The sequence below is a fragment of the Saccostrea cucullata genome, unplaced genomic scaffold (genome assembly GCF_032062105.1).
Source record: "Saccostrea cucullata isolate Sc308-1 unplaced genomic scaffold, CSIRO_AGI_Scuc_v1 ctg1775, whole genome shotgun sequence".
Lineage (NCBI taxonomy): Eukaryota > Metazoa > Mollusca > Bivalvia > Ostreida > Ostreidae > Saccostrea > Saccostrea cuccullata.
In genome coordinates, this window is record NW_026922378.1 from 137,916 (window position 1) to 197,960 (window position 60,045).

Here is a 60,045-nt window from a genome sequence, read left to right on the forward strand (position 1 = left end):
GTATAATGTTCGTGTAATTGAAATACTTTTTTATACACAGAGAAGTTTTATACAACAAACCTGTTAGCTCTGAAAAGGATGCTGTGTTAAAATCAACATTTTATCAACATTGATATTATTCCTGCGAAACTGAAATTTTCATAACACATGGGTAAAGGTGCAAAGGAAAAATATATTACAAATTTGAAGACAGTGAGCAGTGATATAAATGATCAACCGCCTCTAATATAAATATAATGGCAGTTTGCATGTTTTCCAATGGGAAACCCAAAATTTGTGTAGGATAAAAAAGTAATAGAAGCACAACGGCGATATGTAATAAAGATTCTATGAAAATTTTGTTCAGTGGTGTTAGAGGAGTTGCGGATAACAGATGGGTATACCTAAAGTGTAACAAACAGATGGACAGAAATCATGATTAATAAATTCCCTTCCGCTTTTCAAGCAAGGGGTATAAAAAAGGACTAATGTAGGCAGGCAAGCATTATGGCCCATGCATTTTTTTGCTATTCAATGTATCTGCACGTCTTTCTCGATCAAGATTGTTCCAACTCAAAAAATTTGAAACAGTCGTCTGTATTTAAAAATACAAACAAAATAATAATTAATACATGTAATATTGTTCACTCACTTAACCTCCCGATCAAAGATTTTATTTACACCATGTTCAACTCCAATGAGTGCTTTCAGTACTTTGATTTATATAACTGGCCCATCGTCTGGCATAATTTTCAACAGAATCCATAATATTATGAAATCCCTACGCCAGTTGAAGAATCGGAATTCCCTATATTAAGAACCTTTAAAAATAAGTGATCTAAGGTACTGATTATCGATTATATTTACGTCACGTGTAATAACGTGTCTAGCAGGACTATACTTATAGAAGAACATGAACGCGATGGAGGATTTTGTTTTAGATACTCAGTATACAGGCGATGTAAAGTATTTATTTTAATTGAAAAGTTTGGAAGCAATGGTCGTTGTAAATTTGTAGGAAATTCAAGGTGTAGTCTTTCACTTGAAATATGGTGGAATACAAGACTGGATCCTTTTGTGATTAAGAATGTTACTTATATTAACTGGATCAATTCCTTTATTGGCATATTGACGTTTAAGAAAGTAATTATAAAATGCAAACAAGGTGTTAGAAATTTCTATGATACTTTTACAATTCAGAAATATAAAAGAAAAATCCCAAATTGTGAAATTAAATGGGATAATAAATTAGACCTAGATATTGATGATTTACGGTGGGAAAAAATATTTCTTCAACATAACATATGATATACAGTGAAGATGGTTCTACTATAGAATTGCACATAGAATTTAACCCACGAATGCATTACTATGCAAAATTGGTGTTCCTGACTTACAATCATGTTGTTTTTTTTTTCCAGAGACACAGAGATATTGATATTTTTAAAACAAGAGGCCCAGGAGCCACAGCGCTCACCTGAGCACATCGGCTAGGAAAAAGCACATATCAGATCAGAACTAAAAGTTTACTGAGGTTGGGGGGAAGCTTGAATTTTAACCCCCTAGGGGATCATGATTTGAACAAACTAGAATCTACACTACCTGAAGATGATTCCACATGAGTTTCATCTTTCCTGGTCCTATGGTTCTTGAGAAGAAGATTTTTTTTAAAAATGTCAATAATTTTTCTCTAATTCATTATTATCTCCCCTTGGAAAAAGGCACGGCCCTTCTTTTTAACAGACATGAATTCCCTTTACGCAAGAATACTTTGTGGCAAATTTGGTTGAAATTGGCCCAGTGGTTCTTGAGGAGAAGATGAAAATGTGAAAAAGAACGAGTGCACTTATGGGCCCCGGTAAAATGTGAAAAAATAAACAATCAAATCAAGCAAAATTTTTTTATCTCAAATCATTAATTGATATCTAAACCATACGATTCAACAAATTTTACCGCTGAAATCCACGAATATACAAAGAACAAAACTATACAATGTGGTAGGGGTCAGCCGACATTGGCGATTTTCTATAGTAAATCGAGAACGGTCATTCATTTCAAAGCCTTTGTTAACTATGAGCCTAACGTTGTGCAAACTTGTGCGAATAACAAAAGACGCATATTACATACATAAAACTTGTGTGAAAGTATGAAATTTGCACACGATTAGGCTCGTACTTAAAATATTAAAAATGTATAAAAAGTACAATGTTTTTCCTATAGCAAGTGAGAGCTATTTACCTGTATGACCCATGCTGAACCCACGTGTGGAATAAATTATTTAAAATACTGATAGTCACGTGAGTTCTCCCCAGGTAAACATTCCTCAAATGTGCTCACTGTAAAATATAGGCAGGTTTTGTTTCAGTAAGTCAAAGTCGTGCCGCTTAGAGATGTTTTCATTTATTTGTTTTTAAGAACACGGGAGGGAAAGTGTCGTTCATAAAGTGTCAAACATTTTAACCTTCATGCAAGACAATGAAACAGGTATTGAAAGCCACCTATAACACTCCTTTTTAATTTCAAATTCAATGAAACTATCATTGTAATTTTTCAAATGCAAGAGTACCAATTTCTTAGTTTATTTATTTTAGATACAGGCAATTACACAACTTAATTCCATATTTTTGAAAACGGGTTTGGCGCAAGAAATATTCCGCAAACGCGCCCGACTATGATCCACCATCAGGTTGTTCAAGTATCGATTTAAATATCTATTCTATTGATTTACATCAACGACACTAAAAGAAGGTTCGGTACGACTTTTCCGGATTTATAGGGTATCCATAGGCCTATCAAAATATTCCATTGTTTCAAATCCATGCTGATTTAAGCGGCGCTTAACATGCTTTTAAATTAGAAATATCCAATAGTATCTAACTATTACCAATAGAGAACGATTTGGAAATATATATTGATGTAAAATGGCACATAAAGTATTGCTTAAGTGCACTTGTCCTTTACGACGACAACAACAACGACGACAACGACGACAGACAACGGACAAATTTTGGTAAGAAAAGCTCACTTGAGCCTTTGGTTCAGGTGAGCTAAAAAGAGATTGAATGTGATAATTTTGATAGGATGATAAATATATATTTAAATTAAGTTATACAAATACTTTATAGTGCAACATTGCAGTTTCAGATATATATTTATTTTTCAATGATGACAATATCAAAATTTCATTAGTTAATCATTGGTATCAATATAATCATATGCATGTTGTAAAGCGGATTATGAGAGAATGTGTTAGGGAAAAATATAATTTCATATGAAAAACTGTATTATTTATTCTGGTATTATGTAAATATAGTGAAGCCAGCTGCAGGGCCCTTACCTTGGCACTAAGGCATTCTTCTATGACATGTGATGGGATAATAACAAATTAAAAAAAAAGTTTGTATTTTTTTCATTATATAAAAACATGACGTAGCGATGGGATAACAACCTTGTTAGGGAAAAAGATTTTCCAATGCAAAAGCCATCCTTTGTTGTTGATATGTAGCAAAACTAACCCGAAAGCATATTTCATCTATAAAATTTTTAGAATCTTGTGACTTAGTTTAATGTGACCAAAAACAAATATCTTTACCGTATGAAAAAATCAACACTTCTTAAAGTAAATTAAGTTTTATCTGAAATGAGTTTAAAATGCATCTCTTTCCGAAGTTAAAAATTACGTATAGTATTGAAATGTTTATGACAACTAGTGTATAATTTAAGTGTAGTGTTACGAAAATATAGCGTGCAAGGTAAAAGCATAGGAACTACACTCCATGCATTCGTGTTTATACAAGTACATGTTTTCGAGTAATTGAAAAAGGTCTAAAATACATTTTTCAACTGTTTTTGAGTTGGATAAATCGTCATTCGGAACGTCATATTTATGCTCCACCATGAATATGTATATAGTGTTTGTCGTGTCCATCTTTCGTCCTTCCGTCCTTACGTCCTTTTTTCTGTCCTTTCATCGAGGATTGGATTTAGCTAATTTTAAAGCTCAGCTTCAAAGAAACCATTCAAGACGTTTTATATTAAACTTGGTTTGCTGATACATATTGAGAATCACAGTTGCATATAAGTCTTTTAACTATGACCTTTCGTTTGACATTGACTGCAATTTTCATATAAGTATTTTTCTCAGTTTTACAAAAAGCATTCAGGATATTGTTATCAATTTTCATTCGCTTATAAATGTACTGTATACTAGTGTTAGCATTTAAACTTTTTTAATATTGCCTATTTTTTCTTTGACTATGACAACAGTTATTTTAATCTGATGTTTAGCTCAGTTTTAAATAAACCATTTATTAAGAAATAAACGACAATAATTATTCAAAATATCACTGGGAAATGCACTTAGTTGATCACGTGATCAAATCCTGTAAAGCCCGATGGGCTTCTCAGTAGATTTGATTACGTATCAACTAAGTTAATTTTTTTTCCAAGTTTACTTTTTACATTGTTGTTTACGACTTATATTTACATTTGAGATACATTAATTTTGAGTAAAAATGTAAACTGCATTTATTACACGAACGGGTCACCGTATTGTTATGTTGTAACGCACAACGACCTAGAAGTCATTTGATCTTGAAAATTTGTCTAGCTCCAACATTTGAATATTTACAAATATATTCAGAAGTCCACATGAGAAAATCTTTGCCTATAATGTAAAAACAATGATCCATACTGAGAACTAATCTTACTTTATTATGGATCCTTAATATCAATCTCTCACCAGAGGGCGCGCTCCGCCTACACGTGTTGGAGCGATGAGCGTAAAACGCCCTCTGGTGAGAGATTGCCTTAATATATTTAAAGTCAAAAGCGGTGAAATCTCCTGTTTTAGTTTATATAACGACTGACCTCATAGGAATTTCTGGTTAAAAGGGTGAATGCGATTTTAGATTAATTATAGTATTTCAAACATTATTCACAACCAAGGAAAGTCTATTTAACATTTATTGAAAGAAAAATATATTTATGTTTCAGTTATTTTATCTATTTCATCGCATTTAACTTAGTATATAATATATGTTAACAAGATAATATCTGGCCCTGCTATTCGAATTCAGTCGCGCTATGACCTTTGAACCCCAGGTAAAGTTCATATAGAATTAAACATATTTTCTCTTCATCAGTTTCATCTAAGAAAACTATTGGCAAATGTAAATATTATACTGTAATCAAATTTCATGTTGTGAAACAAATATATGAGATATTCAACTCCATCAACATTTTCGGACCTAGGCATTTCTTGACCTCATTTAAAAACATAGTGTTTAGAACGGTTATAAAGAAATTATTAAAGATATTTTTTCAATCCACATTTCCTCACACATATTAATGGGGAATATATTGAACAGCAATAACAGTTTTGGACTTAAGTCATTCTTGTTACTCTGTCTTTACTTTTTTTCCTAAAATTAATGTTAAGCTCAGAAATTCATTATTTTTATCCAGCCTAAAATTCTTATACATATTAGGGAGAGGTAATCAGCTGCATTAGAATTTCAATTTCAGTTTTAAAATAACTATTCAAGATATTCTCATCAACATCATGCATCATGCACATGTAAAATTGTTCATGATGCATTACTATATACACACTGTACATGTTCTATGCATACTTTGTGATTTAACGATAATTCAATATTTTCTTAATCTTTGATTACTTATACTCAGAAATTAATCTGAATAATATAACGTATCTCTGATTATTTTTCTGTGTACGCCATCATAATTCATTGAAAAAAAAGAGGTCATCGGTGCCTTATGGAGTCCCTTTTTCATGGGACAGATCATCTATTTTTTAAAATATTTCTTGTGAACCTGTTTCTATTTCATAGAATTTTTCATAAGAATTCTGAAAAAATTTCAGACATGATTTATAATGCTGAATAAATCTGCAACCAAAATTTCTTGAAATTATATTGATTACATGTATGAACGTATATACTGGTATATAACTTACACCAAAGTTGGTAAGTGGAGTGGGAGTGTGACATCAATGACGTGGATTTTGTTTATTTTTAAACAATACAAATCTGAAATAACGAGAACAATATTATAACAATAAAGCAATGACAAAATATGTATTAATATACTTTTTTCAATGCAGTGTTCAAACATGTAGCAAATTTTATTATTGGCAATTTTTCATTTCAAATAAAAGTTTATTGATGTTTTAACTCACTATTTGTGATTTTTAAACTTCAAAGTATAATTAATCGCGATTGAATTGTTTTTAAAAAAACAATTCGGAATGCAGTATAAAATTAAAACAAAGCTAGTAATACAGATACTAAAAATAGTTTAATGGATTAAGCTTTTCAGTGAATACAACTTGTCAAAATTATCTTTCTTCAGGAAAAAAATGTATCATGAAATAAATATAATGACATGATACACGTATACATTAAAGAAATCATGAATCGTTTAAATGGCTGAAAATTTTAATTAGATGCCTTCAAGAGACAGTAATACATGCACTAAGGTGTTTGCCTCTAAACACACCCCCCCCCCCCCCCCCCCCACACACACACACATATTGGGCGTTGAAAGGAAAAAGTCAAATTAATTCTATAATTTACACAGTACACGTATTTGTCAAATTGAGTATGAAATTCTAAGACCCTGTGACTGTGTGATCTATGACTCAGAGCCTCTTATATGTATTTGATATGCTTAATTCATTGCCAGTCTGAAAAAACAGAATTTAATTAATGATGTAAATAAGAATTTGATAAATGTTTTGCTCATAATTGGAACTTTTTTAAATTTACTTATCACCCCCGGGTACCCACCCACCCACATACACACACATCATCACGATACGTACGTTTTTTTTTTTTGTTTGTTTTTTTAAGGCTAGATGGAAAAATTATGTGAACACATCGTTTGTTATGAATTATATGTGTATTTTAAAATTTGTTCTTGAACTAGACATGTTTACATGTAAACACCTTTTGGAAAATTTCTACATCACATTGGTTTGCGTCACCCATTATCATATTTTTAGATTAAGCACCACTCGGCACACCTCGGCCAATTCGTACTTCATATGATTTAGGCGACGGAATCAGTCAAGGTTTACCGAATGGGATAGCACATGGTGTGTGTGGCGTTTACTGAAATAATTCATTTTGTGTTATACTTGGATTATATTTCATGAAGTTGACAGGACCCATTTTAGTCAGTAAGTACAAGTTTAAATATAGACTGGGGTAAAATAAACCGAAATGTAAATGATTAGGTTTAAGTTCAAAAAGGGTCAAAGATCATCGCGTGCCACAGTAGACGAATTTCACATTGTGAAATTATCTCCCGTTGTCGATGTGACATTCAGTTAAGGGTGCAGATCCAGAATGTTTTTTTAGGAGGGGGGTTCACACCTCAGTCCAAAAAATCCAGCCCAGAATTTGCTGACAACCAAAGAAAAACATTTGCAAGCAAATAAACAAAATAAAAACAATCGTGGGTTCAATGATTTATAAGGGGGAGGATGCCCAAAGTCATTTTTATTTGTTTCACTATATAGTCTTATTTAAATAACAAAGAAAATTCCAGGAGGGAATCCAATCTCCCTAGCCACTCCCTGTCCCTGAAATTACAATTGATATTGTGACTCCTATATAGTAGATTTTTTTCCGATTTGGCTATATACATATTTTGTTTAAATTATGTTTGTCTGTCTGTTTGTCCGCAGTGACTTTAACCTTGCCCATACAGGGTCTCCACAAGGGGTTTTACCATGGAGGCCCGCCATGGTTAAATTTATGTGCACCATGGTTAAACGAGCTGCGCCATGGTTAAAATCGGCATCTGCCATGATTAAATTTTTCTGCATTTCAGTTCTGACACCTACCTTTTTAATGACTTGAGCAGTTAATTGTGTTTATACTACGACTGCTGTGCACCTGGAATGCTGACTGTGCTAAACAAACACGTCGTTATAGAATCAGACTATGCTGTGAAGAGTGACAATCAATGGAGAGTCAATCAAATGATCAATATTTTGAGAGTTAATTATCCTGTACACATGTAAATAATTTTCGGAAACTTCAACATGTTCACTACATGATTAGATATACAGTCAATTCTCGAATTATCGCCATTCGATTCATCGCCATTTTCGCTATACCGCCATGATTTCCCAAGAACGTTTTTCCTGCTATATAAAATTCTCTTTATAACGCCAAATTCGCATACCGCCATCCGCCACCCTGTTTTCAAAACAAACGTCCATTTTTAAGTGTCAATTATCTCGATATACCGCCACAGGTGCGTGCGGTCAGTGAAGCGCGGCTAATTGGTTGATGCTGTCCCTGTTGTAAAGCATGCAAAGCCAGACATGGTACACGCAATTAAATAATTGAATTAGAATTAAATGAACAAATAATTTTAATATGAACTGTTACAATGATTCTGTTCTGTTGTTTTGTTTAAGAAATCATTTAGTCACGGCTTCGCCACGAAAGCGGTAGTTGTAAAAGTACGCCGATTACGATATTTTTTTTTTTGATGATCTCAGTGCTTTAAACAATGCAAAGTTTGCTTAAAAATAATTATACGGTATAAATTGTTAATGTTTCACGAATAATGATGCCATAAACAATAAATTTATTCAAGAAAATATTTTACGTACTGTCAGCAATATATCACGACGATCGACCCAGCATGTTTTTTTCAATATCAGACGTGCCGATTTACATGTACATAAATGCACATGTACATGTCTTTATTTCATAACTGCACATTTTGTTTTAAAGAAATTGTATATAAAAAATTACTTGAAGTATTTAAAATTTAGGAATATGTTGTATATACATGTACATGTAATTATAAGAATAGAAACGCTTCATGGTATTTCTAAGAACGGTAACTCTACTTCTTGTTTCCTAAAATATGGGAAATTCAAATCATCGCCAAATTCGTTATACCGCCATGATTTCTAAATTACAAAAGGTGGCGGTTTATCGAGAATTAACTGTATAACGGGTATTACGAACACAATAATCGTTTGCTTGCGATTCAAGTTTCTGTGCCAGAAAAAAATACTCTGTAAAAATTTCATATTCCTCTGTATTTAATCAATATCCCATGCTCTGTTTTTTAAGGGGGATGTACAAGCCATATTGTGTCTAGTCTGGTGTAAAATAAGAAATACCAAGAATGCGCTCAATACTCTACTAAACTAGCCCAAAGTTACTCAAAGTGCTAAGGCACTAATAACCTACTGTTAGAGACCAAAATTAGTAAACAATTAAGTTTATTTTGTTTTAATTAGGAGGAAATTAATCATGTTAGAACTGCGCAGCTACAGCATTCACGAGATGATAAATGCATTGAAAATGGTGTAAGTTTGATTCATTGATACATGTAGTATGGCTACAACCATTTGTTTCGCTTTTTTCTTGTCATTATCCATAATTCTTGAAAATTTGATTTTTCATATGGGTGTCTTCCTGAGGCCATGTGTTTATTTCGTCCGCCATTCCTCTGCCACACCGAGTTCGAATAACATTGATTTTAGAATAAATGCGACCATAATAACATCAATACAAGAAATTACTAAGTAATAATCATTAGGTTATATTGCTTCTTACTTTTATTTGTTGCATCACATTGTCTGATTAATGAAAAAACGAGATTTTATTAACCCAACTCCAGCAAATCGGGAAAAACTGTTCTGTTTACAGCTCGAGTTTCCTCGTTAATATTATTCCACTGAGCACGTGGTCAGCATGTGCATATATCTGCTGTGGATAGATCCATTTATTACCATGATTATATTTAATTTTTCATGGACTAAGTCTTGATAATTTGTTGGTTTCTTTAAAACTCAAGAAGAAAAAAATGTTCTAAACATATGGGTTTACGGCGGGTCTTTTTTCTGTGGCGATAGAAGTTTTTTTTTCAAATGGGGCAATGCAGGGAGCATGCTTAGCATTTAATTTGAAAATGTTAAACAATATGCGGTGCATGAAAAACAAATTGTATTTACATGTCTTACATTCGAAAAGTTGGTACATATGTCTATTTTGTTTAGAAGTTAGAAGCTTGATAAAATATAATGAGTAGTTTCTATTTGAAACTTAGAAGCGAGCACGATGTTTGCAAAGGAAGGTCCATTGCACATGCTATGTCTATCATCGCAAAAAAAGTGGGTGGCTACCCCCCCCCCCCCCCCCACACACACACACACCACCCACCCCCACCCCCAACACCGAAAATCCTATATATATTTTGTTTTTCAAAAAAGATCAAACAAATTGTGATGGAACATGTCCTAGCCTTATAAGACCACTTGTTATAAAAATATTTAGTTGCCCTCTCTCCCGATCTACTGCCTAGAAATGGCCCGACTCTTTTTTTTTTTACATTCTACACCCCTACTAATGTGTTCGGAACCTTTTATTTTTCGGTGTTCTGCAAATTTTAAAACCCGATGAGTTCAGAGTAGCTCTGGCAGTGGCTCTGGCGAGAGTTAGCGAGACTTCAGCGAGATAGGGTAAATTATTCACGGAAATGTGGCTAGGAAGTGACTAGCACGTGGAGGCATGGTAAACAGAAAAGTTATGTTGCGTTTCAGTTTTCACCACCCTAGAATCAGCTGATAATGTCTGTAGAAATGTACCTCAATCAATCAATCTCCCCGACATTCATTAAAACTTAAATAAGTTTTCTCTGTAATACAATTTTCTGCAGTCATGAATTAAAATTTCTTTTTGGATAAATATTTTTTTATGGGAACCGGGACTTTATTTTTTGGCGTTAGATTAGCAAATGTGGCACCAGCATGATTTTAACTGACCAATCAGCTGAATGAGTATTGCATTATGGGTTACTACGAATACTACAGGAATTTTACGCTTAAAAAAGGAAAAACTTATGGTAAATGAAAAACATTTTTAAAAATATTATTTTCATGCTCATAATGACAAACAATTCATTTGTTAAATAAACGGCGGAAGTCTAGGTATCTGAAAGTCATACTCCAAAGGCATTTTCGTCTGTATTCCTCTGTTGTACTATCGGTGAATACAATTGCCAGGTGAATTCCCAGGCCGAACACGTGATCACGAACGTAAACAAAGTTTTGTCCATTTAAATGCATGAGATGCTGCTCGTTTTCCTTACCCTTGAAGCGCTGGTGTTCTGAACTAGACGCAAACTACATTCAATTAAATATATTTCCATTTAACAACAAATTAAAAACGCCCGTAACATCTTTCATAGTTTCGTATCTTTGTATTTTGTTCGTAATCTTGAACATCTTTTTTTTTTTTTTTTTTTTTTTTTTTTTTGCAGTCCATTTAACATGATCGTAGATTGACATGAACTACGTGTTCGAAGTGAAATGTAAACATATATTTGGTGTAAGCGTTGCTATTCACTCAACGATTGGTCAGTTCCTCGTGGTAAGATCCTCTGTGTGCATTTATAAAAATAGCCATATAAGGCAAACAAAGGTTTGTCAGTGTAGATGATTATGCACTTTTTTTTACCAGCGAATCGGTCACTACTGAGCTCTAATTTTCGCCGAAAAGTATATGATATATTATTATTTTAACACCCCCTCCTTTAGCCACCCTTTTTCTGCTGAAAATCATTAAAGTCTTTCAGAAAGGTCTGGAAACATTTATTGCAGGACATGTTTTCAAAAGAAACAGGCTATAGCAATTTCATGTTTACTGCCAATTTTATTTATAAAACCGGTTCTACCCTATAACCTTTGAATAGATCAACCTATACCACGTGTCTTGAATTTAAATCACAATAACATTAGTAGGGGTGTTCTATTACACGATATTTTTTTCTTTTTCTTCCGTCAACAATTATGTTTAAATTTCAAGGAATTTTTTTCTCACCTATAAATACGGACCCAATAATTATTCACTGAGTTTGGAGGACCATAAAACGTCATTTTAAAGATGGTATAAAATATTTAATTATGTTGATTTTTTTTTCTTTACTTTTTAAAATTGTAATTTTGACAATATGGGCAAATAGAAAAAAAGTTTTTTTAATCATTAAATCTCCTAACCCACTCTGAATGATTTCATTCCTTTTCAAATGTTGCTCCGCTGTAATGAAAATTGAAAATACATGTTTGTTTGACACAGTATACGAGGGGTGATAAAAAAGTAAACGATATCTTATGTATTTGATAGTTACTAGTATATTATTGTTGAAATATTCAAGTATTTTTCAAAGTGTAAATTGGAGGTCTTTGATAGCATATTGCTTAATCAAAAAAACATCCCTTTTTCAGACTGTGACGTCACAAACAAGGAGCAAAACTTCAGCATATGGTATTAATAGAACTTGTGTTTGGCTATGTTTCTAATCTGAATTGTGGTTTTATAGATATAGGGATAGTTCGCGAACTTTTTTTATCACCCCTCGTACTAGTAGGTAATAAAACAAGGTCATTCATATCGATTTTATGTGTCTAATTTCTTTGTGTTCCATTGGTGATAATTAAAACTTTGATAGATAATATAAGTTATCTGTGACAAACTTACAAACACTTAATTTTTAACTTTGATGGTGCCCATTTTTCCTTACCTGGAATCAAAGAGTTTAAGATTTTTATTAGATCAATACGTACACTATTTAACACCTGTTCGATAATAATACTAAGTAAATTACTTCAAGCCACACTATAACACCTTTCCTGTTAATATTATTTAAAATATTTTTCAACTGTAATTCTCTTCTACATTTAAAGATTGTTATGTCCCTCCATATTAAGAAGAGGTCTGGAAAACAAAATTCTTTACTAAAAATAGACCACGTGCTGCTATCCATGAACTACTTTCATGGTTCTTTACACTCTTTTTGAAAATAACGGTACCTTCTTTTGAATTTGAAATTATCATTTAAAAGTTCAAAATTTAGATATTTTCTCAAAAAATGGTTGTAGAGAAAATATTAATGCAGAGTTTGCATACTTTTTTGGATTTTTTAAGGCTTTGCTAAATTCTGTAGCTGTGCAGTTCTAAGGAGCATATCAAAAGCATTTTTCTGCAAAAGGATGGATTATATATACACAACATGCATTCAGTTATGCATATTTATTGTATCTTGATCATAACGACTTCAAATTTGATCAAAATATAATGTATTTTAGCCATTTGAAGAAATGTATACATTTTGTTCTCACTGCACTAAAGGTGGCCGGACATCCCCCTTAAGCTTTAAATATATTAGCTTTTTGATAAAATGTGAACATGGCCTGCGTCTCAATCGCCGTCTTAGTTTTAGAGTTACTACCCGTTGTTATGAAACGTCGCATGGCGCTATTTGTAGCTTTGGGCACGTGGGAAAGAGAACAATACTGGGTGATTAATGCAATATCTAGAAAAATAAAACGTTTAGGAAAAAAAGGACACTGGTCTAAATGTTCTTTTGTGTGTTAACTTAAAAAAACACTACCCGTTCTCAGTTTTAGTCATATTGAAACAAAACATTTCATGCAACTGGCTACAATTCTTATAACTAGTAATCAAATGCCATGGTTACTGGCTACCTGTATCAACATTTTTTCTTTAAATTCCTTCAGAAGGTTACTACAGTTTTGGGCAAATATTGGTGCATTTGTGAAGTTAGATACAGGATAAATCCTTTTCAATTTAATTATTTTTTTTAACTTTAAATAGTGTTAGTTATTTCATTCGTTTGTATTGCAGTGGGTAAGTTAAAAATTTGTAAAACCAATCATTGATTAATGAAGATTAGGAAGTCTAAGATGCATTAGGGTTTTCGGCCAGATTTCGCCTTCGCGTAGCTTCCTCCATGGTTAACTTTTCAAATGTGGAGAACCCTGCCATAAAATTTAAGTGGGATGGGCTATACACATGGTTTTCACATTTCATAGATTAATTCCTTGTCACAAGACCTTTAATATGGGTACCACCAATTTTTACCTCTTTATCTCTTGACCTAAACCTTGGTTTTTTACCCATTTTTACAAGAAAAACTTTAATTCTCGCCTTAGTTTTGATCAGTAGATGCTAGGGAGTTCATGCTTAACGTGTGTATTCATTGTTAACTTTCAACAGATTTAAATATGATTGACCTTGACCCTAGAGTTTGACCCACCTTAAAAAACTTTAACCCTGGCAACTAAGTTTAACTTTTGAATAGGAAGTACTAAAGCTTTCTTATTTCACATGTGTATTCCTTGTGACAAGACTTTCTTTTCATACCAACAATTTAACCCTTTGACCTTGACCTTTGAGTTTGACATACATTTGAAAAACTTTAACCTTTGCCATAAGCTGCCATACGGGGGCACCTTTATTATTTTTAGTTGTTGGTGTCTCCATATGAGGAAAAAATTCCCGAGAGAGATGTTTTCACAACAAACTAACAAATTACTAATAAAAAACATAAAACATGTATCTCTTGTTCTCCCTTAAATCAGAAATGAAGATATATATTTTTAAAAAATAATTATTATAAGAGTTGAAAAGGTGTGCATCTCACAATTGCTAAGTTCTGCGTTTGTAATAGCTATAAAAGTTTACTAGTTTTATTTTGCTACTCAAAACACCTGATTAACTATTTTCAATCATATTGTTTTCTGAAATGTTCAGTTTTTTCAACAATGGATACATGTCATATCTTTTCAGCTTCTCAAATAATTGCATGAAAAAAGCTTTTCAAATACTCTATAACCATGGTAGCCCTTTCAAAATACTTATGATTCAAACGTTTTAGCTCAATTTAGCTTTTCTGGTTTCCTAATCACATAACAACTGTCTTTCGTCTGTTAAATTGGAAACCTTTCACATTTTTACTTTCTTCTGTAGAACCACAGTGCCAATTTAAACCAATTTAATAGAAATGTGTACATTTGTATTTCAGCCTGTCCATCTTTAACAAAAAAATTAACCTTGGGATCACGGTCATATCTATTGAATGAGAAGCGACAAAGCATCCATATTTAACATATGTATTAGTATTTACCTGTGACAATGGCATGATTTTTTTTACCAGTGACCTTGAAATTTGACCTACTTGCAAAAAAATCACATTGTTTTTATTTCATCATTTTGAAAGAGAAAAATCAGGGCATTCATATTATACATCCACGAGAATTTTTTACCTGTAATAAGATCTTTCCAAATAAATCAAGATTTTTAACTCAGTGAACTTGACCTTGAAGCTTAACCTTCTTTTCAAAACTGTTGCATTTGCTTATAACATTTGATTGAGAAGAGATGTGACTTTCACATTTGACATGTACATTACTCTTAAGAATTCAAGATGTTTCCCAGCATGCTATTGTTTTTTACCCCTTGAAGTTGATGTTTGACCTAATTCATTTTCAAAATATTTAACTCTCTCAAAGATGATTAGGCTACTCTATAAATGGACAAAATCAATATTCCGAAACCTTACTGCACGTCAACATGACACCATCAACCAACTCCCTGAAGATGATAAGGCTACTATTTAAAATTTAGGAGGAGTTCAGGGAAGACGGGGCTTTTTACTTAAAAACGTCTTTTTCGACCCCCATTTGACCCCCCGGAGAAAATATCAAAATTCCAAGACCTTAAAATTGCACATCTACATGACACAACCATCCATCTCCTTAAAGATGATTAGGCTACTGTGTAAAATGTAGAAGGAGTTCAGGAAAGAAAAGTGTGACAAACAGACGGACGGACGGACATGAGTAACAACAATATATTAAAACTTTCTTAAGAAAGTGTGGGTATGAGGAATATTCATGTCTGTCTATCCCCTTATTAAGAAGGCCTTATTCATGATAAAGAATGAGTGCACTTGACTACGTCATTTGGAACCTTTTCGGCTACCCATTTTAAGCTTAACATTACAATATATCGCTAAAGTAATCTATGATTAATGTGCAAGCATATGCTATTGATATTTATTTCTAGATTTTTTTGTCATACATATTTCAATAATTACAGTCGCCCGCGTGGCGCAGTGGTTAGAGCGTCTGCTCTAGAGTCGCGAAGTAAGGAGTCAATCCTTATGTCGCGGGTTCGAATCCCACTGTGGGACGTGGAGACCGGTCCTTCGGATGGTCCCGTGTCGCAGAAGGTGCTGGCATGAAAAAGATCCCTCACTGCTCAAAGGCCCTGAGTGCCAAGCATAGGACAAAATTTGTAGCCCTCCACCGGCAAGTGATGGCGTCTCCATATGAGTGAAAAATTCTCGAGAGGGACGTTAAACAACATAAATCAATCAATCAATCAACAATTACAGACAATGTAATTGAAAAGAACATGTAAAAGCCTTAGATTCCGGAAATATTAACGGGACAACTTTCGAATTTAAGGTATTTGCAAATAATTTACCTTGTATGGATGTGGAATGTAAACATTACCACATATGATTTTTTCGCACTACGAATTTAAATGGAGAAGAAAGAGAGATAATGTTGATTTTATGGTGCACAATAAATAAATTATACTAATAGGGATGCGGTAGATGTCTCGCATGCAGACCATAATACAGAGGTAACATAAGCTTATACGTATACTTACTAAATACACTGTCCCTAGAATTCTTTCAAAACACTCCGAATGAAAAGTATAAAGTTAAAAAAGAGATATATTATCTTCTAACCCTATTAAATGCACAAAAATCTCCCACAGTTTTAAATTGGTAGTACGGTAGATACTGTCACAACAGAAACTTAAATACAATGAAATGTTCCATGAAAGCGTTAGCGTATCGAACAGCGGAAATTCACGTGAATAATGTGATTATAATATTAATCGTTGACGCTCGGTGACCGGTTAATTTTGCAGCTATCTCGACCTTAGTTTGGGGACATTTTTTTTAAATTAGATATGAGTTGCAACTTGGCCAACATTGTCCTTTGGATATGTATAAGTTTAAATCGAAATATATATTTTGTGCAAATGAGACCAATGGCTAAGTTGCAGTTCTATGTAAACAATGTCGTTGAACACTAGTAAGCATATGAAAAACACTAGAAATGTGACAAAACTGTTAGACCCCCGTCTTAAAAGCTAGTGTTGCTCGGCATTATTTAATAATTTCATGATATATAATATACCAAAACCTGCTCTTTAGACATTGTTTAATACCTTCAAAACATACATTTAATGAGTTTTTGAATTTTAATTTGCTCAAATATCGGGATCCAACTCTCATAGCTTAAGTGCAGTCATTCTTTTCATAAGTCACTATAACTGAAATGAATTGAATAATAAAACCCACAGAAAATATTTTCTATTTAAAAAAAAAAACACTTGTCATGTCGCTACTTACATATAAATATATCACTGCTAAGATAGTCTTGCTCAGGACATCCAACTCTAAACTTCGTGCAGCTAACTTGTGTTAGATTTCCAGGAGGATACAAAAGGAGACAATTTCCTGTTAAAAAGTAAAGGATATATTTTATATCAGACATACGTAACAGTCAATATGTTTTTTTTCAGTATATCTTATAAATTTAATTAAAAAAAAACTTTCATGATAACAGTAAAAAGCCCAAAGTAGTAATACCAAGAATTTAGAGATTTGTGTGAATATAAAGTTATGATAATATGTTGGCATTCGGGGATAGAGCCAAAATATGTTAAACCATATATTTTAAATGGCTCTGTACCTGAGAGCCACCATATAACTTTAATAAATCCTGTATGCAGATACTCAGTGCATCTTGGCGTTTCCTTAATTGATAACAAAATCAACATGGATTCAAAAGGCATAAAGCTTCACAATACATTTTCATAAATTGTCATACCTTTTTTGCAACATAAGTTATTAACACTAACACTAAGAAATCAAAGCAAAAAGTAATAAAATCAATGTTCAAAAACTGTTGTTTATGATTCAAAAATCAAAATACGGTTAATGATTATAAAGTTGATTTAAAATAAATTATTTTAAATGCAAAGTATAAAATAAATAGTTTTTCCTATCTACTACAATGTACTGTCATAAAGTCACAAAAAAAAAAATCATTTCAAAAATCAAAATGATATTTTCAAAGATTTACATGTTGAATTTCATCATAAGATTATTAATTGAAAATTAGAACAATTCAATGATATGTTTCTTATCATTTACTTAAATATTTACTGTACATCTTTGTTCACCTCATTAACAGTTAAACAACGCTAATCCCTTTATGTTATGTTAAGGATGACGTTTACGCAGATAGTGAAAAAAATCCACCGATAAAAAACCACTTTTTTAATTCACCTATGATTATATTGTTATCAATAACTTTCAGATAACTGGGTCAATTACCTACACTTTATACTAGTGGTCCTTGAGTATTTATCTGAAATACCTCAGTTTTTCACACTTTCATATTGCAGTCAACATAAATTAACGAATTTCAAAACGAATGGATTTCTATTGCTGAATTAAAATAAACTATTGTTCTTTTTTGTTCGGGTCAGATTTTCCCGTGTCAATTTTCTTATTTTTACCCTTTTCAATATAATATTACAAAAAGCTCAATTTAAAGATCTTTACACTATTTTTTTAAAAGCCTAGCCTCAGTTTACTTTTGCTACCCTTATTCAGAAGGTATAAAATTTTATGAGGTCAAGAATCAAATTACTGAGACATTTTGTCTTGAATAGTTTTCTTTCATATTTTGTCAATTGCATTTCATACAATATGATATAGATCTTTACTTTACGAATGAAATAGCAAGAAAAATATAGTTTTAACATTAATGAAAATCAAAATTTTGTCGGAAATTTCCTCCATCATTATGTATTTACTTTTATTCTTGCAAATTTTCTGCCGCATATATGGCTAAAATATTGCCGATTCGGCGTAAAACAATAATCAATCAATCAATCAAATACTAAGATATGACTTTTTTAATTGAGATAAAGTTATGATAGTTATTTTTATAGAAAAATATTTGACTTAGCTTCTGGTACATTTTAGCATTCCGTTTTCGTCGACTGAAAGCTTGAGCAAAGTATTCTAAATACTGTACAACATATTTTATAGTCCCCTAAGATAAACAAGGGTTCCTTTAATTTGTTCCCAAGAGGCTTTTCTGTTCAAACTTATGGATGTATTTCTCTGGCTTTACAATAGCTAAACAAATCACATTCCTATTAGTGTTAAAATCCAGAAATACGATATGAATCAAAGGGAATTGTGCAACTGTTTATAAAAACTTGTAGTGTAAACCTTTTTCGATAAGTTCCATTGTTCTGTCATAACAAAACTCGATAAGAGTTGTTATGTTCTTGTTTGGAATGCATAGATACTGTAGTATGTTGTTTTCATCATAAGAACAGTTAAGTCGGGCTCCAGCTGTGTACCACTCCCATTGGTTTTTGGGACAGGAATCAACTTCTTGAACAGGAAAGCGATACTGTGGTATCACCTGTAAGTTTGATATTTGTATCGTTACAAAATATACAATTATTCAAGAAAATACAATTATATAAATAAATACCGCAGGCACCCGAAGAATAGCTTCCATCTCCATTCATTTATTTGCAGATATAGCAAAATACTAAGAAAGATATGGAGATCACGAACAGTATTCAACCTCAAAGTCCTTTGAACAATATACAAAATAAGAGCAGAGCAAACACGGACCTCCGAAACATCAGAGGTGGGATCAGGTGCCATGGAGGAGTGAGCATCCCCTGCCGACCAGTCTGCTCGTTGTCATGATCAGGAAATAACAGAAAAGATCCGTCGTCAATTCTGTGTATAAATAATGGACTAACAAATGGTATGAAAAACATAAGTCAACATTTGACTCAATGATAAATTGTATTTGCTGACAAGGCCATTGTATCGACCATAGAACTTACGAAATGATAACTTTAAACGAGACTGTTGATATTCTTGTTTCATCAACTTGCTTGTCAATAATTTACCTCGCTTAGGAAATTGTTCATACGTACAGCATGCTCTTGCGCATCGAATCAACTGAGATATATATACTCCATATGCAGGTGATGAAGGTATATTGCTGCATAAGTAAGGGAAGTTGACGATAGAAAAGTTAAAGTCATCACGTTTATCATATAGCTTGGTTGTTAGATTACCATTAGTGTCTTTTTCAAGTAAAATATCCAGGTATGAAGCAGAAGTGTCGGACTCTGTGGTATTTCTTATCTCAAGCTCACCAGGACATATCGTATCGACGTAGGAATGGAAATTACAATTGTTAATTAATAATACGTCGTCGATATATCTAAATTGAAGGCCACAGCAAGTGTTTTTTTTTCTTTTCACGCATAAGATTTTGCATAAATTCTGCTTCATATGAATACAAAAATAGGTCTGCTAATAACGGAGCGCAATTTGTACCCATGTGAATTCCCATAGATTGTTAGCTCACCTGAGCCGAAGGCTTAAGTGAGCTTTTCTGATCAAAATTTGTCCGTTGTCTGTCGTTGTTGTCGTAGTCGTCGTAGTCGTTGTCGTCGTTGTAAACTTTTCACATTTTCATTTTCTTCTCAAGAACCACTGTGCCAATTTCAAACAAACTTGGCACAAAGTATTTTTGGGTGAAGGGGATTCAAGTTTGTTCAAATGAAGGGCCACGCCTTTTTCCAAGGGGAGATAATTATGAATTAGAGAAAAATTAATGGCATTTAAAAAAATAACTTCTTCTCAAGAACCACTGGGCCAGGAAAGATGAAACTCATGTGGAATCATCCTCAGGTAGTGTAGTTTCAAGTTTGTTCAGATCATGACCCCTGGGGGTAGGGTGGAGCCAAAATTGCCGATCAAAGTTTTACATAGGAATATATAGGAAAAATCTTTAAAAATCTTCTTCTCAAAGACCACTGTGCCAGGAAACATGAAACTCAAATGGAATCATTCTCAGGTTGTGTAGATTCAAGTTTGTTTAAATCATGACCCCCAGGGGTAGGGTGGGGCCAAAATGACCGATCAAAGTTTTACATAGGAATATATAGGAAAAATCTTTAAAAATCTTCTTCTCAAGAAGCACTGGGCCAGAAAGGTTGAAACTTATGTGGAATCATCCTCCCGTTGTGTAAATTCAAGTTTGTTCAAATCATGACCCCCGGGGCTAGGGTGGGGCCAAAATAGCCGATCAAAATTTTACATAGGAATATATAGGAAAAATCTTTAAAAATCTTCTTCTCGAGAACCATTGAGACAGGAAAGATAAGAATTCATGTGAAATCATCCTCAGGTAGTGTAGATTCAAGTTTGTTCAAATCATGACCCCCGGGGGTAGGGTGGGGCCAAAATGGCCGATCAACGTTTAACATAGGAATACATAAGAAAAATCTTTAAATATCTTCTTCTCAAGGACCACTGTGCAAGGACACATGAAACTCAAATGAAAAAATCCTCAGGTAGTGTAGATTTATGTTTGTGACCCCCGGGGGCAGGATGGGGCCAAAATAGCTGATCAAAGTTTTACATAGGAATATATAGGAAAAATCTTTAAAAATCTTCTTTTCAAGAACCATTAGGACAGGAAAGATAAAACTAATGTGGAATCAGCTCAGGTAGAGTAGATTCAAGTTTGTTCAAATCATGACCCAGACCCCCGGGGGAAGGTAGGGGCCAAAATGGTCGATCAAAGTTTTTCATAAGAATATAGGGAAATCTTTTGAAATCTCCTTCTCAAGTACTTCAAAGCCATAATAAGTGATATTTATATGAAATCATCCTCAGGTAGTGTAGATTCTAGTTTGTTCAAAGCATGACCCCCGGGGGTAGGGTGGGGCCAAAATGGCCGATCAAATTTTAAAAATCTTCTTTTCAAGAACCACTGGGCCAGAAAAGATGAAACTCATGTGGAATCATTTCAGGTAGTGTAGATTCAAGTTTGTTCAAATCATGACCACTGGGGGAAGGTAGGGGCCAAAATGGTCGATCAATTTTTTTCATAAGAATATTTCGGGAAATCTTTTAAAATCTCCTTCTCAAGTGCTTCAAAGCCATCATTAGTGATATATATATTTAATCATCCTCAGGTAGTGTAGATTCTAGTATATTCAAATCATGACCCCTGGGGAGTTAAGATTTAAGCCACCCCCCCCCCCTCAAAACTCAGTAAACTTTCATTTCTGATCTGAGAATAATTGCTTTTTCCTAGCCTGTGTGCTCAGGTGAGCGCTGTGGCCCCTGGGCCCCTCGTTGGAATACCTGGTAAAAAAAATCAATACTATTTGCTTGTGACCCCTGAATAATAATGTCTAGTGCCTTTTTCTCAGGAAGTTTTTAGGTTGAACTCCCCCAAACTGATAATGTATTGCTGGAACACCCTCATTACGGCAAAGTGAAATTTGCTTTCTAGGGACCTGCAGATGAAGTGGCGACATCATCTTGTATATAAACAGTAGATATGCCTTGACACCTTACTTCCACTCGCAACGACAAACTTCCACTCGCAACGACAAATTCTGTCATAAATTGGTATTGCATGGGTTTTTTTGGAGTTTATATTAAAAAAAATCAGTTGATGAGTATCATGCCTATAACTTGTATTACATTGCAAAAAATCTTATCCCTTAAATGTCAAGTAGTAGAAAATACTGCATTACATGTATATGTAATTTTATGCAAAACTCTAGCGATACTGTCTCATTTTCGTAAAAGGTGCATAATGTTTTGTGGTTTTCACTCCCTTGCTTCGCTCAGGCTTTATGATGACTCTCAAAGGTACATCGAATAACGTAAATTAGATGCTTACTACTCGTTGCAATTATACAAATGGCTTATCTGTTAGAATTCCCTGAACATGATATAAAAATTTAACTGGGAAAATGCTCACATTTTATAGATATGCCCAAATCTACACTGTCCCCTTAAACTGAATCCTTATATCCGGGGCGGGGGAAGATTTCATAAATATGAGGTTAACTTCTCATTATAACTAGCAAACAGTTCGTTTGCTTGATATTGTTTGTTTGAACAGTGTATGTATGTTGTTTAACGTCCCTCTTTTTCACTCATGTAGAGAGATGCAACCATGTAATTGCCGGTGGACAACTTCAAATTTTGTCCTTTATTCGGCACTTAGGATCATTGAGTAGCAAGAGGTCTTTTTCGTGGCAGCAGCTATTGCAACACGGGACCTCGGTCTAAACGGCCTCATCAGAAGGAGAGTTCTCCACGTCCCACAGTGCAATTCGAACCCGTGACGTAAAAAACGACTCCTCATGTCGCGACTCTAGAGCAGACACTCTGATCACTGCGCTACTTCGGCGACTCTGCTTGATATTCTTGACAGAGCAAGGGTCCCAAAGGATAAAAAAAATCAACATGTGATAAAAACTTAATTTTACCCTGGATTTTGACTGGTTTCCTAGGAGACGTGTGCTTTATAAATGATAACACTTCTATATTTCATTACAAACCATTTTGCTAATAATTTTTAGATATTCTATGAATTGTGTTGGTTACGGTGATTTTGACAATATCCGATTTAAAAAAAGTCTGAAACATATTTGTTTTCGCTTTTTTATGATAAACACTAAAATTTATTCATAAAGGACCACCCACCGCGGAGAAAAGGATGAAAATAAATAAAAATAATCGTTCTTAGCTCGTCTTATAACAATGAACGAAAAAAAAGACAGCAATAGAGCACTTGAAAAATCCATGTGAAATAAAAACGTACAGAATAATTTACCATAGTAAATATAAACTTACTTCAGAAGCAAAATAAAACAGCAGAACATAAAGTATCGCTCTCCTTTTCATCGTCAATTCATTTGCCAGCCTTTGTACTTGTTGAATTATAGGAATATCTCAGCCTGTTAAATTTTTATGCAAACCTTTAAAGAAAGAAGTTAATGGCCACAATATATGTTTTAATTAATATATCAAAGCAGTGTGCTTGGCGTATTTTAAGGAAAAAAATGTTGGTACTTTAAGTAAGGCTTTTTCCCAAAAAATACAAATGTGAAATATAAAACCATAGAACCAGCTGTTCCAAGGTAAAGGTTAAAGGTGAAAGTTGTTGATATTCGATGAAAGGTATTTTCAGAAGGATGGCATATGTGAAGTATGGAACCTCTAGCCCCTACCGTTCAAAAGTTATTGTCCATGTTAATGTTTTTTTTTGCAAGTACAGAAATCTTCAAGGTCAAAGGATAAAAAAAATTGGCTTGAAATGCAAGGTCTTGCAACATATAATTGATATTTGAAATATTAAATTCCTAGTATCTACCGTTTAAAAATTAGGGCCAAAATAAAAGTTAGGATATTTTGTGTAAAAATGGACCCTAGTCCAAGGAGAAGGCCGAAGGGTCAAATACATGTTCTTGATGTCATATGAAAGGCCTTTTTACAAGGATTAAATATGTGAAGTAATAAAGCCGATGTTCTAACTCTTCACAAAGTATGGTCAAGGTTGATTAAAAAAAAACAATAAACTCCAAGGTCAAAGGGTCAAAGTTCTTGGTATTCTTTGAAGCGTCTTTTCAGAAGGATTTCATATATGAAGTATGAAAGTCCTAGCCCTTACCGTTCAAAAGATATGGACAAGGTTAAAGTTAAACAGAAATCTCTAAGGTCAAGGTCAAAAGGTCAAAGTTGTTGCTACTAATTGAAAAGTCTTTCCAGAAAAAATATATATGAAATATAAAAGTCTTGGTATCTTCTAATCAAAAGATATGACCAAAGAAACGTTTGGAATTTTTTTTTGTAAAAGTGAGTCAAACTCGAAGGTCAAGATCCAAAGGTCAAAAAAAAACACGCACGCTAACTCCCGATTCCCGCCTACATTTTGGAACCATTTAATTCAATATCAATAGCAATATGGCCATAAAATCTTTGTTTAATACAAAGAACAGTTAAATGGAAATTGATAAATCGTCTTTATACCAGCGCTAAACAGTTAATTATCCATCGTTCCAGCTCTTGAAAAAAAGGGGGGTAGACGATTTTTTCAATTGAAATCGGAGTTTCAAGCATCATCGTATTTTAAAATAGTCTTGGATATGATTAAATGTTCATTATATCTTTTCTTATGTTTTAGGCAAATAAATAAAACATAAATATTTAAATAAAATATAATGTTTCAGTTGTATATCGCTTTGAAATTGGTGGAAAATAAGAATTTTTATCGTTTTTGTGAATAAACATATCCCCCCCCCCCCCCCGTGTCACACAAAAAGCTTTGGTATGAATTTGTGAAATACCACTCCATCCCACCTGTAAAAGGGATTTTTTTGACAGGGGGCACGGGGGGAGATGTTTCAGAAATATTTTCCGTTTTCCATTGATTTCTATAGTGAAAAACACAAGTTTTACCAAAATTTTAAAGTTATCTCTCTTTGTTTCCCCAAATAAGTAATGTTTTATGAAAATTCATATAATTATCTATAAAAATATTAAATATTCATCGAATATGTTTTTGAAAATTGACTTGGAGGTAGGCGGGAGAACAATACTATCGTTTGCAGTTCTTTAGTTGTACCCAAAGAAAATCTTTGTCATAAAGGAATACAAACGTTAAATATGAAAGTCATAGCTCCATTAGATCAAATGTTTTGCGGATAAACAGACATACAGAGAGACCAACAGACAGACAGACGGGCACAACAAAAAATATAATCCCCCGAAACTTCGTTTACGGGGGCATAAAAAAAGTTAATTGCGAACATTAAACGGTATTTTTTAGGAATCTTTAAATACTATTATTACAGACATATACTATGTTATTTTGGAATTTGTTGGATCTTATTCGAAAATGGAAACAAAAGCGATATCTCGGTAGAGAAAAACATCTTGATTTGTATGGGTTAGTTACGATCATCATACGACAAAAAATCGATTGATTTATTGATTTATTGTATACTGTTTAACGTCCCTCTCAAGAATATTTCACTGATATGGAGACGTCACCATTGCCGGTGAAGAGCTGCAAATTTAGGCCATGCTCGGCACTCAGGGCCTGTGAGCAAGGGGGGGGGTCTTTATCGTGCAACACCTGCTGTGACACGGGGCCTCGGTTTTTACGGTCTCATCCGAAGGACCGCCCAATTTAGTCGCCTTTTACGACAAGTAAGGGGGTACTGAGGACTTATTCTAACCTGGATCCCAACGGGGCTCAAAAAGTCGAAAAACGGCGCAAAACAGCGCATTGTTTTTTTGCACTATAAATTTACCATGCTCCTTGTACATATCTGTGTGAGGCAGATTTATTTATTTTGTGAAAGATGTTATTCAAAATTTGGCTTAACATATATTGTATTGGCAAAAAAATAAACAAAGTTGCATAATGTTAAATTTGAATTACATGTACATGCAAGCGATGATGATTAATTGTGTAATGATACAAAAGAAATTGAAATTTACTTTAAAAAAGTTTAACTCATCATCTGTGTCGTAAGATGAAGTTTTTCAAAAAGCTTTAGCTCAGTGACCTGACCGTGCTTAATTTAAAAATGAAATTCTTTGTAATTCCATTTAAAAGCATGCAGTTTTCAGTGATGCATGTTAAGTTCTTCAATAAACATTTTAAACTGTGACAAAATATTTACTGTTTCTGCTTCAGGATGTGTGTCACTTTACTTATGTTACAACCCTAGCATACATACTTTGGGCACTCTAAGTACAAGTAAGCTTAAGATGACTCAGAAATCCACTGATAAGAGGAATCCTTGGAGGGATTTTTTTCAATGTTTTTTCTTCTAGTAACTAATTATCCGGCAAAATTAACAAAAAACAAATTAAACACATATTTAATATATAATTTTTATAAAATGTAAGATCAATTAAAAGATGAGAAAATTCCGGTGGATTGGTAACAGGTAATTGTTGATATTTAAGGATTTTTTACATGATTAGCTCAGAAAGAAGGAAGGATAAAACAATGAAAAGTGGGAATGCAAAATAAGTACGATTTTTTCGAGTATCTACTCTGGTGTGAAGTGACTGCGATGAACACATGTGTCATTTTAAAAACATATGTAATCATGCAAACAATGAGCCTTTCAATCTCTCTGACATACATCTGGAAATGTTTGAGTATCTCTTCAATTTTTATCATTTGGATGAATACTTCATTTCTCTAAGACATAGAAAATGTCTCAGAGTATACAGAAAGAAAATACTCATAATTCTCAAATAAACACATGTCTATTTAATGCATTGCTCGATATCTTTTTAAAAAAAAAGATTTTAATCATTAACATTGATTAAAAATGCGCCTTAAAATACATTAATTAAAATCAAGTATTGTTTTGTTTTACTTAATAACAGGCTCTTTAAAAACTGTTTGGGAATCTAGAAACGGTCACAATGATGCAAAAAACAATTAAATCCTGGTTATTTCGTACCCCCCCCCCTCTCTCTCTTTATAGAGAATTTGTATAATTTTTTTTGAAAGCTTCATAATAGCTTCATATTTCAGAACAAGTAAAACAATTAAACAGTGAAGTAATTTAACATGTATTTGATTAACTACTGAATGAAAGTGAAATTTGTCATAATGACAAAAAATATTTTCTATTCACAAAAGGTGTTGTAAAATACTTTTAGGCTTTTTTAAAAATAAAACAAGATGTGTTTGTGTGGAATACTATGTGCCCGACAGCAACAAATTTCGAAAAAAATTCTATTTTTAGAATACAGGTCACAGTCAAGGTCTCAAGTTCTTTACCTTTGGTATTATTTGAAACTCAGATAGAACTTAATTAGTAGAGTAGGCATACCAAAAATACAGTCTCTATCATTCATGGTTCTAAAACTATGGCCAAGGTTCAAAAAAGCTAAATTTATCATAAATGACACAGTCTAGGAAACAAGGTCACTGCCTTTGTGTTATTTGAAAAAGCGTAATTAGTTTTGTACCGAACTAAATACAGTCTCTATATTTCATGGTTTCAAAATTATGGAGAAGATTAAAGTTTGCAGACAAAAAATATTGTTAGCATATAGGTCACAGTCAAAATCACAAGGTCATTGACCTCGATGTCATTTATAAAAAGCTTAATTAGTAGAGTATGGATACCAAAAAATGAAGTCTCTATCTTTCATGGTTCCAAAGGTATGGTGAATGTTAAGGTTTGCAGACAAACAGACACTCAAACAAACATACAAACAAAAAAATGTATAGGACAAAATAAATATACACGTGGATCTATCGACCCAGGCGCATAAAAAGAGAAACTAAAATAAGAATACCAAAAAAAAAAAAAATTATAAAGTTTGAACTTTAATATGGAATTTATGGAATTAATTAACTTGAGAAACATTTTATTAAATAAATTATATTTTCTCATGTTTTGTATGTGTTAAAATATTGATTTAAAAAATTCTATCCTACTCGTGGAATGAAATCCATCTACAGAACGTATTACACATGTACACATGCATATTTTATTCAATTAGAGCATTCATAAATACATTCTATAAACTCTTACCTTCCCAGTAATACATCTTCTAAAACATAGGGATAGGGCTAAATGATTTTTATTTTTTAAAATGCTATTCACACTAGAAAATAATGTATACTCCGCTGCTATTCAAGTGGTTTCGACATAAAATTACTGGTCGTTTCCGTTATGGTCTTGTTGACCAATAAACTAGGTTTTCCTCTTTGTTTCGTATGATATCATGTTGATAGCAATAAATATGTTTTGAGCTACAATGACATGTTTTATGGAAAGTCTATTTACCTTGTTAGTCTCATAGGCGTCGTGCCCGGGGGGGGGGGGGGGGGGGGGTATTGTATGCTTGTATCGAAAACAAAAGTTCTTTAAAAAAATAATGTACTAAAAGCTTCTGCAATATTGATAAATGCATATAACGGTTTGTTAGTTTCAAAACGGTAATAAAGTAAGAAAAACAAGTTCGGATCTCTGTTATTTTACGTTGTAGACTAGAGCATGTTGATATGTACTGTTTCCATTGTTAGATAATAAATGTAAAGATAGGCTTTGCGTCCCCAGAGGCAGCTGGACTATTGTTTACAATAAGTATACACTTAAAAATATCTTATAACTATTACATAGAACATTCATAAATACATTATCTCAACTCTTACCTTCACAGTAAAACATCTTCTAAAACATATGGAAATTGTTACATGATTTCTATTGTAAAATGCTCTATTTATGCAGACTAGAATTGAGTGTATACTCCGCCGCTTATTCGAGTATTTTCGACATAAAATGGCTGGTCGTTTCCGTTACACTTATTGCCACTTACAGTGCATTGAATGTAATTAACTAAGAAAACGGTATATTCTTGCATCATTTTTCTTGGTGTTTTAAGATTAAATCTTTGTAATTTTGCGTTGAATTACAGTAAAAAAAAAAACAGTGTCAATCATGTGCCTAAAATTATTTTAGCATACCATATTACATGTACGTGTAAATATTGTACGTGACCTAAACATTAACAGTTCTTTAAAAGGAGCAAGAAAAAAAAATACAAATATGTATTCGGTAGTTTGACATTTTGTCAAACAAATTAAATTAAAAAACAAATTATTTAAACTGTGTCATCAATGTACACATTTTCACCTTGCACATGTAGTTGTTTAAGAAATAAACAACGTTATTCAGTGAACATGGCGTTATGAATAGCAAATGCTCTAATGGCATATTCCATGATGCGCGCTAGCAATACAAAACAAGAGCAGAGCAAACACGGACCTCCGAAACATCAGAGGTGGGATCAGGTGCAATGGAGGAGTGAGCATCTCCTACCGACCAGTCACATCTGCCGTGTGCTCATTGTCATGATCGTGAAATAACGGAAAAATCCGTCGTCAATTCAGTGTATAAATAATGGACTAACAATTGGTATGAAAAACGTCAATCAGCATTTGACCCAGTGATAAATTGTATTTGCTGACAAGGTCATTGTATTATTTTCTATGTATTTCTTATGTATTTTTTCCAGGGAAATTTCATGGATACAGTTACAGCCAAGTTATAATGATAGAAATATAAAGATCGTAGATAATTTTTGCAATGAAATAATCATTCTTCAAACACGATATCTTAGTTATATAACTAAGAAACGTGTAAATCCTTACCATCAAAAAGATAAGTCCTTTCACTTCGGAGTTCTGAAAGACAATAAAAACTGAACGATAAGTGAACGGTGATCGCAAAGTAAACGGAACAAAGAGCGAACGGTGAACGTTTTGAGAACGGTGAAAGCGAGCGCACAGCGAAGGGTGAACGCACGCTGAACGAACGCTGAACGAATAGTGAAAGAACGGTGAGCAAACGGAAAAATGGGAAAGCAGAACGTTTCAAGGACTGTACCTGTATGTATGATCAATGAAAAAAGCTCAGTTGAGTGTGTGGCTACGGGGTTTTACTATTTGATTTATTGATACGCTGTTACCAGTCTGTAAGAAAAAAAATCATATAAATCATTTATGCCCTCCATTTATCTTATGCTAGACAAATGCCTGTATTGTAAAGAATGCGTGAAAACCAGTTCCCATTTGGTCCTGCAGCTTTGTTAATTTTTACTTTCTTAAAACACTACAAGACATTATTTGATGAATATTGTCATTTATTTTATAATTAATGACGAAAATAACAATTAATTACAAATAAACTACCTTAACTACTAGGGAGATCCCAGACAAACGTACATAGACTTATTGAGCACCTAATATCACAATGGCAGCGGGATCTCCCTAAAGTCTAAGCAAGACATGATTATGATTGCTGAATGTACATTTAGAAGATGGGAGATCACCAGGTAACATATATGATGACCGTCAAGCAAAAACCACCCTTAAGTCAAAATTTTGACATTTTGAGTTGATTAGCGATCCTGATAGACAATTTTCTCCTCTTTCAAATGATATATGACATGTCATTGTTCAAAGACTAGATATTAGCGAAATTTTAAAAATAAAAATTACAAATTCTTCGTCATGACGCTGTGTTTTATCGGATAACATCAATTATTTTGTTCTCAGAATTCCTTGGTTGTGTTGAAAAATTGCACGAGAAAAATCACCTCGGACAACAAATGACATTATATAAGTGATTTTTATTTTTTATTATTTCGTGCCAGCGCCTACTTGAACTTGTAAGGCTAAACTCACTTTTTAGAACATCAGAGATTTGATATAAATGTAAAATGTTTATCTTTTAGCTTTACTAAGTAACGTATGACTTTTAAAACACCCTCCTCCCAGCCACTCAATTACAACGTGCAAGACTGCCCTAAACAACATTAGCAGCTTAATTTCTAGTATACAGTAGGTTAATCAATATCAAGATCTGAGCGAAGAAATTATTCTTTACCATTTTTAAATGCCTGTTTTTCAGATGATTAGGTCGAATTTTCTCTAACTTAGCGCATTGTAGTAACCCTTGGACTTCCGGTCAAAAGACTTTCATTTATGAATAAAATACGTAAGACCCCGTTGTGAGGTAATGCAGTGTATTTTTGCTTCATTAACTCTCCATCGCCTTTACTTTGTGATTTTCCAGGTAGAGCAATGGAAATGCACACTTAAGCCATCTTCAAGAAGCTTTAACGTCGTTACGGGAAAGGAAAGGAGATTTTATTTTTTGAAATATTGCTGCATTCGTTAAGATTAACAGTACAAACCCTTAAAACTCCATAATATCGCCAGCTGTTTTGTGAAACATGCAATTTTCGATTTCTGTTATGCAGACTCAAACTTGACTTCCGGTTATGGTATGAGAATCATTCAACCGTTAAATTACCGATTTTTACCAATTTGAAGATATCCATAATTTTAAGATTTAAAATTTTTTACTTTACATAATTATTTCACCCTAAAGTAGGATGTTGCGTTTCTTTTGCGTGTCAGTATATATATACATATTGTGAGATCTATAACAATTTAAATACAACTTTAGTTTTTATTTTATTTAGTCGTAAGGTGGCCAGCAACACAAAGAGTCATAAAATATGTATATATCATTAATAGCAATAAATATTATTGCATGCAGAAAAAACTCTGGTGTATAAAGTCATAAAATAAAGGGGGAGGTGTAGTATAGAGCTACAAAACTAAAAGAAACGGGGGGGGGGGGAAAGCAGACTTTATCTGAACTACCGGGCGTTGAGGGAGGTACCAAACCTAATCTGATCTAGCAGGGGTTGAGGGTGGAAGCAAACATGATCTGACCTACTGTGGTTGAAGGGTAGCAGCAGACATGATCTGACCTACTGTAGGTTGATGATGATAGCAGACATGATCTGACCTACTATGATAAGGGTGGTAACAGACCTATACCTAACAGTCAACTACATCATGTACATATAAAAACAATCAGGTCAAAATGCTCAATCACTTTTAACAGAAAATGAACCTATACGAATGAAACGCTTGACAGCATATGACTTCCATCTACCCATATTTTGAATAGCATTTTCCGAAAAACCCTGTTCTGCTGCATGTGTAGCAGCTCCAATTCTGAAGCTGTGACCCTTGTATTGTTTTGGATCTAAACCAATATATTTGATAACTTCACTTAGTTTCTTTGAAACATAAGAATATGTTACAGGACAACCATCTAAGAACTGAACTAAAGGTTCATTCAAATGACGGAAATGCTTTAGATATTGAAACAATGCATGTACTGGGCAAGAAAGGATGTTGTCTGATGTTTCTAAAGTAATAAATCTAGGTTGTCCTAAACTAATGGTTTTGAAATGACGTAGTACCAATTGTACATGCTTTAATTTGTTATTTGCTAACTTAAAATGCACATCTGACCTTTGAATTACATATTCTGCCCGTGTTTTTGATGTTATAACCAATTCACCTAACCTGAAATAACCATGAAATGCGAGCAAAAACAAAGCCTTTAACAGTAACATGTTGTAATGATCAAGAACTGTATGTTTCAAAGCCTTTACCATCTTGATCAGAATTTCACCAGTTATTGGCAAACGTGAGCTGTATCATTCAACTTCCCAGGAATGTGTTTTGCACGGAAATGAATATTGCACTGTAGTGACACTTAAACAAGTCTGCGGAACAATTTCATCAAGGATTTTTCCTTACAAGATTTCTTGTTGATAACCTCTACTACAGCCATATTGTCTGAAAGGAACAACACCTTTTTATTTTAAAAATGAAATGACCACACTTCCAGTGCAAGAACTATTGGGAACAATTCTTAAATGCAAATTTGATAATCATCTTACCCTGAAGGACATTTACTGACAAACCACTGTGACCTCAAGACAGCTGCAAAACCAAGGGAACCTGATGCATCTGTATATAGACTGAGATAGTCTGAAGATAACCAAGCATTGTCCAAAAATACTGATTTACCATTATAATTATCAATGAATATTGCCGCAGTTTCCAAATCAGCCCTAGCTTCTTTGATATTTTCTAATGTAAAATTTAGGATTACTTACACTACATGTCAAGTTAATTAATCGACGAAGGAATGTTCGCCCTGGAACCACCACAGAGCATGCAAAATTTAAAAGACCTATAATGGATTGCACGTCTTTTAATGTGACCTTTTTGCACTTCCTAAATAAGTGTCTTTTTTCCTGGATTTTTTGGATTTTATCCACTGGAAGACGGCATTCCAATTTCTCAGAATCTACCTCAATTCCATATATGACAATATTGGTTGTAGGTGCTTGGGTTTTCTTCATTTTAATTGGTACCCCAATTGACTTGCATAGGAATAATAAACTAGCAAGATCATTTGAACAACTAATTGAATTTGGGGGGCCAACAAAGAAAAAATCATCTAAAATGTGAGACATACCTGAAGCATGAAAAACATTTACCATGACCCACTGTAAAGCTTTACTAAATGACTCAAAAATTTGACAACTGCTGGCACCCATCGGCAAACACCTATCATAATAAAACTGACCTTCCAAAGTAAATCCTAGCAAATGATAATCAGACGGGTGAATTGGGATGATGCGAAATGCATCCTCAATATCAGTCTTTGCCATTAAGCAACCACGACCAAAAGTTTTAACCAGATCAACTACCTCATCTATTGAATCATACTGCACTGCTGAATTTTCTTTTGGTATGTTTGAATTAACCGACTGACTTTTCGGAAAAGAAAGGTCATGAATCACCTTAAATTCTCCAGTATTGCCTTTAGGGACAAGACCAAGTGGAGAAACAACAAAATTATCAAATGGTTTGTTTGGGAAAGGACCAGCAATCCGCCCTTTGTTTAAACCGATTTTTATGTAGTCATCAATAATATCTGTATGTTCTAATGTGGATTTATGGTTTTGAGGGGTACATGGTGGGGGATCAGATGTACATCCTAATTTAAAACCATAAGTGAAGCCATTAATCGGTATGTGGACAGCTCACTGTCGTAATAGATTGTAAATCTACTTAATTTTTTTGGATTGACTGGAGATGGTAGCTGGTTGGAAGGGAGTGTTAGATTGGGATTTAGTTGTTGTATTTGTACTTTGATTTTGTTGTTTCCGTACTCTACAATTGACTCTCGCGTGTGACATGGAGCATAATTGACACTTGTGGATGAAATGACAGGGGTTATATGAACAAGGTTCACCATTGTTGAAGGCATAACAGAATTTGGTTGATCTGCTGCCTGCGTTTGTACGAAAGGGCTGCTGGGATTGAAAATTGCTTGTATTGACCCTTAACTCTTCCACAGGTTTTTGCCAAGGTAAATCTGATGTTTCTCTTAACATGCGAAAGTTTTCATCATAGACCCTCCATGCCTTATCCCCTAACATCTTATTCATTTCCCTGATAAAAAAGCAGTACTTTAATAGATGGGGAGATTGTTCTGGGAACTTTTCAATGTAAAATGCCATATATATCAAAAAGGCATCAGTCTACCGCTGTGTGGACAGTGGAGCTTTGGGTTTTGAGGAACCTTGTTGTACTGTTACAGACCCTGTTGAAATCTTTAAGGATATTGGTTCCTCTCGCTGCTGCAACAAAATGCTTAAATCTATGAATTGGTTTGCCCAAATTTTGGTTTTCACCCTTTGTTGTGTTGCAGCACCAAGAGGAATACCATCAGAAAAGGGAATAACATTTTTAATTTTTGACGTTGCTGGCTCATCTGAGTTTTGTTGTAGTAATGCTTTAACTAGGTTTGCCATGTTAGTGGATGAGTCTGTAATGTCTTGACTCTCTGATGAAGATGTAGAGATTTGCTGGCTTTGGAATTACATTGCTTGACGACGGTTGAATGGAAACTTCAGACACGGGTACTACAGTACTGTTTACACTGTCATTTGCAGCAGTATTGTCACATAAATCCCAAGTGATATCATTATTGACCTCTGCACTATTTACGCTATTGTTGTCACATATGTTCGAAGCACTGTTAATGTTGTTAAAATTTTGAGACTGTTTGATGATAACTGCCACTAAAAGATCATAGTCAATCGCTGCTGCCACAGAAGGAGTAGAACTGTTTACAGTCATCGCAGACGACCTTTTCCTTTTTGGTAATGGTTTAGGTGTGGAGTCTGTCCGATGTTTAGGCATGGTTTATTCTGAAATGATTTATACATGGGTTATAAAAATTTAATTTGCTTGTAGGAGATTCCATGTACATAGTAACTCTGTGCAAATTACTTAGATAACAGACAAGCATAAATTCTGCACATGTCTGAATAAAAACCTAGAAAACAGACAAACATATTCAAGATTATACTAGAGAATTTCCTGTATATGTCTGAATAAAATTACTTAGGAAACAGACGGGTATAAATACTGTACATGTCTGAATAAATTCACTTAGAAAACAGACAAACATTAGAATACATTTAGAAATTCTGTAAATGTCTGAGTAAAATTACTTAGGAAACAGACAAGCTTTAATACTGAATATGTCTGAATAAATTCACTTAGAAAACAGACAAACATTAGAATAATACACTTTTAAATTCTGTGAATGTCTGAGTAAAATTACTTAGAAAGCAGACAAGTATCAATTTCGCACATGTCTGAGTAAAATTACTTAGAAAACAACCAGGCGTCAGAATACAATTAAAAATTATGTGACTATAACTTACTCATTCTTGTACCAAACTGGTAAAGCTTAATATTTTTATAGATATTGATTGAACTTTTAATGTTTATAAATTGAATTATGGCTGATTTTGTAATCATTTTAATTAAAAGTCACATAAATTAGCCTGATTTCATTCAAGTGAATTCTTAACAAATTCAATAATTACTGGCCTTTAATTTCTGTATTCTATGATGCACAGCATATTTAATGTTCCTCATGTATTTCACCATTGGTATTGGAGGATTAGCACCAGTTTCCTCTCTCAAGTAGACTCCATCGCGCCCCAGGTAGGACAAGTCAGCCCAAAATCCTCTATGCTTCCAAAAGTGAACATGGAGAAGTCCAGACGTTAAAAGTTCCAAATGCGTGTTTATTTTGAAAACCTCGTCGTTGTAGCCTGCCGGGGATTTCCTTGGGTCGCGGCGAAGTAGCTGACCAATAACGACGTTAACCACGCCAAGTCCATGTACAAGATAATTCGCATACGAAACAATGTCCTTAGAAATATCCACCGCTGGATGAGTTGTAGCATCATTTCCCCCGATGTCCAAAAAACACACTGTAGGAACTATAGGAAACATGCACAGATTTGGCGAGTTGGACAGACCACGGACTGTCAAACCTCCCTGACCCCGCAAATAAACTCTGTAGAGGTCTTCATCCAACGACAGGTTCTTATACATTTGGTTTTGTAACACAAATCGTTCTAAACGTCTCACATATGAATGTCCGATAATGCCCACTACTGCTGGATCCACCATGTTTACTAATTACCAGTTTCACCAATGTCCGTACCTCTGGCGTCGATGGTTAAGTAATCCACATAAGACAAACTAAAATGAGTGGAAATAATCGCACTTACATTCAACATCACTTCTTTAAGCTATATACCGTTCACGGTAGCCTAGTGGTAGAGCGTTAGCTTTGTGATCGGGAGGTCCGGGTTCGATTCTCGTTCCCGGCGCCGCGTCAAACCTAAGACGTAAAAATAGGTAGTGACTGTTCCTTCGCCAAGCGCTCGGCATCAGAAGTGAAAGTCACGGGTCTTTCGGATATGACCTTAAAAACGTAGGTCCCGTGTCACGGTAGGCGCTGGCACGATAAAGAACCCTCACTGCTCAATGGCCCTGAGTGCCGAGTGTAGGTCTAAATTTGAAGCCCTTCACCGGCATACGGTGACGTCTCCATATGAGTGAAAAATTCTCAAGAGGGACGTTAAACAATATACAATCAATCAATCAATCTTTAAGCTATAACAAATCCTCCCGAGTACATCACTTCCTACTTTACTTAAAGTTCACGGCCAAAAGTATTATTTTTTTTACATAAACAATCTCTCTGTTTACATAAACGCGTCCTTCACGTATTATGGTAAAACAAAATAGATGTCCCCGTGATCACAGTTCTGCAATTTTATTGGTTAATGATGAGATACAAGGACAAATATTTATAAAAATAGATACAGATGAACCCTCAGGCTAAAAATAACTATAAAAACCGAATACTAAAAATAGATTTTGTGATAAAAATAGATGTTGCGATACAATGATGCCATAAAACATATTATTTAAAAATAATATTTTATTATTGTCCCTGCTTTCATTATATCTGTCTGTATACGTTAGTCTGTCTGTTCTTTTGTCTTCCTGTCTTATTTTTTAAATTAACCCCCTCTGTTTATGTGTAGAACTTTCATTTCCGAGCGATTTCCAAGAGAGCTTTTGATTTTCTGCAATGGAATTTTAAACCAAAACTCGCAATGGTTCTGCCTACTTATAAAATGTCGGTACCCTTCCACTCCAACAACTCCCCCTCTTTGTAATCCACCCACGCCCTTTAAATCAGCGGTTACTCAGTTTTTCCCATTAAGCAAGGGGCTTAGATTTGCTGATTTAATTTGTTGATTTAGGTTTCAAATATGTTGCTTATGATTTGAACTTGTTGATGTGTTGAGAACATTTCAGGATTATTATTATTTTATTGCATAGCAATTTTGATGAAATTTAACATTTGTATACAAAAATATCTGTTTATTTCTGATATTCATCTCCACTCTCTGAAATTCGAAATAATAATCTATCCCGAAAACGGTTGATAAATTTGTCAAAATTCATACCTCAGCTGCACAAAACCTCGACATATAAGAAACTTATACCACAATCATCTTCTCTCGTCATTGTTATCTCCGCAAAGCGCATTCTTAGGCTTAAATACATGTACCTTGCAACCCAAAATTGCAGTATAACTAGGCTAATTTTCCAAGTTCTAAATTTCGACCCCAAACGCTATATGTATTGCCAACGTTGAAAAGGAATGCTTTGCTGTGAAAATAGTTGTAAAAAGGATACGACCGGAACACATGGTTTGAAGTAATATTTTAAGATGGCAATTCGAAAAACACGGAGAAATAAATTAATAAAAGTCGCGCACGTTTTTGTGTGAAGGAATAAACACTTTTCAGTGTTTAGCACTGTACCTCTCCTGTCTGCCTTTTCTTTGGAGAGCTACAGTTCTGCAGCTTTATACTAATAGTGATAATTCACAAGACCCAAATTTAATGTTCAATACACATTGTTAGCAGAATCTATAAAATCAGAGGTGGAAATATGAACCATGGTGGGATAAGCATTTCCCGATTACAATGTATCTGTGACAGCTACTGTATGCTACTTATCGTGATCGTCTTAAAGGGAATTTTTTTGCAATTCCTTATGCAATTGATGGCGGAGCTATAATAATAATTTATATATCACTCAATCGCTCACTCGGTCGTCCTAAGACGACCAACGACATGACCACGCCAGTTCTTCCTATTGGCCATTAGGGAAGCTAGTTCATTTGTATCCCTTGTCTTCGTGGCCTTGGGTCTACCTCTTCCACGGCGTCCGTGATTTGGCTCCCACAGTACCAATGATTGTGCGCTGAGCTCTGGATGAAGGAAGCAATGCTCAGATAGCTGCAATCTACTGGAGGCTATTTTATCACTGACCTTTGGGAGGTTACCATATAGGATCTCGTTTGGAATGTAGATTGACCAGTGAATGTCTAGAATCTTACGAAGCATGCGTGTGTAGGTTCCGTCTAGCGACTTCTCCTGGGCTAAGTACTGTCAGGGTCCAGCTCTCACAGCCATACAGCAGAATTTGACTCGATTGTGGCTAGGAAGAAACGCATCTTGAGATCACTTCGCATTGTTGAGCGCCATATTCTGGACATCTTGTTCAGAGCCTGCCAGGCTAGTGCTTTTTGAACAGCTATGTCCTTTTCTGAACTTACGACCCAGGAACCAAGATTTTTAAAATCTTCTACCAATTCGATTTCAGTGCCATCTAAGATTTTGAGTAGTGTAGGATTGTCAGTATTGAAGGGGAAGACTTTTGTCTTCTTGGCATTGAAACATAGCCCAACTTTCTTACACTCCCGCTCTACTCTAGATAACAGTTCCTGTGCTTGGACGATTTCATCTGATAATAAGGAAATGTTGTCAGCAAAATGAAGATCAGTAAGAACTTGTTTTGGGTGTGTTCTAGATTTTCTAGGCAGTATGGTAAAACCCAATTCCTCTTCATTTCCAGATATGGCTTTTCTCAGGGCATAGTCCAGTACTATGATAAATAAGAATGGTGCTAAGGTATCTCCCTGCAAAAATTCAGCAGTTATTTCAAACATACCAGTTTCTCCATCAGGTGTTACGATCTTGGCCATGGTATTAGTGTGTACATCTTTTTGATTGCTCGAAGAAGATTGGGCGGAATTCCATATGTCTTGAGTATGCGAATCATCTTACCTCTGTGTATGGAGCTAAAAGCTTTCCGAAAGTCTATAAAAGTAAAGATCGCTTTCAAGTTATTGGCTTTGACACCTTCGATTATTCGACGGAGGGTAAGAATCTGTGCTACTGTTGTTCTTCCAGGGCGAAGACCATTCTGATTTAATTTGAGACGTAGATCGATGACACTCCTGATACGATTAAATATGAGCCGTGGCTATGATTCATATCAAGCTGTTGCCTCTGTAGTTATCAGTCTTCGATAGGTCGCCAGACTTGGGCTCAGTTACAATGTTCATGAATGACAATGTATCTGGTTTGTCATTGTTGACGAGTGCATCATTACAGAAATCTAAACAAACACGAATTTAAAAAATGTATATGTGAAAAACATCATTCAACATTCGATTTACCTTAAATTTTCTTGGCTAATTTGAACAAAGTTTTCGAGAAGTCAACTTTAGGTCATATGCAGGTGATAAATGTTTATTGTTACAAAAATAACAAAGTTCATGAAAAAGAATTTTTTTTCTCATGAAATTTGTCATTGGATAAGTTTTAGAAAGTTTTAGCTTAATAACATGACGACACTTAATTAAAAAAATCTTTTGTGCCATTTTTAAAACATGCAGTTTTCAGTGTTACAGATCAGCTCTTTAGAAGTAAAACTTTTCCAGCATGAAAGATAAAATTTATTGCCTTCTACCTAATTTGTTGTGTGTTAGATTACTTATAGGAAGATCCTAGTATCCAGATTTTGGACACATTTAGGTAATTAAGAAACCCACTGACTTTAAAAATCAATACATTCATTGTTATTTCCATGAATGTAATGAATGGACTTGCCAAATTAAAAAAAAGTAAATTATATCTAAATGTTTTAATTTGTTATATCAATTTAAAATTGCTATAAGACGGATCGAGTTGTGTCAAGATTCGTGGAATGACTAAGACAGGAAGGAGGAAGGATACAAATGGAGAGAAAATGAATTAAATAAAAACACTTTTTTATCTTCTCTGGTGTGTGTGCAATGTATAATTATGAGAACAAATGTAATGACACAAACGATAAAACATATAATCTATACTACAGGTATCTGGCAATATAGTAGTAACACACAAGGAGTTATTTTTATTATAGGGGTGGATATTTCATTAATTTAACCCATAAATAATTGTTCAGAGTATACTAAACACCAATTATATTTTAATCAACATATTTCTACTATATGTCTTGATCGAAATATTTTTATGAAAGATTTTAATCATCAAAATTAATTGTCAATCTGAAGTGCATTTTTATAAAATCAAAAACAGTTCTTGTAACTTTATTGTACAAAGTAATTTTAAATTGTCTGCAAATCTAGAAAGGATTACAATAATGACCCTAAACAATAACAGTACTGATCATTTCGTAATTCACCCAATTCCACATCCCTTCCCATATCGAAAATAAATATAAAAATAATAGATTAAAATAATACAAAAATAATACAATAAAAGTATATTTTTAATGACCAAATTTGGAACCCTTTTTATCTTGGTTCCAAATTAGGTCAAAAATAATACACTTTCTTAGAAATGAAACACAAAAAATATATTTTTAATATACTTTATTTCTCAGTAAAAATACAAAAATAATACACTTGATGTATTTTTTCTGTACTCTTGTATTTTTTTTTTTATTAAATCCTTATCCAAAGTACAAAAATAATACAATTTAGAGAAGAACTAAAAAATACAAAAATAATATAAAATGTATTAATTTTGTATCAGTCTATTATTTCTGTATTATTTGGAGCACCTTGATACAAAATGAATTAATTTTGTATCAGTTTATTATTTCTGTATTATTTGGAGCACCTTGAAAAAAAAATAGGAAAATAATACAAAATGTATTAATTTTGTATCAGTCTATTATTTCTGTATTATTTGGAACACCTTGAAAAAAAATAGGAAAATAATACAAAATGTATTAATTTTGTATCAGTCTATTATTTCTGTATTATTTGGAGCACCTTGAAAAAAATAGGTAAAGAATACAAAATGTATTAATTTTGTATCAGTCTATTATTCCTGTATTAAAATCGATTTTAAAACAAAAAAAATCTAAAAATAATACATTCTGAAAGATACAAAAAAAATACATTTAGGAGTTCAAAAAAGGTACAAGAATGATAGGAAAAAAGTACATAAAAAAGCTTTAAATAATACAAAGCAGTGCCTAGAAAAGTACTAAAACGTGAAAAACTTGTTCTTACATGCAGCTTTCAATCAGATTTTAAAGAGAAATGGCTTTAGATTACTGATTTAGTTACTTTTTGTGCAATAATCTTGATCTTTTCTGTCTTACATACAGTATTCACTCTTCAATTGTCCTCATTTCTAAGTCATGTTTTATCAACCTTATTGTCTTTGTAAATTGTACATTTATAATGAGATATGAATTCAAAAGTCTAGATCTTCTCTCTCCTTTGGGGTTTCTTTTGCACAGCACTTTACTTTGTTGAAGAAGTACATCTCCAGTTTTCTCACTGTCATCCTGCTTGGTCCTGCATAATCTTAGACTACAAAATAGAATATCAAAATGTACTGGGGTATATCAAAAATAGATGCACAGACACACACAAAAAGATATTTTCACATGATTAGCTGATACTGTCATTTGTCAATGTTACACACCTGTAATGCTTCAAGGGGTAGGGTTTGTCCTATTCCTCTATAACTAATCAGCTTTTCTTCTTTGGCTCTGCAGAGGCACTCAAACTGTAAAAGTAATGATACTGATAAATGTTTTGCAGAACAGGTAGAAATACAGACCATTAAAAAATGAAAATATAAAACTGTCAATACACCTCATTGGAATTGGGGTGGGGGGGGGGGGGGGGGTCATTTGATTTGAAATCTTAAACTGATATTGGGGAAGGTAAATATGGATCATCATATATTGATATAAAAAATAATTAGTTTGTGCCAAAAAAAATCTTTCTTACCACCTTCTTCTCAAGTCATTTTTTAAATAATTATAAGTATGCTAAACCATAAATCCATGAAGCTTAGTTGCAATGATTACCCCCCCCCCCCCTTCACTTTTCAACATTTAAATGGTTGTATGCCAAGATGATATTATCTGTTATTATTCCATTTTTAGGCCTGAGGGATAGGGTGAAATTAATTTTTAAGTCATTTTTGGTCCATGTAAATAATATCATTTGCCATTGAACATGTTGAAATCCTGTAATTATCCATACAATTCAAGATAGAAAGTAGCATAACAAAACTCTCTTTTGCCACAAATCCAACATGTCCAATATATCTGCATTCAATTTGACCTACTATGAATTGGTTATAAAAGATATTATTAACATTTATTAATCTACATCTCACATTTTAAAAATTGAAACAACTGTGCTATTTTTTGTAAAAATTCTTACCGCATATGGCGTTGTTTACACCAGGAAAGCCAGGGCATGATGCTTGAAAAACGCCAACCTCCTTCCGTTTTCGCTTTTCTTTGTTTATAAATGTGATCCATGCTAACATGCTGTAGCTAAACATCTATCTTCTACCAATTTCATCGGCGAATATTAGCTAGATTTTATTAAACATCACCAACTCTCTCAATTCGGTTTGTCGATCTATTTTTCAAAATGGCGTGGGTAAATTACCGTTAACCAATCAGAGAAAAGCAAAGAAAAATTTTAAAATCTGACCAATCAAATAGCTCCTTATTTACGAAGATTGACGATTTTTAAATATAAAATATTTTTAGCAGTCTAAGGAAATGTATTTATGTACGAAGTCTAATAAGTAGTATGGAATCAATTTAATAAACCCTTGATCATTACTAGTCTAGAATAATTATTAGGAATCATTTCTTATAATCGTTATTTTTGTTTTTAAGAAATTTTCCGATTACAGATGAGAAAGATTTCAGGTCAGCTATATTGTTTTGTTTTTGTTTTTTTAATTATACAAGTTGACCTGTAAAGTAGACCATAAAGTTCAAGAAGAAGGATCAATTTAGTGTTAAATCTAAAGCAAACTAACAAGGTATAGAGCCATGCCCCCTTTTCTCGGCGCCATGTCCTTTTTTCCTAACAAAAAATTAATAAATATTCCCAGTGTAGGCAATATTCCTTAGCTGTTCTGTTTATTCAGTGCATACTGATAATCTCTCTTGTTTACATAACGCAACCAAGTGTGAATTCACGACAGGAAATCACTTCACGCTTGAACGCAGCACACAGCCACCTGGCTAATTAACATGCCTCAGGGTAGAAGATTTAACTTGAGAAACTGTCATTTGATTGCATTGATTATGCAAGAATTAGCCCAAGATCAAACATAATTAAGTTGTAAATTATTAACTAGTAATTAAAATCAGGATCTTTTTTTTTAAACTGAGAGTAGAATTAAACACAGAGTTGAAGAAAAACTGATATTTTATCTGAATAAAAACAACTTACTTTGTACCAAAAACTGAATGTGATGTGACAAAAGGCTAAAAACAACATCCTAAGTTAGTTTCTTTGAATGTACTGATAAATTTGACAAGCTGAGGGTCAATGTTTCTTATTTAAACCATTTTTTTCAAAACAAATTTATACATGGCATTAATTTTTTTTTTTTTTGGGGGGGGGATCAATTTTCACTTGATAATGTTGGTAGAATATTTTCCAAGTAAAGAGAATAGTCTCTACATGTATTTTCCAACCCCCCCCCCCCTCCTTCCCTGGAAAAAAGTATTTTCGTTTAATGTTTAATTAAATTGACAGTACTACTACACAAATAACACAGTCCAAGCAGGTTAAAAAAATTAATACTTCCAAACTTCAATAATTTTTGCACATGTTTCAGCTAACATTCTCTAGTGTAAATATCTATCTTAAACACACTGATAATTTAATTAGGAAACCTACTACTTGCACATCCCTTTCTAGACTTGAACATATGCATGGTAATAGCTAGTTGGGACTTTCCATGTGCACAGGTAAATCACGTAATTTCTGAATTGTAGTATGATGCAATCATTTGTTAGCCTGCAAGACCACCTGTTGTGTGATAGATCTAAACACGTGAAAGATGTAAACCCGCTGAAAAGTTAATGCAAACCCGCTGTAAAATCTTCATGCCCAAGATGGAAATATTTCTCTGGATTACCACTGATTGAGATTAACATAAATTTTAGTACCAATTAATTATTTAAGTTCTAGATAATCGGATACCAAGATTCCTGAAAAAAAATGTAATATAAATTTTCTAAGTACCGGGTATGCTATAAACTTATAAAAAAAGCAGCAGACATTTTGCAAGGAATTTCTCTTAAATTTATAAAGTTCATAAAGACAAATGTAAATAGAAAATATGTCTAAATTTACCCCCCCCCCCCCAACAACAAAAAGAAATAGAGACCAAATATATGGAATTTTCTGTAAATGTACTAAAATCAAATTTGAGACAAAAAATACTGACCGTCTTTATGTAAAATTACCAAGTCCAAATTTAATATAAAAATAATACAGACAAACTCTGTAAAATTACTAAGTCTAAATTTGATATAAAAATAATACAGACAAACTGTCTGTAAAATTATTAAGTCCAAATTTAATACAGAAATGATACAGTCTAACTGTATAGACTTTTCTGTAAAATTACTAAGTTCAAATTTGATACAGAAAAAATACCTCTGGAAAAAATTAAGTCCTGAAAAAATACAAAAATAATACACTGAAAATAATCTAAGTCCAAAAAAATACCAAAATAAAACACTGAAAATAATCTAAGTCCAAATAAATACAAAAAAAATACACTGTACAAAATCAAAGTCAAATTTTAGTACAAAAATTATATACTGAATTTTTTGTGATAGGAAAATAATATATTTTTTCTGTATTATTTTAAGAAAGTACAAAAATGAATGTATTAAAAGTATATTAAAAATATACTTTTCTGTATTATTTTTTGATATGGGTTACCTCAAAATATCCATGTTAAATTGGGTTTATGTTACGTAACTATTCATATATCTGGCATATAACTCCTTTCTCTTACTGGCACTTATATAGGACAGAGGATACTATTTACATTCTGAAAACCTTAAAAGTAATCCGACAAACTTTCAAACTCAAATTAATCTCTCTCAAAACAATTAAGTTACTTTGTTGAATAAAACTTTCTTCAAAGCAAATCTGTATATGTTACGATATCAACCTCTGATTAAAAGATAAGCATCTTAAATCACATTAATATATCAGCGTCTCAATGTCTTATGTTCAGCTGATCTGTCTCATCAACACATGGAGCAAATTTAACTGAAGCTGTACATGTAATTATGCACAGCATAATTGCAAGTACTTTACATGGATAATGAAGATCAATGTTGTAAAAGCAGGACGTTTTCTTTCAATTATTGATGCATAGATATGTTTAATGTGTATAATGCTTGATGGATATTTTCCAGCAAGAATTTCGGCTTTACATAGAAATGCATATAATATTGTTGCTAGTTTGCTTATTGTTTAACGTAACTCTCGATAATTTATCACTCATGTACACATCATCACTTGTCGGCGTAGAACTACAAATTTTGACTCTTACTGTCTTAGAGCAGTGAAGGATCTTTTTTCGTGTTAGTACCTACCCCAGTTTACATGGTCTCATCAAAAGGACCGTTCTCTTCAAGTCCCATAGTGGGATTAGAACCAGCAACGTAAGGATCAATTATGCGACTCTAGAGCAGGCTTTCTAACTGCTGTGCCAAACGTGTGAATATTTTTGCTAGTGAGATAAGGTATATTGGCATTTCTTGTAATAATAGCATGATTACAATTTTTTTCTTTAGTCAATCTATTGTCACTGTGATTTTCTTCCAGTGGTACTATGCACTGTAAATATAAGTCATTTCTTTTGGATAAATGTATGATTTTCTGAGCTTAATTAAATTCTATTTTTTTGAGTAATTGTTTCAGAATGGCCCATCAGGTTCATCACATTATTTTAATTTGTTTTTCCCTGCCCATTGAAAAACACACAGAAGCATGGTTACGGCAAAAATATTTTTCGTTAAATTTTTAGACAAAATCAATAGATTCTATAATTCTGAACTGTGATATATGAAGCTAAAATGAATCATCCATTACATTGTCAACAGTCAGCATTGAAGTATCTAATGTATCTTTTAAATGATAGGAAATGTATGGGAATAACGAACATGATTCAATTTCAAAAGTCTTTTTAAACAATAAAAGCAGAGGCAGAGGAAATATGGACCTCCAAAACATCTTAAAAAATTTTAAATAAAAAAAACTCCTTTTCCAACTCTATATCTACAAACAAGAGGCCCACGGGCCTTATAGGTCACCTGAGTATTATGCAACAACTTCCCAGATATTGAATTTGATTCATGTTTTAAGCCAGATGCTTTATGGCATTTACAATTTTGAAAGAGGCACACCTGATCATCATAACAATACACTTAGCAGTTGCTTAGCTTGATTACTGAATACTTATACGCAGGGTAGGGTAACAAAAATGCATTCCAACTAATCAGTAATATTCAGCAATAATCAGTAGTGCCCCTATCACTGTGATATAAACCCCTGACCCTAGGTCCACACATTGCACAAATTTTGAAAAGGCACCCTTAAAATTGCCTATCAAAAAATAAATGTTTTATAAATACAAAGGAGCAGATTTCAAACAATTAATTCATTTTCAGTATATAAGTAGAGCCCCCCCCCCACCCCTGACCCTGGGGCCTTGAAATTCACAATTATGCAAGATAAGGGCCCTTGCTCGTCATAACTATATAGGTAGTTCATCTGCTTCATACCTATAGACAGAGAAGAAGATTTAATGTATTTTCACTATATAATCAATAGAGCCCCGCCCTAACACCAGAACCCCAGACCCTTGGACCATAAAATTCACAATTCTGGTTGAGGCACTCTTGCTCATCATAACTATACACTTATTTAGTTTATTTAATACCTAGGAGCAGAGAAGAAGATTTTCAAAGAATTCATGTATTTTCACTATATAATCAATAGAGCCCCTCTCCCCCCAAACCCATCCCTGACACGGGGGCCATAAAATTCAAAATTTTGGTTGAGGCACTATTGCTCATCATAACTATGCACTTAGTTAGTTTCTTCATTACTTAGGAGCAGAGAAGAAGATTTTCAAAGAATTCATGTATTTTCACTATATAATCAATAGAGCCCCCCGCCCAACACCAGAACCCTTGACCCCGGGGCCATAAAATTCACAATTTTGATTGAGGCACTCTTGCTCATCATAACTATGCACTTAGTTGGTTTATTTAATACCCAGGAGCAGAGAAGAAGATTTTCAAAGAAATAATGCATTTTCACTATATACTTATTTAACCCCGCCCTAGCACTAGAACCCCTGACCCCAGGGCCATGAATTTCACAATTTTGGTAGAGGACTTAATGCTGATTACAATCATGCAAACAGTTTGACTGCTTGATGTCCAGGAGTAAAGAAGAAGATTTTTAAAGATTGCATTAATTTTAGTGGTTTTGGCCCCACTCCTCAGGCCCCAGGGGGGTAGGGATCATGAAATTCACAATTTTTGTTCCCCTTCACCCTTAGATGCTTTGTGCTAAATTTGGTTGAAATTGGTTTTGTGGTTGTAGAGAAGAACCTGAAAATGTTCAAATGTTAAAACACGACGCACGACGCACGACGGACGACGGACGACGCACGACGACGGACGAAAACGGATAGCAATAGGTTACCGGAGTTTACTCAGGTGACCTAAACATAGAATACCCCGAATTTAATCTAATTCTTCATTAACACATTTTCTCAACTCTTACCTTTCCAGTTATGCATCTTCTTAAACTGAGGGATAGACTACATGATTTTTTGAAATGACATGTAGAGTTGAATTGAATGTATACTCTGCCGCTAATTTATGTGATTTAGAAAAAGATGGCTGGTCATTTACGATACACAGTTTTGTTGACTTAAAGCGTCAATACGGCTGCAAATCGTGTGCTTTTTCATTCAAATTAACCCATTATATCATTCAGGAATAAGGTAAAAGTTAAAGAAAGCATTGGAGAAAAATAAATATTCCCTCCTCAAGCAAAATTAACGTAATTAGAATCTGCCGGAAAATAGGGTCGTACAACTTAGATCTGAGAATCAAAATATCTTAACTCTCAGGTAAATTAATAATAGTTAACATATTAGTCTGCATTCGGACGAATTTAACATGATTAAGTACAAATGTTGACGTTTTGTGTATTGAGGTGCAGGAAAGGAAAATCCACCAAATCATACGTTATCGCGGCAAAATGTCTAAACAAATTATCTTTCTGCAGTTCCAATACAATTTGCACTTCAAATGGCAATAATTTTTATATGTCGTGATGCATATTTACGTTGAGTTTACAATGATTTTTTTCTTTGAAAGCCATGGAGATACGAGAAATATCAAGTGTCAAGCAAGTATCAAAAAACCTGTAAGTCCTTCGCGAGGCCCACGTGAATGTCGCCGAGATCAGGTTTCTTTTTCATCCAATTAATCTCCCAACTAAATTTTTTCAGGAAAGTTGCCTTTTAATTTCAAGCTCTAGTTTTGGTTTTGTTTTTCGTTTTGGTCGACTTTGTCAATATAGCAGGCATACCGGCCTTCCTCTCTTACCATGTTGTTTTGTTTATGAAAACTCTGCGCATGCGTGTATAGATTGGAATGTGGAACCTGGAACACGTTGCGATGTATATATATTTATGGGCCATAAATAATTATTAATTTTAATGAAACAATCAGAATTACTTACTTCTGAAATTTGAAATTTTCTGAAAGCGCAAACTTTTATAAGTATGAAAAAAATTCCAAACACTATAGGAAAATTTTAACAAGTCTGTTTTAGAAGAGATGCACCGTATTGACACTTTAAAAGCTTGGTTTTATTTCGTTGTTTCGTATGATATCATGTTGATCACATTAAATATTTTGAATTACAATTATATTTATAACCCCCGCTTCAAAAGCGGGAGGGTATATAGTAATCGTTAATTCCGTCCGTCTGTTACGCTTTGGGGTACATATCTCTTATCCGCAACTCCTCCCATACATGTACCACTGAATGAAATTTGATGAAACTTTCACAGAATCTTTATTACATATTGCCATTGTGCACCTCCTATTTTACTTTTTTATTCGACACATATTTTGGGTTTCCCGGCCACAGCAAAACATGGACTTATTGCTATATAGAGGCGGGGGGTATCATTTAGTAAGCTCATCGCACACAGTACCTCTAGTTTTTATCGAAGGTCTTATACTTTTTAACATGTCTGCCTTTTTTTATACTTGCATTTCAAAGATCAGTTTTTAAAAAATTTAAATGTACTTAAAGCTGGATTTCAATACATTGTTATAAGTCTGTAAGAAAATTTTCATATCAAACGTGTCTTGTCCCTGGATTATACGTACGGTAGGGAATATTATTTTTGTCTGTCCGTTCGTCCGTCCGTCAATCTGTCCTTCTGTCTGTCACACTTCGCTTCTGTGTGATATCTTGAAAAGACTTTGAACATAAGCAATGAAATTTCATATCACAACTTCCTGTTGCCTACGGAAGACACCTTTTGATTTTGAGATCAAAACTCCAAAGTTCAAGTTTATCAATTTATACATTTTTCTTGTTTGTAAAACTTTCATTTTCGAGCGATTTCTCAAGATGCGCTTGTAATGAAATTTTTATACCATAACTCCCTTTGGCCCTGCCTCTTCCCAAAGTGTCCTGTTGCCACCCATCTACGCTCCGGGACCCAACAACACCCTTAAATCTCTAAAAACAGTATGTATACCTTAAGCGGGGAAGGGGGGATGTATTCTTCTAATTAGTTTGCTAATCTAGTTTCCAAAGAAGTTTCTGGGGGAGGGGACCATCAATTTTGGGAAGGAATTTTGGCTCTTAATTGGAACTTCTTGACTTATTGTGAACCTAACTTATTTATTATATATTTTTAAAGCATAGCAATATTAATGAAATTTAACGTTTTATATCTCCCGCTTGAAAAGTGGGAGGGTATACAGCTGTATAGTAAATGGTATGACCGTCTATCTGTCTTTAGTATGCATTTTGGCAACGCACTTTGAAAAAAATACGCACTTTGAATTTTTTTTTCAAAGTGCTTTAAAATTGAGACAAAATCAACGCACTTTGAAAAAAAATTCCAAAGTGCATTAAATTTTGGACACACTCAACGCATGAATATTTTTTTTAAATGTGCGTTAAGAGTACACATAAACATTTTTACCATGGAGGCATTTAAAGCACTTTGAAAAAAAAATATGTATGAAACAAAGAATTCTAGACTTTGATTTTAGTAATAGAGGGAATCAAATTGTAATAATTATATCTTTCGAAAAACTTTTCAAAATTTACATGTACTCATTTAACCTCATTGAGAACAAGGAGAAGACGAGTACCGGGTAGGTCTCTCATCCCAACTCTTTTTTCTTAAACATTGCATATAGCCGTCGGTAGCAAATTGAAAGTTGACCCCCCAGCTGAGCCCAAATTTTTAATGCATACATATATTATGTATATCTTTGCAAAACATTTATGTGCCTACATGCACAAGACGAAAGACTACCTTTAAGCAATCACTTAATGGTAGCTTAATGGTGACTTAATGGTGGCTTAAAGAAGTTAATTCCTTTAAGCCACCATTAAGTCACCATTAAGCTAGACTTACAGGTGCTTAATGTCCAAACTTCATTAAGCTACCATTAAGCCACCATTAAGCTGAGCTTAATGGTGACTTAATGGTCAACCCTCATTAAACTTTTACGCATCTTATATAGAATCTTTGAACTAGCTTTTAGTTATTTTAATATCATTTACACAAAATCTATTCCATCTCATAATTCTGTCTCGATCATAATTTCTACGAGTTTTTTGTCAACATGCATAAACTTGATCACTGGGAACGAAGTTAGCTAATAGCCACAGGGGCTTGCTCGAGGTGTATAATTTTTTCTTAAAATCATTTACAGTGATAATAAAACAAGACATCATGTATCAGAACTGTATATTATTTTTATTTTTTAAATTGACCATTATTACATGCGTTGTTTTTATTTTTAGTGTATATGATTTTTAAAAATAAATAATTATTACAAACCGTGAGCAAGTCCTTGTGAAATATCTTAAATGTACAATACCAAAAATCAATTTGTTTTTAGAATTATCTATATTCCGAACACAAAATATATATTACTTTATTAAAATGGTCATTTTATTTCATATGTCAAAAGAAACATTCCGCTAAAGAATTCACAGGAATATAACTAATTATGATCTCATGAAAAAAACCTTTGTCCTTTTTTTTTTTTTGGGGGGGGGGGGGGGGGGCTACTGGTATACAAATGTTTAGTTTTCAAAAATTGACTTTTACCATGAAAAACTTTTTAATGGCTTTTACATCATGAATAATTTTAATTAATTCATTATTTTTTTTAATAATGCAGCGGTAAGTATCTGTCAAAATCTAGTCGGTCTTCAATGATTGTTATTTCAAAATCGATTTTCAGAGGAACGGCCGATCAGATTAAACATGACATCCGACCAGATGTATACACATTAAGAAACGGGGTAGGATTAACAGATAATCCGTGTACAGTAAACCGGCTGGTCAGACAATAGACCTTAATTAGGTGTCCCCCGTCCCCGGTTAACTAACAGGAAACTATATATACACAACGTACACTGACAGATTTTAATGATCAATTATTTTTTTAAAAAAAATAAAATCAACGCAAGCATATAACAAATCAAAAATTATGATTCATCGTAAAAAGTCAATTATTTTGATACCCATTATGATACAAAAAGAATTGAAACTGAGTTTGATATTCTAAAAAAAGTTTTTGTAAACGTAATTAACCAGGTAATTCTTACGCGAGGATTGTCACTAAATTGTTGACACAGAAACCCTTAATATCCGCAGTATATTAAAAAAATAGTAGAATATGTTTTTTCTCTTTCTTTTTCGATGATAGACTTTTGTGTTTTATCTATAATTAATTTATCTTCAATCATGCTTACATTTGGAAAATTTTCGAATAACACTAACAGAGCGAAGAACTCAATCACACTACATCAAACTAAAATCCAAACTCTGTGTAGAAATATATATATTAATGTGTTAAGATCCAAAAATAAAATTGTTTTTATTTTGATTAATAGACCAATTCAAGACGTTTGGAAATGTTCAACAAAATTCTAGTAAAAACCTTAACAAGTCCAAACAAATTTTGAAAAAAAATAAAGGTTAAATATTTAATATTTTCCATATTTAATCAGGAGCGGCGATAGCGTAATGGATAAGGCGTTTGGCTTAGAAACCTAAGGTCATGGGTTCGCGCCCCCACTGCGGCGATTTTTTTTTTTTTTGGATTTTGAATTTCATTCTTTTTCATTATTTTTACCAAATCAAAATAAAACGAACTCTACATTTTTAATAATGATAACAAATCGCTATAAAAATAATTTTTCACCCATATAAACAATATAAAGGACTGCGTAATGTGACTTAATGGTGGCTTAATGGTGGCTTAATGGTAGCTTAACGGAGTTTGGACATTAAGCACCTGTAAGTCTACCTTAATGGTGGCTTAATGGTGACTTAATGGTGGTCTAAAAGTAACCATTAAGAACCTGTAAGCCACCATTAAGTAACCATTAAGCCACCATTAAGCTACCATTAAGTTAGAAATTTGGCTTAATGGTGGCTTAATGGTTACTTAATGGAAGCTTACTGGGGGCTTATAGGTGCTTAATGGTGGCTAAATGGTGGTTTAAAGGCGGCCTTTAAGCCACCATTAAGCACCTATAAGCTACCATTAAGTCAAGCTTAATGGGAGCATTTCATCTTGTGATGTAACCCCCCTTCCCGGTACTGATGCCTATGCTACACCCACAGATATGTATTTACATAACTGGTATGACGTTGAAAACTTTCGATAAATTTAAGTTTACATAAAATGTATGCATACTGGAAAAATGAAAAACAGTAAAACCCGTCACATTTCCAAAAACGACCAACGGCGGACGGTTTTTGAAGCAAAAATGGGATTATTCGGATGACAGTCGTTAGTTCATAGGCCGTTGGCTTGGCCGATTTTGACCTATTCTTTTGTCGACCGACCAATTTTGTGTCCATCGGTCCAAGTTATAATTTTTCATGCGTCGGTGGCCGCTTTCTTCAACTGCAGTTATCCGTCGACCAACCCTCGATCATCGTCCGACCATCGGCGGTCAGTTTATTAAGTCGGTCGTCCGTCGTTGGACAATAAAGGTTTTGAAAATTTCGGCCGACGGTCAAAATCAAACTGTAGCTCAGATTTTGATGATCGGGCGACGATTGGCCGACTTGTGAATATCAAACCTATTAAGAATATATAAAACAATGAAATATTATTTTTAAATAATATGTTTTATGGCATCATTGTATCGCAACATCTATTTTTATCACAAAATCTATTTTTTTTATTCGGTTTTTATAGTTATTTTTAGCCTGAGGGTTCATCTGTATCTATTTTCATAAATATTTGTCCTTGTACCTCATCATTAACCAATGAAATTGCAGAACTGTGATCACGTGGAAGTCACTTTTTTTACCATTACGTGAAGGACGCTTTCATGTAAATAGAGGGATTGTTTGTGTAAAAAATTAACCCTCCACCATCCCCATCTTATCCACCTCATTACACTTAGTATTATTTTATTGTTGTGTTTTATAATTGTGTTATATCTGCATGTACAAGAGGTAGAATATATGCACATTTTGAGTTGAACATTCATTTACATTTGAATTATATAGGTCAGCATAATCTTGTTGTTTTATACCTCAAATTTGAGAAACATCCTTTTTGTAAATACCACCTTAAATTGTGGATTGTTTTTGAAGAACTTTTCTATATTCCATGGCAAAATTTTTGTATATGCCACATTAATTTTTACATTGTTTCGATTTTTCAAATCACAGGCAGGGAGATCCCCCTGCCATTGTATATATGCTACCTGGTGATCTCCCATCTTCTAAATGTACATTCAGCAATGATAATCATGTCTTGCTTAGACTTTAGGGAGATCCTGCTGCCATTGTGATATTAGGTGCTCATTAAGTCTATGTACGTTTGTCTGGGATCTCCGTAGTAGTTAAGGTACTTTATTTGTAATAAGTTGTTATTTTCGTCATTAATAAATGACAATATTCATCAAACAATGTCTTGTAGTGTTTTACGGAAGTAAAAATTAACAAATGGTGCAAAACACAGTTTTATGTATGACGTTATCAGGACGTTGCTTGGTGAGGGACAAGCAAAACTGACCCCTATAAAAAATAAAATGGAGGCTTGTTAATAGACTTCTGTATATCAATGGAAAAATAATATTGTGAATTTTGTAAATATCCAACTAAAATACATCCATCAATTACTACTAGGGGATATTTGACACCTGAAATAAGGGGGATATTGGGTTGTTTATGCATCAATTTTCAGTGCACCTATGCATTTTTAACCCCCCTGCTCAACAAAAACAGAAAAAATCAGACAAAATAAGTTGCATGCATTTCACAGAACAAGTCCTAAGGTTTTCTTTTAGTGTGCTTTCAGGGTACATTTTCCACCTCTTGAAAGAGCTACATTACCTGCTAATTGACTCATGCAATTCTGCACATGTGAAAACTGGATGTTTTAGGAGTTACATCCCCCTATTAAAAAGTCTCACATTTTTTTTTTCTAAAAATGATTGCACATTTTTTTCTTTAAATATTAAGATAAGATTCTACTTTATGCGAATAAAAACAAAAAAGATGCAGTTTTCATCTAGACTCTTATAAATAGCAGGAAAATCCCTACCCAGCATGCTTCTCTCTGGGAAAAAAAACCTGGATTTTATACGAAACTGTGTTTAGCTACCTTAAAAGGAAATAAAATTTTTTTGCAATTCACTTTTTTGTATTAAGGTGCAAAGAGGACAGAATTCCAAACATTTTGGTGCATAAATTGTTGAATTTGGTCCAGAAATGGGCAAGTTATTGTAAATTTAGTATTACATGTCTACGACATTAGTCGACGCATAAAACAGGAATTCGAAGAGAAATTCAAACCTATCCGAATCAGCTAACACAATTATTTTATTTTTCTTCAATTTAAAAAACACAAAGTATGAAATATACAGTATTTGAATATCAATAAAATGTTACATTATAATTTTTTTTGAAAAGCTGCCAAACAATTTTTACAGATATTGCTAGTTTCTGTATAAACAAGGGGGGGGGGGGGTCTAATTGGAAATAGTCACTGTCTTAAATCAGAAGATTGCCAATAAAATCTGGACGGTGTCACCCTAACTAGATACTCAATAGGTCTATGTCACATGTATATCTATACAGAAGATACATATTCTCATTTGCGATCAATTAAATTGAAGGTCATGACCTTGTGAAGCTTCCATTTTTGACATGACGTCACACTTTGATGTCACAATGCAGTTGCGTCATAATGTAAAATAACAACTTTAGCCCCTGAATCCTTATCATATGTATAAATTCTATGGAACATGTATCTAATAGGCATTATGCCTTACACAGTGTCAACCTGAGATTATATTGTATGGTTTACTATATAAATTAAAACAAATAAAGCAATTTTCTATGAACTTACAGGCAAATAAATGTGGGAAATGTCATCAAATGCTACTCCTTAAGGGTGCAAAACACAGTTTTATGTATGACGTTATCAGGACGTTGCTTGGTGAGGGACAAGCAAAACTTACCCCTATAAAAAATAAAATGGAGGCTTGTTACATAGACTTCTGTATATCAATGGAAAGATAAAATTGTGAATTTTGTAAATATCCAACTATAATACATTCATCAATTACTACTAGTATAGGGTATATTTGACACCTGAAATATGGGGGATATTGGGTTGTTTATGCATCCATTTTCAGTGCACCTATGCATTTTTAACCCCCCTGCTCAACAAAAACAGAAAAAATCAGACAAAATAAGTTGCATGCATTTCACAGAACAAGTCCTAAGGTTTTCTTTTAGTGTGCTTTCAGGGTACATTTTCCACCTCTTGAAAGAGCTACATTACCTGCTAATTGACTCATGCAATTCTGCACATGTGAAAACTGGATGTTTTAGGAGTTATCTCCCCCTATTAAGAGTCATTCTCTGTAAGAATCAAAGAATTTAGAAAAAAGTTGGAAATGGTACATCACAGATTTTGCTGATTTTTTGCATGCAATGTAGAAACACCATGTATGGAACATTTTTGGGGTTAATTTTTTATTTTGAGTCCTGGTTGCCATGGTAACCAAAACCACCATTTTGAGGCCAAAAATACAGTGCAACCTACTGAAAGTATACCATATTCATCATTATTTTTCTATTTTCTGCATATTATTTACAGATTTAATTGTTGCCTACTCTGATAGACTATTTGTTGGAGTAACTACCACAACTGATGAAATTATTCAGTAGTTGGCCATAAAAGAGTTGTCTTTCAGTGAAAAGTGTTAATTTTTCAAATTTTAACAAATTTGAAAAAGTGCCAATTTTTGGCATTTTCTAAGCATAGTAGCAAGAAAACGCGGGCAATCCATAACAAACAAATACCATCACTGAAAAGGTCATTCCTTACTTAACAAAATATAAAGTTTCTAGAGAGGTATTTTTTCTTAAAATAAAATAAAACGAAAATGAAAATGGTTGCTATGGAGAATTTTTAAATTTGTAGATTCAACACTTGGTTCCTTTTTTATACATTATAACCCTCAAAATTCAAAAGTAAAACAAATCACATTAATAAACCTTGTCATTTTAATATATTATGATATAAAATGCAAATTTATAAATTAAAGAAAAGTACTGGGTTACTATAGCAACCGAAGAAGTCAGGAAAAATCAATATAATTATTGACGTTATCATTACGCAGTATATGTGGCCTCAGTGTAAACTATGATTTAATTTCTTCAATTAAATAGAAAACACTCTTTATATTTATTATTTCATTTATGTACATTTTAAAAAATAAAATAAAAATGTCTAAAATCACGTTGCTATGGTCACTGAATAGGTTTTGAACACTTCCTTCAAGTGGCTGCTATCACAATTTTTGTGATACTTACAAAGTATACAGCAAATAATGTAATAGCTTCATTCGTGATTATTTGTCTTTTTCAATCAGCAAAAAAATTGAATTTAATTTTACTTCACTGAATATTGAAATATAAATTCATAATTTATTTTAAAAACGGTTGCTATGGCAGCCAAAAGTTCTGGAAAATCCCTTTCATTGATATTTTTAATATACAAAATCTACTGCCTTATTGCACGATTATATGTCTTCTTTAATCAAATAAATCACATTAACCTTGTCATTTCACTAACATGAAATTAGAAATTCATATTTAAAAAGTTGCTATGGTTACCAAAAAATTCGGTAATTGTCCAAATAGTTATTGATGTATCAGTATACAAACCCATAGCACTGCCACCAATGGTTGATTATACTTCTAATTAATTTCTTTACGCAGACAAAAACAGATGAATTCAAACTTAAACTGATCACACCTACTGGTATCTGAAATATTGCAGCAGGATTTGTTTCCATGGAAACAAGTAAACAATAAGTACCTATATAAAATCATGGACGATATTTTTGAAGCAACTTCCTTCATTAATTGAAACATATCTACATGTTTTATGCAGTTCTTATTTTAAGTAGGACAAGCACATAGTCAAGAATCCCCCCAACCCCTCGATTCAACTTGTTTTTGCTGTTGTTGAAATGATCTTTTGCTGTTCCTTTAGTAGGGAATTATTATACCACCACTACGAAAAAAAGGTTTTGAAATATTTTTTGTGTGTTTTTGTCCATCCATCTGTCTGGCTGTCTGTGTGTTTTTTGTACATAACAAATTTTTGGTAGCAGTTTTCTCATTACAGATGCTTGAAATTTTAGCACACTCATTGTAGAATCTATTGTCACAGTGCATGATTTAATTTCTTCTTATAAATAGATAACACTTATTATTTTTTTTATTTCACTAACGTACATTTTTTTTAAAATATCATATGTCTAAAATAATGTTGCTATGGTAACCAAATAGTTTTCGAACACTTCCTTTTAATGGTTGCTATCACAAGTATACAACAAATATTTTAATAACTTCATTCATGATCATTTTTATTTTTCAATACAAAAAAAATTGAATGAAAAGTATTTTACTAAATATCAAAATAGACATTCATAATTTGACAGAAACTGTTGCTATGGCAGACAATAATTCAAGAAAATCCCTTTAATTGATATTTTAAATACCAGTATACAAAATCTATTGCGCATTTTAAAATATATATACTAAATTAGCAGTCCTGTTTTCAAATACAAGAATTTTATTTATTTTGCAATTAATTACAGTCATTTTTGGGTATTGTAGCCTTGTATCAAGTTAGACAAATTACACATAGATAAATCAGGAAGAAAGACATTTCAATAGTCGATAACATGTAATGGAAAATGTAAGATGGTATAAGACTTATAATTGAATAAATTGAAAATGAATTTCATTGCTATGGTGATAAATTTGCTGGTGCAATTGAATATTTCTTTTCATGTACATGTTTAGTAGGGATGTCAACGAATATTCGAATATTCGAATATTCATTCGATGAGTTGATATTCGAATATAAATTTATGATTCGAATATTCGGATTTTAAGTATACAAGCATCAGAAAGAAAAAAATCTGGCAAAAACTGAAGTTCTATTAGAAATTGAATCAAATTCTTATCGTTGACCAACAATAAGATTTTATTTAAAACAAAATTAAAAGACACTCCTCTTAGATTACCTTAAAGGTGTGAAGAGTGAATCTATTAAAATGATAAAAATTATTCATTTGATCATTTAATTAGAGGTATAAGAGTGTCCAGTACTTAGAATTAATTTGTATTGTTGAAAGGCCACATCTTTTAAGTAACACACATGGATCCTTTGTTTATGATTGTATACATCAATTAAATCATTATCAGGAAATTAATTAGCTTAGAGTAATTGCTTTAAATGTTTCTCCATTAGATAATTGTTCTGTGTAGTATAAATCCGTAGGGTTATCAGTGTAAACTGTGGTAAGATGATTAATTAATATGGAACTTATTAGAAGAATCTTTTGAATTTTCGGGGAAAATTTTTTTTTATTATATTTTGGACGTAAACTCTTCATATATTCTGTAAAATATTTTAAGAATAAACAT

General features: G+C 33.2%; 2 protein-coding genes, 1 long non-coding RNA gene and 1 pseudogene across 3 annotated transcripts; all 4 read right to left on the reverse strand.

Moving 5' to 3' along the window:
- Positions 1–5,952: 5,952 nt before the first annotated feature.
- LOC134261696 (uncharacterized) lies at positions 5,953–29,119 on the reverse strand. Its single transcript, XM_062744106.1, has 5 exons — positions 28,982–29,119; positions 23,638–23,741; positions 19,168–19,366; positions 17,269–17,376; positions 5,953–6,029 (listed from the first exon to the last, which is right to left on the reverse strand). The coding sequence occupies exons 2-5, from the start codon at positions 23,686–23,688 to the stop codon at positions 5,953–5,955; spliced, it is 435 nt and encodes a 144-aa protein (XP_062600090.1). The 5' UTR covers positions 23,689–23,741; positions 28,982–29,119.
- A 5,159-nt stretch (positions 29,120–34,278) lies between these two features.
- Positions 34,279–35,421, reverse strand: LOC134261697 (uncharacterized; annotated as a pseudogene).
- Positions 35,422–35,807: 386 nt separating this feature from the next.
- Positions 35,808–36,823, reverse strand: LOC134261690 (uncharacterized). Its single transcript, XM_062744102.1, has one exon. The coding sequence runs from the start codon at positions 36,707–36,709 to the stop codon at positions 36,104–36,106; it is 606 nt and encodes a 201-aa protein (XP_062600086.1). The 5' UTR covers positions 36,710–36,823; the 3' UTR covers positions 35,808–36,103.
- A 4,967-nt stretch (positions 36,824–41,790) lies between these two features.
- Positions 41,791–43,285, reverse strand: LOC134261691 (uncharacterized). The gene is made up of 3 exons (XR_009990865.1): positions 43,152–43,285; positions 42,400–42,483; positions 41,791–42,278 (listed from the first exon to the last, which is right to left on the reverse strand). It is a non-coding gene; the product is annotated as an uncharacterized LOC134261691 (long non-coding RNA).
- Positions 43,286–60,045: the final 16,760 nt, after the last annotated feature.

Bases quoted from the DNA above. Each gene is read 5' to 3' on its own strand.
- LOC134261696 (XM_062744106.1), bottom strand. From the start codon at position 23,688: ATGAAAAGGAGAGCGATACTTTATGTTCTGCTGTTTTATTTTGCTTCT. The intron at 19,367-23,637 runs GTAAGTTTATAT...TCAAACTTACAG, and splicing joins TGTTTTATTTTGCTTCTGAA to GTGATACCACAGTATCGCTT. The intron at 17,377-19,167 runs GTTTACACTACA...ACTTTTTAACAG, and splicing joins AATGGAACTTATCGAAAAAG to GAAATTGTCTCCTTTTGTAT.
- LOC134261690 (XM_062744102.1), bottom strand. From the start codon at position 36,709: ATGGTGGATCCAGCAGTAGTGGGCATTATCGGACATTCATATGTGAGA.